Below are 71061 nucleotides of genomic sequence, written 5' to 3' on the forward strand. Positions count from 1 at the left end.
CCTCGCTCACGTTCTCACAAGTCACAGAAAATGCATGTTTTTCTCAAGTCAGCTCAAGTCTTTCTGAATCTCCTGCTAGGCAATAAGGACAGTCCCTGATCTATAGGAGTAACTGGGAAGTAGGAATCAGATTCTTGGGGAGCACATGTAACTCCATCACCACATGACTACTTACGGTGCAAATCCGTTCACAGGAGGTGCAAAGAAATATAATGGTCCAAATATGGGACTTGTTGTCGATATGAGCCCGTTGATCTGGTAGTCTCCTGGACTGTAATAATTAAATGGGGTGTGTAGATCACGTATGCAACCAAGAGGGCATTTTGTCTTTGGCATCCCCCAGGGAGTATGAGAAAGTAGCAAAAGCAAAAGCAGCAGCAGCATCATTCTGGGAACGCCTGCCACACTCACACTTTCCTAAGGTAACAGGAGTCCAGCCAGAGCTGTGGATATGAAAGGGAAGATGTTGAACTGCACACTGGCAGAATCCCACCTCCCCTGAATCTGACTCTGGCTCTGGCTCTGGCTCTCAGCAATACAGGAGGTCTGTCTGCACCTGTCTTTTCTGATCAGTACAGGAAGTTCCCTCTCCTGTTGCTCTCAGTTCTGGTGTGTCTCTTATCAGCTTCAAAGGTGATCTGAAGGAGAACCCCTCGAGTTTTGGTGAGAAGAAGAAGAAGAAAGTACAGTGATCTTGATAATTGCTAGTGACAGAGTCACTCTTGCATCATCCTGGACTCTCTGGCTCCAAGTACAGGTGTACAGCTCGAAGAATCATGTTTGCAGAACTCCAAAGTGTTGACCTCTCATGACAGATAAACAACAGATCAGATCAGCAGGACGAGAGCATTCCAGAAAATCCCACACGACAGGTTAACTTACTTGTGCCAGTTACATTGGACATGATCAGCACTCAGTGAAAGCACCACTTACTGCATGTACCAGAGGCTTCATGTGTGTGTAGTGACCTCCTAAAGATTCCCAGGGGCATCTCTGGACGCTGCTAGGCACCTGCCTGGCATTATCTGAAACAGTGGCATAGATAGCGGGGGCGAGGGGGTGTTTCGCCCCAGGTGCCACTCTTGGGGGGGTGACACCAGTAGTGAGCAAAATCATGGGGAGGAGACATTTCAGGGCGGGAGAGGGCAGACGGCAGGTGGGCCTGTGGGCAGGGAGCAGGTGGCGGGGCCAGGACCTGGCAGTAATGCCAGCTCCTAGCCCCCATTCCCGGGCAGCGCAGAGCACCTCCTGGCTGCTCCGTTCTGCTCAGATCTGCGCCACCTCATCAGGTGGCGCACATCTGAGTAGACCCATTGGGGCCACTGCAGCTCTCCCCACGGTAAGGGGAGAAGTTTCCCCTTGCCCCTGACTGAGCCACAGTTGGCCCCAAACTTGCACTGGATACAGTGCACTGGATACAGTGCAGGCTCACTGGCCTGCCTGTTTCAGCACAAGTTAGAATTGTGCTGTAAGTCTTTGCAGGGGCAGGGGGAAGGCAGCAGCACAATCCTCAGGGTCGTGCCCCTGCTGGGACTGAGGGGCTTTTTCTTCAACTTACCCCCTTACGACGTATTCCTGGAAGTCTGCAGGGCTCCCCATGTCTCAGAACGTTAAAAATGCTATTGCAACCCACTTTCGGTTTCACTATCACAATCTGGAAATGGGTTGCGATTGCATTTTTTTGAACATTCCAAGATGTGGGGAGCCCTTCTGAGGACTTCACAGGGCTCCCCAAATCCCCAGGAGGCTGGCACAAAGGGGGGTAAGTTGAAGAAAAAGCCCCTCAGTACCCAGCACTGGCATGATCCTCTGCCTTCCCCCCACCCGCCCAGCCCTTAAGGGCAAGGGGCAGTGGTTCTAGGGCTGCTGGATTGCAAAAGTTATGGCCAATTAACTCAAAAAAACACAACTGACTTGCAGAACAAAAAGTGGATTGCTTACCTCCAAACTGACCTATGAGACTATTTACTTAATTAAATTTGATTTTGTCACGCAGGAGGGGGCTACAGAACCTTCTTTGACAGGTAGTTGTAGATAGATGCCTTAGCTATACCACTAATTGGGGGGAGGCAGCAGAGTAAGTGGGTGGTGAGCTGCTGTGGGGAGGAGGTGGGTTCCTACCAATTTTCACTTTTTAAAAAGCCTGGGTGTGATGTCATTTCCGGTTGTGACATCACTTCCAGGGCAAAATTTTGAGCTTGGCACTGGACTACATGATCATAAGCTATGCCGCCGGGTACCCTTCACTAAGCAGAGATATAATGAGTACCATGAAGATACCCCAGAGTGGTCCTTGATGAGCCCAATGGGAATTTTCTCTATAAAACCTGGGTCAAAAACCCCTCCTGTCTCCCAGACCCTGTTCATGCCTTCTGCCATCACTTAGGGATGGCTTGGATACCTGATGGTATTACATCAAGCACCTATGCCAAGATTCCCAGTGCTAGCCAGCACCTAAGACTGGATCACACTGCTCTCTTTTCCTCCTTCACTGCACTCTTCCTCCAACTCTACTGCAAACCTCACTTCAAGCACTCACTGAGCTGCTCCTTCCCGGGGAAAGCAATCTTGATTCCTTCTCCTTGTTTTCCCCTATGAAACCAACTTACCCCAGTGCCCGGCCCTCCTGGGTTTGCTTTTAAAACCATTTTCTGTCTTTCCTTCTTTCCTTTGGAGCCAGGAAATCACTGTGCCTTATCTCAGCAGATAGAGACAGGTTAATCTGGCCTTTGGCACCCCCCCCAATCATTGGCCCCCAGATTCTTCTATGTCTCCGTTGCAGTCAAATAGATGGCATGCATCCTTTCGTTGCCTTATCTTTTTCATTCCCATTCCCAGTTATTGTTCTTTTATCCGCAAAATAAGAGCCATATATTGTCACACCTTCAATCTTTCCTCCATCCTCACTCTGTGCCAGTTCTTTGAGTTATGCCATGAACCTCTGCACTCAGTCCCTGCGCACTGTCAAGGAATGTGCCCTATCTCCTTGAGGGGTGTTCCCGGAGGAGAACCCCGCTTTGTTTTTGCCCAGAAGGCCTATCAAAGGCAGGCCCAAGCAGAGGCAGCTGAAGCCTGTGCTGAGTCACTCAGCAGGCGCAGAGCATTTGCCTGCTGAGTGACTGCAGGTGCAGCTGGAATTGGGTGGGGCTGATTAGTCCAAGCCTACTCTCACACAGGCACCCATTGGCCAGCAGTGGAATAAAAACAAGCAGCCACCACTGGTCAAAAGGGGGGTCGTTGGATGGCTGCAGGCGGAACACTCTGTCGGAATGCTCCACACTTTGTGAGAGTCGGTAGCTTTGGTTCCCTGCGTTGGAATCCACGCTTGTTGCTTTTTCTTTTGAATGCTATGTACCTGTACATATAAGTTTAAAAGGACGCTGCTGTCTGCTGCGTGTTCCTCCTTGCTGCCACAAGCTTTGCAGCTGCATCAGCTACACACACACACTCCCCGGGAACTGTTCCAGGCTGACCGATCTTGGGCAGTGGGAGTGGAGCTCAGCATTCACCCGATGTCTCAACATAGTCAATTTCACCATGTGCGCATGTTACATCTATCCAGTGGCATAGCTAGAGGGGGTGCAAAGCACTACTTTTTGCAGGGAGCCTCACCGTAGTGCACAAGGGGCCCCTCCCCGTCAGACCATATACCTCTGATTTGCTTCCAGCACCCAGAATGGCTTGGAAGGGGGAAGGGGCCTCTCTCAGGCTGCGGTGAAGCTCCCTGCAAACTCAGTGCTTTGCACCCCCTCTAGTTACACCACTGCACCTCGCTTAGAGCATGCCTGTTAACTGGCTTGTGGGCTTCTTAGGATCATCTGGCTGGTCACTTTGGGAAACATGCTGCTTGACAAGATGAATGGGTTTCTGGATCCAGTAGATTCTCATGCATTAATTCCATGAAGACCAACAATTTTAATTAAGCATAAAAATCTGTTATGGATTAGGTTATGATCAACATAAGTAGTTAAAATGAAATGTCCTGTGGCCACTGCAATATCATTTTGTGTTCACTTTTATTATGCTTGACAAGATTCCTTCATAATGTACACAAAAGGAAGAATGAGCAGTCAGAATACAATCAAGGAGATTTGCTCACAAGGCAAGTACTGTGGTTTAGAAACAGCTATGCAGGACGAACCTGTGTAATTTATAAAGTGTCAGGTGACATCTTTAGTTTTCATCATTAGAAGTTCCTTTGTATTCAGATTAGGCCTCAATATAATGATGTAGCATTTGGGCATGAAGATGCAACCCAGCAAACCCAGAGTGGAGGCCAAGATGGAGAAAACCTGCACGGCAACCACGTACTTCCCCTTTGTGCTCAGGTAGGTGGGCACAAAGGACACCCAGACACTGCAGAAGATCAGCATGCTGAAGGTGATCAGCTTGGCTTCATTGAAGGCTCCAGGCAGCCTCCTGGCTAGGAAGGCCACAGTGAAGGAGATGGCAGCCAGAAAGCCCATGTAGCCAAGGGCAACGTAAAACATGATGACGCTCCCTTCGTTACACTGCAGTACGATGTGACCAGGCTGGGAGTGAATGTCAGAATCTGGGAATGGGGGAGAGATTCCCAGCCAGACAGTGCAAATGCCCACCTGAACAATGGAACAGGAAAAAACCATGGAGTGTGCAACACTTTTCCCCAACCATTTCCTCATCCTTCTCCCTGGCTTGGTGGCCATGAATGCCACCACCACAGTGACCGTTTTGGCCAGCACAGAAGAGACCGCAACTGCAAAGATGACACTGAAGATAGTTTGTCGGAGAAGGCAGGACACCTTCCAGGGTTGACCAATGAACAGAAAGGAGGAGAGGAAGGAAAGCAGGAGGGAGACCAGGAGCATGTAGGTGAGGTCACGGTTGTTGGCTTTGACTAGTGGGGTTTCACAGAACTTAATGAAGATTCCGAGCACAAAAGTTGTGATTAGGGATAAGAATAAAGCAAAGGAAACAAGGATGGTCCCCAAAGGATCTTTGTAGGATAGGAAAGATATAACTTTGGGGACACATTGATCTCGGTCCTTGTTTGGATGCTGGTCTTCTGGACAGCTGGTGCAATGGTCTGCATCTGAAAAGCACAAGAGCGATTTCGGGATGACTGAGATCTACCTTACATCCACCACAAGAAATCTGTTGTCCACTACATCCCATATAAAAATACATGTGGTTATGACAATTTACCCACCGCAAGAAGCAGCAGGAGCTTACAAGCAGTTAGGATAGTGGGACTAGGGGCAGGCAGCATCGGCAGTGCCCATCTCAGTTTCCTGGCTCGGCCCTGCTGGGATTCATGGGTAAGGAGTGGAGAACGATTCTAGCGCACGGTTGGTGAAGCAACCACGTCAATTCCCCCATCATTATTATTATCAAGAATGTTTATTAACAAAAATGTTCACAAATAGGTTAACATAGGAATATAAAGAAGGCTCTGGCATAGTATTGTTCCAGACATATGCTACGTTGGTGATTCCTGGGGACATTAAAAGGGCAATTTCAGTCATGCCAGCACTTAGAGAAGGCAGCAATGCAAAGAGCACAATGACACTGCAGGCATTAGTCCCAATTCGCCCTGTCCAAGGCCAATATGCTTTCATAGTCCGAAGATGCTACAAAATGACCCTGGTGATAGCATCAGGGGTGGGGAGTAGCCAGATTTCACTAGCAGCAGTGGTACCGTTAGGGGGGCTGCACTGGGTAAAGTGCACGGGGGGGGATGGGTGACAACACCACCTGCCAAAAATTTTTAAATCTTGGTATTTTTGAATAACATCACATTATATGTCATTCGATGTGTGATTTCACGCAGAATGCAATGAAACAAACCGTGTTGAAATATCTCTACTCTATCAAATGTTATAGCCACAACCCAGCAAGGTGGAGGTGTTGCCCTGCCCATTAGATGGGAGGAGGTCTGTCACGGGGGTGATGCGCTGGTCTCCCGCATCAGGTGACACATACCCTAGTGATGCCACTGGCTAGCAGATGACGTTTTGCATGCAGAAAATCTGACTTATTCAGGCCTTTTATCGCCATCCAAAAAGAGTGTCATTTTGTCCACACAACTACCTTGTGAGATAACCAAGAATGAGGTGACCCAAGATCAATCAGGCACTGAACTACATAGCTGAGCATCATTTGGTTAATAATAGTCTACAGATCACAAAAAGGCCCAAGTTCAGAAGTGCCTGACCTAAACTCACAGATGTTCTAGTGAGTCATATTTGCCCTGTTCCGTATGGGCTGCCCTTTCCTCGTGAGTTACGCACCTTCCTTAGTGGAGATTGTCCCTCCCTTACATGGAGCACAATTGTAGCAGCAAACGGGTTTTCCTTCTATAATAACTTTGGCATATCCAGGATGACAACTTTCAGTACATCTAGAACAAGGAAGGGTCTAAGCGGAAAGACGAAGCAACAAGCACAATTTTAGGGGCAGTGTTCCCTCTCATTCATGTTTGGGATACATTTTTAAAAATCTGCACAAATATCCAAGTCATGTTCAGGTATCACACAAGTAATAACCATGGAGGAACGTAGATGGTGTATTCTTGTTTAGGAAGCTATAGATTAATTTAATTGCAAGTCATTATTTGATTTGAGCTCTTCTAATAAACCATTAACTTCAAGTGGCACCCAATGAATGAAATTCTAGTCAATTAATCAGGAGTTTAGTTGTTTAAGAAGCTGACGGAACATACCAAGATCCAGGTCTACAGAGCTTGCGTCCTGAGTACACTTCTGTACTGCAGCGAGTCATGGACTCTTCGCTCACAACAGGAGAGGAAACTGAGCGCTTTCCACATGCGCTGCCTCCAACGCATCCTCGGCATCACCTGGCAGGACAAAGTTCCAAACAACACAGTCCTGGAACGTGCTGGAATTCCTAGCATGTATTCACTGCTGAAACAGAGACGCCTGCGTTGGCTTGGTCATGTCGTGAGAATGGATGATGGCCGGATCCCAAAGGATCTCCTCTATGGAGAACTCGTGCAAGGAAAGCGCCCTACAGGTAGACCACAGCTGCGATACAAGGACATCTGCAAGAGGGATCTGAAGGCCTTAGGGATGGACCTCAACAAGTGGGAAACCCTGGCCTCTGAGCGGCCCGCTTGGAGGCAGGCTGTGCAGCATGGCCTTTCCCAGTTTGAAGAGACACTTTGCCAACAGTCTGAGGCTAAGAGGCAAAGAAGGAAGGCCCATAGCCAGGGAGACAGACCAGGGACAGACTGCACTTGCTCCCGGTGTGGAAGGGATTGTCACTCCCGGATTGGCCTTTTCAGCCACACTAGACGCTGTGCCAGAACCACCTTTCAGAGCGCGATACCATAGTCTTTCGAGACTGAAGGTTGCCAATACCAAGTTGTTTAATCTACAGGTCAGTCCTCAGCATCCAGGGGGGGAGCCCTGCGGATGCCGTAAACTGTGGATAATGAAATCCGCAGTCCAACATCTTGTCTGAGGCACAGGGATATCGCGCACAGCCTTCCCATGACTCAGAAGGCATCCCGGACACAACCTCTGGCCGCATCCAGGAGGTCCTCTGTGGGTTCTCCCACAGGTTTCCTCACCTGGTTAAATCCCTTGGGCCACACAATGGCATCCTGGTCAATGGTGAACTTGATCTCTGCTGAGCTCTGCCTCTCTAGACTCCCAACTTTCACTCTAGCAATGGACTGATTGGGAAATGCCACAAAGTTCACAATATCAAAGTTGGCTGCCAAGTCCCCTTTCTCATCAAGATAAACTCCTTCCGTGGAAGTATTATAGTATTGGGAGTTCCTCAGAAAAGGGTGGAGCTAGAGAGACATTTTTTTAAAAAAACCAGCATGTAAAAAATTGGAAAACTTGGAGAGTGAAAAAAAGAAAGGAGAAGGGTTTGGACTGTGACAGAAGGATGTGGCTAAATAGCAGTTCTCTGTAGCCTGAACCAAGAGTTTCAGACAAGGAAGGAGGTCCTTCGTTAGCTGTGAAGTCATTTCACCCACTCATGGTGTGGGGACACTAGTCTTTCCCACTGGATACATACTCCTACCCAGCGCCACAGCTGCTCGAAGGGGCTCACACTAGCAGCCTGGACCTGTGGTATTGGTCAAGAGAATCTCTAATGAAGGCCTGAGGCTGATCAAGGGCATCCTCACTAATCAATAATGGTAATTTAAACGTATATCACTGTTTGGAGGTGGCTCTTTCCCACGTAGTGGATAAGGTTTCCCTTTCCTTTCTCCCCTTAAGTCAGAGGGCCTAATCAACCCTCTTTCCTAGGCCTGTTTTGGACCTAGAGGAAGGGACCGCTACAATCCTAATTGCAATCAATCTCCAGCAATTGGGAAGAGGCTCCCTGCTTCCTTCCACCTTCTGTCCTCCTCCTCTGAACTGTCAATCATAGGATTCTTCCCCCCCTATCAGTTTTAAAGATGTGGAGGGCAACGAACAGGTGGGGACTGAGAAGCAGGAGAGGACAAGGCACTGCAGGGGCATGTGACAAAACAAAACAAAAAGAGGTTGGATTTAGGTACCCTTTTTGGTCTCAGTTTGTCTTGGGCTCAGCCTATGATGAGAAGATCCCCCCTCAACTAAAGAGAATAGAAAGCACTAAAGCATGAAGTGGAGCAGAGGGAACATTTCCTGGGAACCTCACAAACTCGATTTCCCTGACATCTGTTTGAATTTCACTTCATCACAACATCTGAATACTTCTTAGAGTTTGGATACAGAGGTGAACAACTGATGGAAAGTTTAAGTGCCGGCATCTCTGAGGGAACAGAAATACCTGCCATGCGTGTACCATTTGATGCTCCAACCTGCCTGCGTCAGCCATCACTCTCCGATTCAGTGCTCTGGCTGCAAATGCAGCATGTAGGGCATGCGCCACAGCCTGGACCGTCTTGTAAAGACTGTAACTATCTTGAGACAGAATTCTTTCAATCACCTCCTGGGACAAGGTCTCCTCTTCCTCTGTACACCTTGTCCAGCTTTTCACAGATGACACAGGTTTTGAATGGGAACAACGAAATGCTTTCTCCCCAAACTTCTTGATGACATTGAAAAGTGGGTCAAAATTATCATATTTTGTCCTTTGGTGTGTTTGGATTAAGAACGACAAGGACCCATGGATGTGCTGGATATCCACCGTTTTGTAAAGGAACCTCAAGCTGAGGTCCTGCAAAACAGTTGCGATCCAAAGCTTCCCTGCAAGTGGTTTGTTAACCTTTTCAGCATTTTTCACTAGTATTGCTAGAATCAGCATTGCATAAGAGTCCACATGGTAGACAAATACATTTGCTTGTCTTTGCCTGAGCTCTGAAATCAGGCCAGCCTGCTTTTTTGTCCCCGTCAGCACTGGAAGGCGTTTAGAGAAGGCAACACAAAGACCATTTCTGATTATCACATCTGTGAAGGTGCTGATGAATTTTTCTCCATGGTCATTGTCTGGAGCCAGAAGCCCAACCCATGTCCATTTGAAATGCAGGAGTAACTTGACAATCCCCAGGTAATGGGGTTCTAGTTTGGGGACCATGCGGTACAAAAATGGAAACACGGTTTCATCCTTTACAGTATGACTCACAAAACCATAACTGACCTATGAAAGGAAAAAGATAGATGGTTCTGTCCAAAATATACAAAACATAGTATGACTCTCAAAACCATGTCACTTATTAATGAAAGGAAAAGATGGTGGTTCTGTAGAATGTTGATTACAGTGGGTGAAATCTATGTGGAGGAAGGATCTATATGTTGACCTCACTCCAACAGCATCACAAGTATGGCTCCTTTTCCTCCGAGGAGAAGTACAACCATTCATTTATATGGAAGACAGTTCAGGAGTATTATCAGAGACTTCATTGGTTAGGACCCTGATCTCTCCTGATCCCTCCTTCTGGTGACACCAACATCTGTGCTGAAGGGAAGATTCAGATTCATCTACTGGCAGTTACATTCAACCAAACCAGCACCATCTCATATTCATACCTGTGGGATTTTGTAGGTGCCCAACATGGCAGAAATCTGGGTGGCGATTCCAGAGTCAGCACCTTCCAGAACAGCCAGCAGCTTATTCTGTCTTCCACAGTGGTAGTTTGGAATATTCTGCTGACCAGTAGATAGTATGTCTACCACGGCATCATAAGTCAGTCTTGGACTGAAATAGTTCTCATAGACGTTGTAGCCAAGAGTGATATTGGGCAAGAGCCTGGGGTTCTGGTTGATCTCATGAATGGAAAATAAGAAGGGAAGTAAATACCAGAAATTCATGCCTCCTATACTGCAACAAAAAAGTGTGACATACTGAACTTTCCATTCAATGAAAACATGTCATTTTGATATAAGAGCCATAGTAGGCAACAGAAATCTCTAAATTTTACCCTTTAGATCTGATGTTAGTTCAGATTCCTGATGTGCAAGAGGTGATCCCACATTGTATCCATTATGTGAAGCTTGGGGAGAGTTTCATAGCAGCAAGGGGAGTAGCCAATTGCTTCTTGAAAACAAAACCAAGGGCACAAGTTCATTCCAATGGAGTGTGGGTAATGTGCATGACATTCAAAGACCAAAATCCAATTCAAAATAAACATGAATGCATATGTGTACACATGTGTTGGGTTCCCTCTGTCTGCATGTTAGTATTACATGTGTCCTTGAGCGCATCTGGTAACACAAGCAAATAAGAAATGGTCGTGCCTAGTTACATTATTAATAATGACCACATTCTCTTGTTTGCAAGGCCCCAGGCAGATGCAAAATGCTAGATCGTTCTGCTCCTTCATATACTCAACTGCTACAGAACGAGTATCCTTGACCAGTGTCCAAAGAGGATACTGTACTTACTTTCTATCCAGATTTGCTGCCCTGGGAATGAGGGGACACACAGTTGTTTTCCACGAAACCTGTATCCAGTCATATGATTTAAAAGCGAAGCGTTTAGTGAAAAAAGTTCTCCTAGACAAACCTCATTGTCTTAAAAGACATTGTTATACATAGAAGCCTAACATGAACCTCACAAGCCACAGTATGTGAATAGACAGGCTGTGCTCTAGACCAGTGGTGGGATTCAGCAGGTTCTCACCTATTCTATAGAACCCCTACCTAAACCAGCTGTTGGTTCTAAGAACCGTTTGCTGGCCAGGGAGCTCGCACCTTGAAATGTCAGGGCTAACCCTCCTGGGGGCAGCAGCTGTGTGGGGCCAACCTGTCCCGGGGGAAAGGGGGTCACTCCCAGTGGGTGCTGAAGCTGCTGGGGCTGAAGGGGCGAGCCGGACGCGGCCAACTGGAGTCTCCCACGATGCGGCTGCTGCTCACCAGCCCTTGCGAGCTCACTTTCACAGCTCCTGAGAAAGGAGCGCGAACGGCCAGCGTGCCCGCTGACGAAGGCGACAGAAGTAGCCCAGCTGCCCGCCCTGCACCTCCCCTCCCTGGCCAAGCTGGCCGACTGGTGAGTAGACTGCTCCTGTGCCTGGAGGCTCCTTGGGCTCAGCTCTCCGGGCGGGATGAAGAGGAGGGCGCCAGAGCAGCTCCCACCCAAAGAGCCCCCACCGCCTCGAGGGCGAGGGCCCCCCCCCGTCCATGGGCACACAATGGAACTTACGTCTGGGTAGGCACTGAGCACAATCCTAACCAGGTCTACTCAGAAGTAACTCCTATTTTGTTCAATGGGGCTTACTCTCAGGAATGTGTGGTTAGGATTTTAGCCACTGTCAATCAGAAGGCGAAGGAAGCATCTCATCCTCATCACTGAGGCTGCGATCCTATCCACACTTTCCTGGGAGTAAGCCCCTTTGGCTATAATGACTTACTCCTGAGTAGACATGCATAGGATTGTGCTCAAAGGCTGCAGTCCTAGCCACACTTTCCTGCGAGTAAGCCCCTTTGGCTATAATGAGACTCTATAATGAGTAGACATGCATAGGCTTGGGCTCTCATGCTGCAGTAAGCTCTGTTGACTATAATGGGACTTACTTCTGAGTAGACAGGCATAGGGATTGTGCCCTTACTTCCCACAAGGACAGGACTGCACCATGGGGTTGGTTTTCATCCTTGGGGTTTGGGAATGCAGTTTTGTGCCTGGGATCTTTTCATTGCAATACAATGTGTTGTTACACAACGATTGTATAATACACTATCAGACACATAGAGGTGATGCTCCCACAGCTGAAATTCCTCAGGTTAAAAAAAGGCAGGAATGTGGCACAAAACATTACTTCATTAAGGGTACAATCCTATGCAGGTCTTCTCGGAAGTAAGTCCTATTGTGTTCAATGGGTCTTACTCCCAGGAAAGTGTGGATAGGATTGCAGCCTTTGAGCAGAATCCTATGCATATCTACTCAGAAGTAAATCTCATTATAGCCAATGGGGCTTATTCCCAGGAAAGTGGAAGTAGGATTGCAGCCTTAGGGCACAATCCCATGCATGTCTACTCAGAAGTAAGTCCTATTGTGCTCAGTGAGGCTTTCTTCTAGCACCTGTGCAGTCACAATGCAGCCCTGAGGTAAGGGAACAAATGTTCCCTGCCCCCCACAACAGGATGCAGTGCATGCCCTATTGGTACAGCTGCACTGGCACTGGAAAATTGGATAGGATTGGGTCCTAAGTCCTCTTAACTAACTTTCCAGCACCAAGTCCTGGAGGTCTCCTTGTGACAAGGGAATGTTTGTTCCCTTACCTCGGGACTGCAATGTGGCTGCATTGGCCCTGGAAAGTTGGATAGCCCTTAGGCTGCAATCCTACTCACACCTGGGAAGCAAGCCCAATTGACTTTATAATGTGATTTACTCCTATGTAGGCTTGCATAGGATTGGGCTGCTATTCCCAGGTAAGTGTGCTGAGGATGGTACAGTTAGCATTGCTGCTTCTCTAGCAGAAAAGTTCCTTTAGGTTATCCCCCCCCCCCCAATGGCAGGCTGACTAGAAATTGAAGATTTTTTGAACAAGTTTGCAAATTGGGTTTAGGTCTTATCACCTAATGAAGAAGAACTGGAGAAGCACTGGGAAGAACTTGTGATCAAGGTGAACCTCAAAACCTGCAAGGCTTGTTACATGTGCTGTTAATTTTCATTTTTAGGCTGGGTTGTGGGTGCTTGGGCACCTACACAGCTGCAACATTTTCGAAGGACTGTGGTGGGGAGGTTCTGCCTCACCTGCCTCCCCACCCACTGCAGGCCCCTGCTTTGCACTCCCTGGTCAGTAGCAGCCCTCAAACTTGTGGGAGAATCGCCACTAGAGTAGACCAAAGTGATTGGTATCTGCTGTTGCCTGTCGGAAAGCAACCTAGAAGAACAGTCCCCTCATAGTACTTTTTTGCTCATTAGTGAAACTGTCCTTCAAGGCTGCCATTCTCTCTCAAACCTTGGAAGTCAACAACTCCTGCTGAACCCTTGAACTTGTTGGGCTTCTGAGTAGACATGCATTGGATTGCAGAGTTGGAAGTTGGAGGAGGAAGCTTTAGAGTTCACTGGAATTCTTTTTGGGGCTGGGTGGTAAAAGCAATAGAGCAGCATTTCTCAACCAGTAGTACTCATACCACCAGTGGTACTTGAAGTGGTGCACAGTGGTACTCATGGCAGGACCCCCTCCCCAGACCTCCACTGCCTGGCAGTGAGACCAGCAATGCGATGCAACAAACAGTGGTAGGAGGCTCAGTTCTGCTTTTTTTGCACTCAAAAAAGCCCTCCCATCTACCCTGGGAGCCCAATCCTATGCATGTCTACTCAGAAGTAAGTTCCATTATAGTCAATGGGACTTACTACCAGGAAAAAGTGGACAGGATTGTAGCCTGAGCCTCTTACTGTGGTTTGTTGCATCATGTCTGGCCTCTTAGTATGGAAATAACTGGTGATAAAGTCATTCCAGTTACTTCCAGTTCTGCTTCCCAGAGGTGGGCCATGCAAAATGGCAAGAGGCAGATGCTGAGGAATGCTGTAATAGAACAAAAAAGAAGGGGAGATGTAAAGATGTTACTATGCTGTTGTTGCTTTTGGTTGATGATGAGGTGTCAGACTATGTGCTCAGTGCACTTTTGCTGACCAGATGTTCACCACTAAAAGTGAACCAGATCCTTGAGAGGATTGACTGCTCTGGTAAAAATCACCAAGTTCCCACTGAGAAGGAAGGTGGCCCAGCTCAAAGCCCAGTGCAGCAAGTTGGTTTGTGCAGATGTGAAGGTGCTATGCTGCTGTGATGTCTCCAGAGGTTGGTAACCTGGAGCCCTGGCAGTTCCCACCTCCTCTTCTTGGTGCCTTCCTGATTTCATTATACAACTGCCTTGAGAATTCAAGAAAAAATGTCCATGTGAAGTGTGCATGTCAGCCGCATGTTTATCCTCCTTGGAAACTAGTGGCCAGAGGCCTGTAAGTATGACTATAGAGGACAGAACTGCAGCCTTGCAATTTGGATTTAGACATTGGGTTAAAGTTACAGTGCAAGCCTATGACTGTCTACTCAGAAGTAAGTCCCATTATGTTCAATTGGACTTACTCCCAGGAAAGTGTGTACTGTACAGTATAGGAGTGCAGCCATAGTCTTTCAACTTCCTTTGCAGCAGACAGTTGAAGCTGAGTTGCTCATTGCTCATTAGGACATAGAACCTGTTGTTAATTTATTTGAATCCCACCACTGCTCTAGACCAGCCATTCTCAACTTTTTGGGGGGAGGAGCCTTAGGAGCCTTTCTCCAGTTCCAGGGCTTCCCAGTCTTAACAAGAATATAACACAAACAGATAAACATAAAATCCCCTTTTCACTGTGGCCCCCTTCAAATATGCCAAGGCTCCCCAGAGGGCCGTATGGCTCCCATTGAGAAAGGCTGCTCTAGATGGGAACTTGGTGCTCCTGCATCCTCCTGAAAAGTGTTCCCATTAAGCCGGTGATTTTCAACCTTTTTCATCTCACATCACACTGATAAGGCACTAAAATGGTCAAGCCACACCAGGTTTTTGACAATTGACAAGGCACACCATGCTGCCAGTGGGGGGCTCACATCTCCCACTGGCCCTATTAATAAATGACCTTTCCCCAAATTCTAGTGGCACACCTGTGGACCACTCATGGCACACCAGTGTGCCACAGCACAGTGGTTGAAAATGACTGCATTAAGCAAAAGGGGAGAGAAGAGGGTCATAATTTATCATACTCAAGAACTACAAAATAAAGGTGGTCCCTGATCCCCGGGACAATGGGAGAGTATGCAGATCAAGATTCAGTGCAGCAATAATTCCATCACTTCATCATTACTTACAATTTAAACTGGATAGTGGGAGGCTTGAAGAAATGGTGAGGCTGAAGTATAGTGTTTGTTGTGGATGTGATTCCACCCATCAGGTAGTCACCAGGTCTGAAATAATTGAATGGGTCTTTCCTATCACTTAGCAGGCTCAGGGGGCATCTTGTCTTCTTCAGCATCTCACAGGTACTGTGGGGGAGCAGCAAAAGCAGCAGCAGCAGTTTCATTATTGGAATGGCTTTGATAGTGACGATCTGTTGCAGTGCACAGCCGACACCACAGCTCCAGAGACTCAAGGTCAGGCGGATACTTCTGGTAAATAACAAGGCACACGGCAGTGCTCCACCACCAGTTGTCCTTTACCTGAAGAATGTACAATATTTACAGTGCAAAGGCAGCTCAGCAAGCAGTCAGCAAAGATAGCACTTTTCTCAATTCTCCGATCGCCAACTCCACCAATGTAGCTTCCCGCAGACACTCCACATAACATCTCCCACACGGCAGCTTACACACGCTGCAATATATATTGGCACTGGCCAATGAGAGGCGGGCTACTATCTGGTGACTGCATGACTCATTGTCTGGTGACATGGTATTGCAGGGTATTGCATCATCCCTGCTGTGCCCTGTTGCATCAGCCAATCCCATGATGCACCTGGGCTACACTGCATGCATGCTGGCCAGGGACACACTACACTTGCTCCCAGTGTGGAAGGGATTGTCACTCCCAAATCGACCTTTTTAGCCGCACTAGACGCTGTTCCAGAGCCACCATCCAGAGCACGATACCATAGTCTTCCGAGACTGAAGGCTGCCAACAACCTATGCTGGCCAAGACATCAGGGCCCAGCCTTGTCCTATCCAGCCTGTAAATTCACTATAGGCCTGGGGCAGATATCATAACACGATCACACGCCCAGATTTCTCTCAGCTAGTGATGTAGCTCTTTTGAAATCAATTTCAGAACGGCAATGATTTTCCTAATACAAAGAGCGTCTGTCCACCTAGAGCAGGGGTCTCCAAACTTTTTGGCCAGAGGGCCGCATCAAATATCTGGCATGGTGTTGAGGACCGGAAAAAACATTTAAATATAAAATTTAAATAAATAAATTAGAGATGGAACTTAGATGTGTGAATAAATGAATGAATGGGCTCATTCATTGAACCTCTCTGGCCCTCAGAACACCCTCCAGACACAACCAGAGCACAGCTCTGGTCGTGTTCAGTTGAGTGGGCCAGAGGCTTTCAGGGGACAAGAGCCTGACCCCGGGCCAGGGTTTAGAGACCCCTGACCCAGAGAATCAGGTATGAAGGGACCAGCATTAAACTTCATGCTGACATAGTTCCAACCTTCCCTAAATTTCAGTCCAGGTGCTCAGCGGTATAAGAGATATTTATGTACCAGTAGAAGAGATTACATCTAAAGTTGGTCTTGATTCTGGTGATTCTATGGCCAACACGAAAGGTGATCTTTGAAAGACTCCGTTGAGCTTTGGTGAGAAGAATACATCACAGTGATTTTGATAATTATCAGGGGCAGAATCATTCATGCCACATCCTTGGCTCTCTGTGTGGCTCCATGTACAGGTGCACATCTGGAGAAAACATGTTTTGGAGACTTCCCTGTGCTACTCTGTCCTCTAACATGGGCCAGCAAAGAGGCATAAGAACATAAGAAGAGCCCCACTGAATAAAGCCAAAGGCCCAACTAGTTCAGCTTCCTGGATCTCGCAGTGGCCCACCAAATGCCTCAGGGAGGACACAGGACAACAAGAGACCTGCATCCTGGTGCCCTCCCTGCATCTGGCATTCTGGGGCAACCTACTTCTAAAATCAAGAGGTTGCACATACCCATCATCGCTTGTAACCTGCGAGGGACTTTTCCTCCAGAAACTTGTCCAATCCCCTTCTAAAGGCATCCAGGTCAGATGTCATCAGATACTGTCACCACATCCCCGGGAAGAGCCACCGCAGCCCCAGTGAGGCTACTTAGATCTGCACCACCAACATCGGGACTGCCCAAGACCACCCTGGAATGGGGCTAGGATTCAGCATGTGCCAGATCCTGGCCCTGCCTCCCGCTTCCCACCTGGGAATGCCCACCACCCGCCTGCCCCTGCCCCAAGATAGCCATGCGGGCACCTGAAATGCTACAGCAAGGACTACAGGGGGTGGGGCCATGTAAGGTGCTACAAGACGCATCTAAATTTGGCTTGTGACATACCTAGTGGGTCCTGACCCACACTTTGAGAAACTCTGCTTAGGGGATTGAAACTAGCTTTCCGGCAGCAGAACTCACTTTCCAGCTGTTGTGAAAGTTGCTGTAGAAGTGTGTGGAGCCACATGCTTCCAGACTGCAGCCTGAAAGGTTGAGGAGGCCCAGTGCATGATGGTGGGAAGAAGAATGCCTGCCAGTGATTGTGAGTTGGCAGGGAAGGAAACTGAGGCAGAATGGAGGGAGGGTGGGAGGCATGTCAGAGGTGGGAGGAGTGGCACCTGGTACGGGTGAACTGTGCTGGATGCTATCCCTCTGAAATGGACCGCCAGGCCCTCCTTTGTCTCCTCAGACTTGCACTAGCTAAAGTGTTGGCGCAGGTGTGAGGACACCTATTGGCAGTCACAGGGCTTATGAAGGGATAAGGAAAAATAATTTCTCTTCCCCCTCCCAAGTCTGCCAATTTGCCCTCCCCCACCGCAGCATGAAGCAAAACCCATTGTGTGGGGGAAACCATAGGATTGGGTTGTATCCTGCATTCAATTTGATGTTGGTCTCTGGATATCGTGGACACCACAGACACTTTGGAAGTGCCAAAGAAGATAGTTGTGGATACGGCTTAAAAAACAAACAACCGAATACCAATAAATTTGGTTCAGATTTGTTGTGGGATGGTGAATTCGATGTGTCGAAGATTCTAAGTTTGGCAGGAAGCCTTGCCACACTGTGCAAGCAGCCCCTTCCCTTCCTCTCCATTTGTGTACACCTCCATTTTGCTCTAGCGGCCCGGAATGGCTCTGAAGGGGAGAGGGCGCGGTGAGGCTCCCTTAGTACTTTGCACCCCCTCTGGCTACACCACTGATACAGAGTCAGGTGAGGTGAGGAGGGAATTTATTTTTTACTCTGCACAAGGATTGTGATGTTGACTACAGGACTCCCTTGCACTACTAATTAATAATAACAGTTAATAACAGCAACACCACTCATTAATAATAGTAGTAGAAATAGCTACTATTGTTATTAATTCTCTGAACTTGCTTTTTAATCCACCTTACATCCATGCTGAGTTACAGCACCTGTGTGAGGTTCTGCAGCACCATCTGCTGGCGATATTGATTATTGCAGGTTGAATAATTCTGTAACTTTTTTTACTAACTCCATTCCTGATAATTTTTCCACTTGCTCATTTGATTCTTCAGTTCCCTTTTTCATCACAAGTATTTCAATAAACTTCTTTGCATAGTATTCTGAGTCTGCCTTGTCTGGGAAACATGAGTAGGATTGTCACGTTACTTTGCCCTGCAGGCACTCTTGTGAGAGTGATTTTGATAGAGAATCCTAAGTGCAGTATTGTTCTGGGAGGGGGTTCTGCCCAGGGAATCCCCTGGATAGCCTAATCTCCTGAGCAGGTGGCTGAATTCACTGCCATCAGTGCTGTCGCTGCCACCAGCGACGGCACGAATCCAGGGCAGTAGTGCGTAGTGATTGCACTAGGCTTGGTAGTTTGTACCACAGTGTTTACCAGGAAAGTTGTGTGTCTAAACAACAGGAAGAGAGAGGAACGGGAAGAGGGTGAGCGCTAATCACTAGTCACTACTGCCCTAGATCAGTGTAGCTGCTGATAGCTTAGCTCAAAAAGTTAGTACATGGTGCTTTTGCATCTGAGGTTTGTGTATTAGTTTCAGAAGCAATCTTGAGAAGAATCCCATGGGCTTTGGCAAGGAGAAGCAGAAATTACAATCCAGATAATTATAAGGGACAGAATCACTTATTGAAGCTTCCTGTGGCTCTGTGTGGAGGTGCACAGCTAAGAAAAACATGTTTGTGAGTCTCAGCACAGCTGCTTTGTCAACATGTTTGTGAGATGGCAGATGCCTGAATTTTGTAAAGCAGACGTTCATCCACAGCTCTAGGTCAAAGTTAGTCTATATATGAATCAATATACAAAATGTATTTGATAAGGACATCTTAGCCCTGCTCAGAATCTATGCGCAACCCACCAATGAAGTACAGTGAGGCAGCCACCCCTGGCAGAGGACTTGTTTAGGAACAGGGTTGCCAGCTGCTCATATTCCAGCTACTGTAGTCTTCTTAAGGCCAAATACTATTTGGGTTGTCATGTGGATTCTGGTTCCACAGCTGGTCACTTTCCACATGCACCTGTTCAATGGGGTGCCACAGGGAAGACACATTGCCAGGCAGTGACCTGATGGGCCGAGGCCCACAAGCTTGCAGCAGCAGGAGTACTCTTGGCTGTGCCACCCTTGCTGCCATCTCTACAGGCACCTCTGCTACACTGAGGCAGCCAGGGCGGGCACTAGTGTGGCAGCAGCAGGAACTTGGGTGCCTGGGCAGGCACCAGGCCTAGAGGGGACAGAGGCACAGGGTTTCTGGCCATTCAAGCAAGGAGCCCCAGGCCCTCAAGCCATCCTATGAGATGGGACGGGTTGGGCTCCTCCACCTCCCAGCTAGAGCCCATAGTTGCTCAAAATCACCGGACCCACACTTCCCCTCCCCCAGGCACGCTCACAGGGGGAACCTTGAGGGCTAGCTGAGAATGGCCTATGCCTGGGCAGCAGCTGGGCATGCACAGAAGCCTGACTAAGTCCTGGCTGGGAGGACGTAGCCTGTTCAAGCAGGTTGGGAGAGGCCAAGGAAGCCCATGACCCCTCCCCACACTGGCTCTGCTAGAGGTTAGTGCACAAATGCACTTACTGGGCACAGTGCAGAGTAAACTGAGGGCCAAGCAGGCACACTCCCTCCCAAGCACCCTCCCAGGGGCCCACCATCCAGGGATCCTGGGATGCTGTGGCACGTGACCAACTCTGGTAAAGATCTGATGGCTCAGCAGGGAGCAAAATTTGCTCACAGCACTATATAAATTATGTGCTTGATTGTCAAGAAATCTCTTTCTGTTGAGCTGGATAGCCACTGCAGCGGGCAATAGTGGCATAGCTAATGCACGCATAGCCCGGTGATGCCCTGGAAGTGATGTCACAACTGGAAGTGACATCACACTCGGGTTTTTTGAAAAAGTGCAAATTGGGGGAAAACCTGCCTTCTCCCTCCAGCAGTTCACCACCCACTTGATCTGCTGCCTCCCCCCCAGCCAATGGCAAAGCTAAGGCTTCTTAACCCTCTTTTTTTGCTTTGGCAGCAGCAGCACAAACCTGGAAATGCCAGAGCTGCCGAGACACCACCCCTTGCTATGGCCTCATCCTGCACTGCCCTCAGAGTAGCCTGGCTGGCTGGCTGGCTGGCTCAGAGCAGAGCCCTGAAACAGCTCCCCCTGTGTCTCTGGAGCAGGCAGCCATCAGACAGGGGGAGCTCTGTCAGGGCTCTGCTCTAAGCAGGGCAGGGGAGGTTGGTATTCTCCCAGTCTCCCTATTAGAAGACACCTTTTACTGCCCTCTTCAGTATACTGTGTTCCTCCATTTGATTATTAGAAGACACCTTTAGCCACAAACTTCTCCCTGGGTTTTGAGATATGACAACCAAATTCTGTTCCATGCACTGCCCTTAAGGGTAGAATATTCAAACAAGCCGTACACAGGGCTACCGGCTCTGATTAGGTGGAACCTAATTAGCCTCCCTGGGGAGGCTCAAGCATGCCTTTTCACATGGTGTTTTGCCAGAAGATAACCCCTATTTGTTTGTAAAGGCCTCATCCCCTTACTGTCGTCACAAATTGGCACCTCTTCACTTTTATTATTTATTTATTCAATTTCCTTTCCTTCCCCCCCCATGGGGTACCCAAGGTGGCTCATGCAACAAATACAGCAATAAACACAGGAATACAAGATGCACTATAAACATTACAAAATTATAAAGTAACAAGATTATTAAAAAAAAAATTAGCAGCACAAGTTTAAAAGTCAGAATAGAGCTGAGCCAGCCTTGGCTTCCAAGGCTGAGTGTTTCACTCCTGAGTTTAGGGGTGTATTTGGTTTTTACATGCTGTCAAAGTGAATTCTCTGCTCTCAGATGCTGTGGGTTCAACCTGGGATCTGGGGGGCCTCTAGATAAATAGCCGGTGCTCTGCTACTGAGCTACTGCCCCATATGCAAATTGAGGAAACATTAAAGGCTGCACCAGGAGAATCCACATTTCACAAGCAGTATCTAATTTATGTATCATTTAAGCACATTCAAAATTTCTGTTTTACATAATACAATTCTGTGACCCAACTTTTTGCAATGCCATTTGGAGAGAAAGCACTTTCACCCCGAGAGGTGGAGACTCTTCTGTAGTCTGGGTCTCATTCTAAGGGGCCTGGTCCCCTAAGTACGACTAGATATTCAACTAGGGCTTTTGGTCTTGGAGAGACAGACCTGAGCAAGCTGCTTTGGGGCATCCTGTTCTACCTCTAAGGAGGAACCTAAGGAGCGTCTATAAACCATTAAGAAGATCATTCAGCTGGGGCCAGATGCACCTGCTTCCGAAGGTGGTCAATGCCCAACGCGCTTCAAAAAACTAGAAAAACATTTCATAACTCCGGCATTGCTTGGTGGATTTTCTTTTCTTTTCCAGGAGACCGGAGAACTAGAGAGGATGTATGGAAGCAGGAAATCCGGGGGCTCTTGAGCAGCAAACTGCTAGCAACCCTGGAAAGAAAAGATAGAAAAGCAGGGTGAGGAGTGGGGAGGTCACAAGCATCCACAAGCAATACCCAGGCGCCTCCACCGGCTTCTGCCTGCCAGCATTGTTCCCGGTCTCCACGCCAACGTCCACCATTTTCCACTGAGGAATATCCACGAGTGGAAAGTGGTTTTCATCCATCCCATCCACACGCAATGCCTGGAAGCCGACCTTCATCAGCAACCAATAGCAAAGCCCCCGCGTCTCAACCACATTCACTGCCACACACACACACACACACACACACACACACACACACAATCACACAAGGTTGGCAATGCTGGAGCATCACGCCAACCCCTGTCCACCCTTCACTCCCGCGCGCACACTCCCTGGTTTCAATCCGCAGACAGCCAGCGGCTTCCAGGCACGCTTCAGTGGGCAGACTTCCGCCGGCTTTCATCTGCTCCATCCACCTGCTTGGTCGCGACTCAGGCGACATATTTGAACTTGGCTTCCGAAAGCGACGGCCACCAGCTTCTGTCCGCCCACATCCACCAGCTTCCGCCAGGTCAGCCGGCTGACGTCCGCCAGCTTTAGACCATGGAGAGCCGCCTGCTTCAGCCACTTCCTCCCCCCTCGCTCTGCAAGTTCACGCAAAGGGAACTTGCCTTCTCTCCCCAGCCACCGCTCAGATGTCTCTCTGCTGCCTCCTCTCCTCCATGTGGCCTCCACCTTCTGGCAGAGCTGGCAGAGACATTCCTGTGCTCACACTGAGGTCACCTTGCTTTCGTGATGTCATAATGTCACATTCCTGATGTGATCATGTCACAAAGGCACCTGCTTGGAGAGGTGGAGACTACCCGGCCTTCCCATTCCACCTCCTCACCTATTGAGCCACATTTGGCTGCCAGGATAAAACACAGCTACCAGTGACCAGAAGCACCCACTTTACATGCCAACATATCTAGATGCCGGTCTGGCACCACGAGTTGTTTTACCCAGAACACTTATACACAAAATGGACATGAGGGCAGAAGGCATGACACTCAGGGAAGCCATGGGTCGACCCCACCCCTTCTGGGCCACGCCCATGCGCCAATCATTAGCAGGGTGCACAATTTCTTTCAGAGCTGGTTCTCACACAAGCTCCAGCATGATCTCAGGCAACCCAAAGGTGAATGGGGCCTCGGGCAGCACAGCAAAGCCAGGCAACAGCTGCAGCATTGCAAGGGCCGATGGTGCGCTCCTTCACCATCTCCCTAAGAGAGGCACGTGTTCCTGCAGCCGCCGCCTGGCTCTTCTGTGGAACTCCGTTTCTACAAGGCAGTGCCAGGACTGGAATGGATCTGAGCCCTTTCCTGCAAAGGCTTTGACAGGTTGCCGCCATGCACCAAGTAAGGCTTTGCCACCCCACTGGGGTCACAACCCACAGGTTGATTAACACTGATATACATAACAGTTTGAAAGGGGTGGAAGGAGGGGAGAATAAAGCCAAGACGTGGCATGTGTCAGTCCTCCCCTACGGCATCATTTGAGGGCATAGAAACAGATCTTGAATTAAGATTTCCTGTCTTTAGTTTTTATAATGATGCTCTGATCTTCTGAGGCTGTCTGAATCCACGTGGCTGGAATGCAGGTGCCTGCTGGGCACCACCACCACATTAGGGGGCAGGCAGCCTGTCATTCCCCCCCCCCACGAGGTATGCAGGGCCAAGGGCTTCCTCACCCCCCCATTTGTTGGCCAGTGCTTGTACCCCCCACATCAGGGCGGGTAAATTAACACGCCCCTGATCCCTGCAGGAGCCCTAGGCTTCAGCCTAGTTAGCCTAATGGATAATACGATGTCCCTGCTCTCCAGCCTCCTTGAAGGCACAGCCAGAGAAAGGTAGGAATTTGGGGGCTAAGCCCCACAGACCAGTGTCAGCCAGAATCAATGCATGAGACAGGCAAGGAAGCACCAGGAAAGAGAGCAAAGTGACAAGAGATTTATTTAAGGAACATATACTTGACTAGGTACAGACTCAGCAAAAGTCTACAGACCCGGGTGCGTATATGTGAAACGCTCCTAGAGTGTGGTGTAAGCAGGTATGCGCTGGTAGTTGGTGAACAGATAGAAAGGAATTTTCAAAGAAAGGAGATTTAGAATAGCTCTACACGTTTCTTCCCCATCCCTAACCTTGGCGGGGGGGGGGGAGAGAAAGTGAGAGTGGGATAGAGGGAAGGAAATTTGCAAAAGGAAAAGCAAGTTTCCCAGTGGGATTATTAAATATCTTTTTGGAAAAAGCCTGCCAAGCCTTGGTTTCGTGCAGCATTTTAGAAATACAAGAATGATGCCAGGACGCAGCTGGTTTTTGCCCATCGCACATCACTTGAGCAGGATCCCAATATTTATGGGAATCTGCAGAGACGGCATCACAAGAGTTGAAAGACAAGTATCTGATGGGAACAGTATTACATCAGATCCATCTTATCTCCTTTCCCAGAGAATGCGAGTGGACAGTAGGAGAAGTGAAGAGTCGACTGCCTGGTCTAAGTTTCAGAAAGCACAGTGTCCACAGTTTGGCATATAGAGACTTCCAGAAAATAACTCAGAATGCAATGCAGGATTGGCACAGGGAGGCGGGTCGGCCTGAGGGGTGCTGCCTGGCATATACAGGAATATACTTGCATACATTAAGGCATACAGTATATAGTCCATGTGTGCATAGCACCAATGAAAATAAAAGAACACGATTCAGAAAAAAATCACCATAGATAACACAGCCAAGCCTTGGGTTGATCCCAGTGAATCTCCTCACCTTCTCAGGTAGACTCTTCTCTTGCAGAGAGGCTCAAGCAGAGCTTTGGGAAGATATTGTCTAGCAGCCTAGAGATGTGCTGCACCTAAACCAGGGGGTACAGTTTTGACCCAGCCCCTCAAAGGACAAACCAGGGACGGAGTTTGTAGGCAAAGCGCTAAGGGCAGAGTTTTCTTGGGTGGCTCCACCTCCTCGAAGCTCATTTCTGGCAGGGACGTCACAGGAGGAGGATACTGGATTCTTGTCTGGTCGTCTAAAGTCAGCAGGACCCGTCAGAAGCTTTCGGGAGTGGTGGAACAGCCGCCGCCTTGCGAAGACGTTGGCTTTCGGGGGGCGTTAAAATACATATATTTCTTAAAACAAGATTTCATTCATTAAATCAGCCAGAGAAAAAGAGGTCTCTCAGCAGCAGGTGAGACAGTGCCCAAAAGACCCATGGCGCAGTCAGTCAGTGACAAGGGGAGCAGCCAAGTGACAAATCCACCTGTTCATATCATAGGGTATCATAGGGCCAGGATGCTGCGAGATCCCAGCAGATCCTGCGTGAGGCTTGGGACATAAGAACATAAGAACTGCCCCGCTGGATCAGGCCATAGGCCCATCTAGTCCAGCATCCTGTACCTCACAGTGGCCCACCAAGTGCCCTAGGCAGCACACAAGACAACAAGAGACCTGCATCCTGGTGCCCTCCCTTGCACCTTGGGTACTGTATACCTTGGGACAAGGTACTTACTCCTCTTGTTCACTGCAACCAGCGCTCATTTAGGTAGTTACAAAAAAAAGGGCACTAGTTTATATAGAAAAAGGGAAGCAGTAGAATAATTTTAAAAAAATGAAAATTCAGGCCAGGGTATTTAAAATACATATGGGGAAAGTGAGGCAAAGGGCTTTTTCCTAGGGTGGAGATTGAATCAGGAGGGGCACACAGGGAGAGGTGATACAGTTGGGAAAGGTGGCTGGGGCTGTGGGGCTTCGGAAGGTGTTCTCTGCAAATGCCCTCTTGCTAAGCTGACCTGGCATCTCAGGAGGCAAAGCTCTGAGGCACCCCCTCCTCAATCAGCCTGCTCCACCACCATCTTCCTCCGAGAAAGCAGAGGGTCTTGGTGATTTTGGAGGCAAACTTCTAACAAAAGTGACGTTCAGTCTTCTTTAAAATTTCAAAGGCATGCACAGAAACAGCCTCCTTTCCCACCTTTCGCCAAGTTGCTGCTAAAGAGCAATGGGACAGAATTCCAGAGAACAGCAATGGCCACTGAGCCATTCTCCTCCCACCCGTGTACAGAGGCCCTTCCCTTTGCTTCCTGAAATTTACCTTTTCGTTGCGGGTGTCCAGCTTTCAGACTGGCTAAGGAGAAAAAGAAGGAGAGATGAAATACTTATGACAAAGGAGCTGGATTCAGTTAGATCCAAACATGGAGTAGAGCCCTCCGGTCCAGCCTCTGAAACTCCTGAAAGAAGACTGATTGACCCACCTGCATGTTGTGAATTAGGTTCTGCTGAAGAATGGATAGAACTCCATCTCCAGACCCAGAAGCACTTGAGGAGCAGCGAGGAACACCCCCCAACATATATCTTCAAAATGCTTCCAGAAGGTGCCAGAGCTGCGGCATCCTTCCCGTCCCTCTGCATCATCAGATTTCCAGCCATGAAGAAGTTGTGACCCAGGAGACAGGCCAAGGGAACTTAAACCTTTTTGCCTAAAGTTGCATCTATGCCACAGGGATCAAATGTGTACACCCGTGGGCTGGGCAGATATGGGTTAAAGCCCCCGTTCCCCAGTGTAAATAGTGAAAAAGCCTTTTGCAGGATCCTCATGGAAATTGGCCACTGGTCCAGGAGGAAGGAGGACTTTCCCTTTTGTCATCTCTGCATTTCCAATACTTGTGAAATTCAAACTAAAAGAGTAGGGGAGGAAAGTAATCTCGACTCACGTCATTCAAAGCAGGCACACTAAGGGATACAATTCTGTCCTCATTCAAAGAGAATGAGAACAGAATCCTGCAACAAAATGTTGATCTCTACAGCTTCAATGTTCAGCTCCAGCTATTAAAGGCTCAGGCAGCCAATTCTTGCCCTTCCTGATGTCCTGTTCTGCCATTTCAGTGTTTTGTGGCTCCGGTGGGCCACTGAAGATGCTCACTCTGCAAAAGCCTGGATTTTTTTTTTTTTTTTTTTTGGAGGGGGGGGGGGTTAACTTCATTTATGGTTCTGCATACTCCCCAATGTAGAAACCACTACCTTATTTATGATGGCCCCATTTTAAGAGCCCTGCTGGATCAGGGCAAAGGCCCATCTTGTCCAGCTTCTTGTATCTCACAGTGGTCCATCGGGTGCCTTAGAGAGCACTCAAGACAACAAGATACCTGCATGCTGTGGTCACTCCCTTGAATCTGGCATTCAAAGATATGCAACCTCAGGGTTTTACAGGTAGCCTATATTCATAATGGTCTGTAGCCTGTGATAGACTTTTCCTCCATAAATCTGTCCAATCCTCTTTTACAGATATCTGGGCCAAGTATCATAACCACATCTTGTGGCAAGGAGTTCCACAGACTCACCGGGCAAATAAATGTTTTCTTTCCCGCCACTCACTTTCAGTAGGTGTGACCTGGTTGTGATGTTGTGTGAAAGGGAAAAGAACATCCTTCTGTCCATCCTATGCATAACTTAATATGCTTCGATTATGTCTCCCCTAAGGTACCTTCTTTCTAGACTGATCAAGCACAGTCTTGTCAACACGGACTAGCAGTGGCTCAGATAGGGGTAGGTCTGGGAGTTTCAGACCTTTTCCAGCTCTATCAGAGACACCAAGAACGGAACCTGAAACCTCCCACATACAAAGCAGGTGATCTTGCACTGATCTACAGCTTCCTTGCAAATTGCCTGTGCTCCGATAGGCACCCAACCACCCCAGTTCACTATTAATATGGAAGATTTTGAACTCCAGCCTTATTGGTTATGTCACAGTGAGGAAGCCAGCAGGATCATTTGTAGGGCTAATGCCAGGAGTTGGCAGTGCAGAGAATCCACCAAGGCTCATACTTCAGCAGGGAATCCACTGCCAATTGCTGGAGTCCCTGGTCCTGCTGTGGCTTCTTGTTCACCCACCCCGTCTCCAAGTGGGCAAGCAGCAGCAGATTCAAAGAGAAGGAGACAGCGAATAAGATTTAAATAACACGAGGTAAGTACTCAGTGAGGAAAATGAGCCACTTGTGGAAGGGAAATGCAGTCTTTTCATTGTTACCAGAATTGAACCAGAGTCATATTTCTACAGAGATCCCACCCTCTCTTCCTTAGGAGTCAGTCTGAACTCTCTTTAGGGATACCTCCGTTACCTTTGAAGTTGTGCATGACATCCTTCAGGATGGAATTGATACCACAGAAGTCCCAGGCTCTCCATTTCAGCCCAGGAGGGAAGCCCACCGGAATCTCAAACTTCTCCTTCTGCTCACACCTGGAAAGAAAGACTTATTCACTACCCATCGAGTCTGCAATGGTCAAGGTAACCAAGGAAAGCATCAGAGAGGACAGAACTCTCAACCAAAGTGACACTTGCTGGGTGCTGCAGTGAACAGGACCCTTCACCTGTCTGTGTGTCACATATTGCTGGCACAGCTTAGTCAACCTGTGCAAACTTATCATCATGGCCGCCACAATCTGCGCACACACTGAAAAGTCTTCACCAAGAGTGAGTATTATTTACTCTTGAAGAGCAGACTGATTGTTTTGGAAGGAGAGGTGGATCTGTAAATGTCACATGTATAATTCTTCCTCCTCTGCCCCTCTAGACAATTGTGTTGCCAGACAGTCCACTTACCCACCCACACCACTGCTGCTACCAAGTTAAATGGCAGTGGAGAGAAAATATAGGGGAAGGGAGGAGAGACCTCCTTCCCTCATGGGGAAGGGGAAAAACCTTGGAGGGTCCTATGCCCATAGAGCCCCTTCATGCAGTGTCCAAGAAAGAAGAGCAATCTGGCACTAGCTTTTCTTCTGTGCTTCCTGAAAATCCCTTTAAGAGGTCCTTAAGAACATTGGTGGGTCCTGCTTACCTCCGTAAGATGTTTCCACCATCCTAGAGGCAGAAAAAGAGAGAAAAGAGAAGTGTTAAATCTGATTATTCAAGACAAATGAAAGTATTTCTCCAGACTGTACATAATTACCTTACAGAATTTGCTGTGACAAGACAGCATCACCGCCAGCAGACATGGATTGAAAAAAGAATTAGGCTGCAATACTATACACAACTTTTCTGGGAGTAAGCTCTATAGAGCATAAAAGGGTTTATTCCCGAGTAGCCATGCATAGGATTGCACTATTTATGGACAAGTTTATAGAGAACAGGTCTTCTAATGCGCATTTAGTCATGTTAGCTCCATATACCCTCATTGCTCAGAGACAGTGTATCAATTGCTGGGGACATGCAACAGGGGAGAGGTGTTCATATGACCTACTAGTGAGCATTCTGGAAGCATCTGGTGGATCATTGGAAACAGGATGCTGGACCAGATGAAACTTTGGTCTGAATGGGCATGTTGACTTATGTTCCTTCCATGGAACACTATCAGCCCTTGGATAATTAGGACACCTGGTCCTCTTCTTGCCCAACTGACTGCAGATTGCCTAATATACACTAGTCCAGTGATTTTCAACCTTTTTCATCTCATGGCACACTGACAAGGTACTAAAACTATTAAGGTACACCATCAGTCTTTTGACAATTGACAAGGCACACTGTACTGTCAGCAGAGTGCTTCCATTCTCCAGTGGCCTACTAATAAATGACCCTCCTCCAAACTGCCGTGGCACACCTGCAGACCATTCACGGCACACCAGTGTGCCATGGCACAGTGGCTGAAAATAGCTGCACTAGTCAGTCCATGATTATGGTGGGAGTGCATCTTCATCAAATATAGAGAGCGTATGCTACAGGATGTCTCAATTACAGAAAATCCTCATAAGATAAGGCAGATGAATGCTCTGTCCCATTTTGCTTGCCTGCTCCTTACAATAAAAGAGTCCATTATCAGCACCATAAGTTCAGCTCCAATTATACCAGAGGTGTCAAACATAAGGCCCAGGGGCCGGAGACCACCCACCGAAGCTCTTCATCCAGCCCTTGGCCTCTCTCAGCAATACCATCAGTTGGTCTCAGCTGTTAAGCTGGTTGAGGTATCACTGCTGAAAGGGCAGCCCACATGATAATTGGGCTCTCCCATATTTTGTAAATGTGATCAAGATTTGTGTATTTTCCCTTTGCAGCTAATGAGTTCCTAGGTGAGAAAAAAAACTGCTTTGTTTTGTCATGACCTGCTTAATGACATCACTTCCTGCTTAATGACATCACTTCGGCCCTCAGCAGGTATCATGAATGCTATTCGGCTGCACGGTATGAAATGAGTTGACAGTCCTGAGTTATAAAGTATATGACTTGTCCACGTGGATAACCACAGAGGTTCACAAAAGTTCAGAGCCAACCTTCCTCTGGAGAAGGTCCTGTACTCTTCCCTCCACAGCCTCACCTCCAGGAGTTCTCTTGCCATCTGCTGACATTTCCCCTCCAACTCCTGAATGATGCCATCAAGGGAAGAGAGCTCCTCTGAGAGTCTGGCCATGCGCTCGTCCCTTTTCCTCACAATCTCCTTGTCCACCTCTTCCATCTGGGCCAGCAAACCGTTTTCTTCTGCATCCAGAAGCTGGTGCAGCTCTCTGAACTCAGCCACTGTCTTCTGCCTCTCTCGCTCGGTCAGTTTCTGTAACAAAGCAGATGGACAGAGGAGAAGAACAGTCCACAGGGAGAAATATGGTCAATCGTTTGTTTCAGTGGGTATATTTTGTGGGCTTTACAGATGGGTAAGGTAACCCTCTGACTTTTCCCAGAGACCACATTCTAGGTCCATCTTATTTCCCAAAGGAAAATAAGAATTTCTTCATTATGAAGCTGCTGAGATGGAATGAATATGCAAGTTAGATCCTGTGCAATTCAAACTCAGTCATTACTGAGAGCAGCCATGTAAAGAAGCCTGATTGGCTAGCCCAGGTCTTGGGGGGGGGGGGTCCTAGTAGGATTGTTGGGTTGCGCACATTCCGGGCCAGCTCAGTCAGGCTCCTGACAGGGTCCCCCTCCTGCCCAAACTTTCTTTAGTCCAAGACTAGCTGGCCGCTCTCTGGAGGGCCAGGTAGGAACTTTTTGCTTTCACAGAGATTGGCCAAGTGTGGGGGTTTTCTTGCCTACCCTGAAGCTGGGTGATGCAGAGTTGTCATAGGTTAATTGGTCACTTTGGCAGGTGTTGTGCGGGGTGGGTCAGCAGGCCACAGGCATAATCTGAGGCAAGCAAAGGCAAGGGGAGAGACAGTACACTCCCATGATGCTTGACCAGCTCAAAGAGGCTGGCTGGCAAGCCCCTGAACTGGAATAGGCAAAGCCTATTGGCCTGCAGGTTTGCCTGTGGGCAGAGCCATCCAGCTGCCTAGACCCTTGCGGGTTGCTGAGGATAGGCAAGTTTAGACAATGACTAAGCACTGCCGGGAGTCAGGTTGTATGCCCAATTACACCTTGGGCGATGCAGAAGGCCAGGACCCTTTCCCCCAGCTAGCTCCCGCCTGGCTCTTTTGCTCAGTTAGTGCTCTGCTGCTTTTTATGTATTAGTAGTTAACAAAGTGGCCCAGTTTATTTCCAAGTCTGTGTCTGGTGTGATTATTGGTGGTGTGGGGTAAAGTAACGGTTCTCTTTCAGGTGTCCTTAATATCTATTCCTGAAGCAAAAAAATCTTCATTCTAAGAGAGAAGGTGCTCACAAATTCACTCACACACCAAAAAGAATGCAGACTGTAAGCTCAAGCCCACCTTAAGGTGCAAGCAGTAAACACGTTCGACAATCTCATATGTTGCATGCTACAAATCAGCTCCCCTGCATGTACTTGTTCCCTTTCAGTCTCAATCCTCCTCTTCTGCATCTTTGGGGGTGGGGGGAATATTGAGTCCGGAGTCAGTGTTACACCAAACTTTATTAAAATCTAAATTACATTGAATGGATTTCCTAAATACATTTATAAAAATGTATGTTTTCAGCTTAATATGACTTATATAAAGGTATTTATAACTCAAGTACAGGACCAATCACCTCCTTTGTCTTACTGATGTGTGTTACTCCATGATGAAAAAAAGATGTGCCTTGAAGCCCATCTGCCCTAATTTTACATCTCTCTGCATGCTCCATCTATTCACCTTGTCATCGTCCCCCCGCCTGTGGCATACCTACGAGAGGTCCATGGGTACAAGTGCCCCTGGGCAGCACAGTTAGGGGAGCACCGCCCCCAACCATGCACCCTGAGGACTGCCCGCACCTGCTACCTCCCCATCGGGAGGCGTTCTAAGGGCCAAAGAGGCTGCATGCAGCCTCCCCAACCCTCAGAAGGACTTCTAAGTACTCTGGAGTACTCTTAAAACATCACTTTTGGTTTTTCAGGGAAACTGAAAGTGATGTTTTAAGGCACTCCAGAGGCCTTAGAAGGAAGGAGGAGGCACTGCCAGGCTTGCCCCTGGGCTGCACAGTGGCCAGGACCACTCCTGCCCCTGCCCCCTAATTTCAACAAACGAAACCCCCTAATCAAAATAAGAGCATACAGTGAAAGCAGAGGGTCAGTACACTTTGTTAGTGCATTTGCACTACGTCCCCCATAGTTACCCTGAGCTATCAAGTTCCTCCAAACTGCAGAAGAAGATTTGTAAATTGTCACCAGTGGCCTCACACCCATCCTGATGGGATATTTTATCCACGTGTGCTCTGCCTGGGAAGAACACATACTCACTCTTGCACTGCTTGACATTTTGGTCCCACTTTATAAACTCTTTGTGCATGTATATACATACACCTGAACACAAACCTTACATTTCACTCTCTCTAATATCATACAGTGCACTCTGCCTGGTCCACAAAAGCTTGTCCCACAATATATTTGTTGGTCTTCAAGGTATGGAAACCTTGAGATTCTTTGTTACAATTGAAATCTTAATCAATAAGGAGCATCTCCTTACCCAATCCAACTACGAGATCTCGATCTGCACTGAAAGTTGAATTCTTCAACGTTTTGTGTCAGCTTTAACAATAGTGACAACTTACGAGCAGCTCTTGACTTTCCATTTCGGTGTTTGACTGGTAGGCCAGAACTGTGTCCCTCATCTTCCTCAGATTCTCCAGGCAGACACGAATCCTTTCCTAAATGGTCAACAAAAGCAAACTGTTCAGGTATGGTTTCTTTCAGAGGCCAAAAAGTACAGTATATGAATCAAAACTTTTTTTAAGATATGGAGATTGGAGGGGGAAAGGCTCGTACTCTTTCCTACATGCCACCAGCAATGTTGGAGTCTTCCAAATCTGTTAAGTGGCGCTGGGACTCAACCCGCCCGCCCTTCCCCCCCCACACACACACAATGTGGGCAGAGGGCTGGGGGAGAAAGAAGGGAGACGTGAAGGGCTGGGAATAAGGAAGGAAGGGACATGGGTTCCTGGAGCTTCTCACCTCCCTCCCCACGCAATAATCTACAAATCCTTTTGCAGATTAGATGTGTTGAAGGAACTGTCAATGGTTTGTTTGACCAGGCAAGACTTTTCCTGCTGTGGAGCCCAAGCTACAAAATGTCCCTTAGTTATTTCCTTCAAAGCCTCCTCTCTGCTTTGTTACTTCCAAGTTCCTTACACAAATACAGGTCCCAAATGACTATTGAACCATCCCAGTCCATCAGAACATCATTCCAGGTGAGCTGCTCCCACCCAGCCAAAAGACAGAAGTGCCTGTTTGCGAGCAACTGATTCTCAAGTGGAACACTGAAGTTCTTATTCTACTTTTAATCCTAACATGAGAGATGGAGACACCCAAAAAGACATTTGGCCTTGGCAGAAACAACATACAATAGCTTAAGAACATAAGACAAGCCCTGCTGGATCAGGTCAAAGGCCCAGCTAGTCCAGCTTCCTGTATCTCATGGTGGCCCACCAGATGCCTCTGGGAGCACACAAGACAACACGAGACCTGCATCCTGTTACCATTCTCTTGCACCTGGCACTCTGAGGTAGCTTATAAGAGACTGGTCTGGGCTAGTACTGAGCTGATCCAAAGGCAAATTTCTAGGGTAGAGCTGGTAAACCCCTGGTTCCCCGTTCTGGCTGCCAGTGCAACCTCAGTCCCCCCTTCCACCTCCTCTGGAATCTGGCCAGAGTCCCTCCTCTCCCAGCTTGGCACCATCCAACTACATGCTGGTTGTCATTGTTGGTACAGGTTGCTGGGAGGGAGGCCCTTACGAAGACAGGCTACAGAACCTGTAGTCTAGAAAAAGGCATCTTCAGTCTAGAAATAAGGCACCTGAGGGGGGACATGATTGAGACATACAAAATCATGCAAGGGATGGATAGAGAAAAGCTCTTTTCCCTCTCCCATAAACACTAGAACCAGGGGACATCCGCTAGCCAGCCTAGGTGCCTTTAAAAGGGGTTTGGACCAATTTCTGGAGGAAAAGTCCATCACAGATTACAAGCCATGATGTGTATGCGCAACCTCCTGATTTTAGAAGTGGGTTATCTCAGAATGCCAGATGCAAGAGATGGGACCGGGATGCGGGTCTCTTGTTGTCTTGTGTACTCTCCGAGACATTTGGTAGGCCACTGTGAGATGTAGGAAGTTGGACTAGATGGGCCTTTGGCCTGATCCAGCGGGTCTGTTCTTATGGCGCCCTCCCTTGCCTGCTGACAGCACACTGTCAGTGTTGGCACAAGTTGCCGTGGGGGGCCTGTGGCAAACTCCCCCACCCAGTGACAGCACACTGGGCACTACTGCTGCCACTGGGACTGGGGGTCCAGGAGTGAGTGGGGCCAGGTGAGGTCCTCCCATCAGCATGGCCCTGAGCCCGTGCCCAGCCTGGTCTTACAGGTGCCCACCTGGTGCTCTTGGGCGGCCTCCTCCACGGGCACCACACTGTGGCCTCGGTGCAGCCGGGACTTCTCGCACACCAGGCAGAGGAGGGCGCCATCGTCCTGGCAGAAGAGCTTCAGGGGCTCCTGGTGCCCCTGGCACAGTCCGCCTCCCTCCTCCGGCCCGAGCTGCCTGGCCACGCCTGCCAAGCTGGCCAGCAGCGCGTTGGGCCTGCAGGCGCCCTGCTCGGCCGCCTCTCCGCAGTCAGGGCAGGCGGCGCCTGCTGCGGGCGCCTCTCCCCAGCGCCGGGCAAGGCAGGCGCGGCAGAAGCTGTGCCCGCACGCCAGGCTCCGCGTAGACGTCCTGGCAGATGAGGCAGGTGGTCTCCTCCCGCAGCCGCAGCCTCAAGCGCCCCGCGGCCATGCCAGGCGGCAGCAGCCCCACCAGGTCCGGGCTCCCCTATAGCGCCTGCTCAGGCACCTTCCAGGAACACCCGGGAAACCAGCAGCACGTGCGAACGCGGCCGCGATCTCCCCGCTGATTCGTCCTGCCTGCTCCTAAAGGGGACAGGTAGGCAGTGGCGTAGCCTTGGGGGGGCAAAGCACTAAGTTTTCCAGGGAGCCCCTTTTCGCACCCACCACCCGGAATGGCTCCGAAAGGGAGGGGCCGCCTGCACGCACGCTGTGAGGCTCCCTGCAAAACTTAGTGCTTTGCCCCCTTCTAGCTATGCCACTGCAGGGAAGCTTTCTAGAGCTCCGGTTTCTCCTTCCAACGCAGGGCTCTGGGCAGCTGCAGTTTCGTTTCCCCTGTGGCCAGGCGTTCCTCCGTCCCTAAGTCTTGGCGATGAAACAGGAGGAGGGGTGGAGAGGCAGCCTCGCCTCCTGGAGCGAAAAGTCACCCAATTGGCCACCTCGGGTACTTCCCCCCCACTCCTATTTTCTTCTCGATCACAAGTTTCTCCTACTGTTCTTCGAAGCAGTGGTTTTGGATACTGTGCTTCTCTCCTGCCTCGTTTATCTTCACAACAGCACTGCGAGGTAGGCTAGGATGAGGAGAGTGACCAGCTACGATGGAGGATAGAGTGTCTATACCTTTAACCATTGTATAGAAGAGGGAATTTTGGAAGGTGCAGCTTTTTAAGCCCTTCCATGTTGAGCTGCACCTGCCAAATCCCATCTTCTACAATGGTTCAAGGTGCAGGCACTCTGTCCCACTTTGGTCACCCTGGGGATGGGGCACCTCCCTTATGAGGAGAGGCTACAGCGTTTGGGGCTCTTCAGTCTAGGAAAGAGGTGTGTGGGAGGGACATGACTGAGACATACAAAATTTAAATTTGGGTGCTTAAATTCTGACAAAAGGATAGCCAGCAAGAACAAAGTCCTGCCTGAATATTAAATTAAGTTGCAATTGCCCAGCTGAGCAGTTCTTTTCAGTCTCTGGGTCAAGAAGTCTCACCCACCATTAAGGACCTAAGGCTGGGGCAGCACACCTTGCCATGTTTATTGTGCCCCAGGAACTTCCTTGGATAGGCCATTCTGTTCTGTGTCCTCCTGGAAACACCCAATCAAGCCCAGGAAGCTCATGATGCATAGCTAAAGAAGCAGCTCCAAACTCCTTTGTTTACCTAGGAATGCTTTGTTTCCTTTATGCAAATTTCTATATCTTCCCCTGCTCTAGCAGGCCAAACAGAGTAATCTTTCCAGCAAGATGTTCTGAGGTTTCTCTCCTAATAGGAACTTGAATTTTTTTAACATGGCTCCATTAACAACTGAGCCAGCCCCCGGAAGAACCATTTCCAAGATTTACCTTTCCGTAGTCGAGATTGAGATTTCAGTGTGCCTAGGAAGAAAATGGAGAGATGAGATATTTATGACGATGATTCTCACACCTTTTCCCCAGGAAAAGAAGCTGTGTTCTGATACATCCAAGACACCTATGCCTGAGAGCCAATCAGGGAGCACATCCTCACAGACCTAGGGTGCAGTCCTTAGCTATGGGCAATGCAACTCCAAGGTAAGGGAACAAATAACTGCAGGATGCAGCACCTACCCCACTGGCATAGATATGCCAGCACTGGAAAGTTCATTAGGATTGCGTCCTTAACCTCTGAAACTTCTGTTTGAAGATAGGTTTGCCCAATCTTCAAAGGAGACAACTACAAACTGTGTACCAGGATCTGGCCATGAAGGAACATCTCAACTGAAGACCCAGCAGCTCTTAAAGAACAGCACTGCAAAGGAAAGCTCCATCACACTTCAGGATGGTGGCAGTGCCAGCACCTTCCTTCCTGCCCATTAGCATTGTCTGTCTGTTCCATCCTCAACAGAGTTATTACCGAGGATCCAGATTAAGGACACTTCAAGCAGGGGAATACCTGCCTCCATCGTAGGTTGACTAAATTCTGCCTGCTCGACCCTGTTCCCTTTCCCGAGAGGTCTTCAGTGGGTTCTGCTGCGTGGCAACTCCCTGCCAGGGAAAACATGTCTCCATTGTGAGCAGAGTGATTTCCAGCTGCTCGGTCTCTCTCTTTCTCTCCTGCAAAAGTAGTTCTGTCTTATATCAGAACTACTGCCTAGTTTAACTGGTCCAAAGTCTGGATTTCAGTCTCTGCAGGAAAGCAGCATTTTTGGGTTGACTGGGATAGTCCTGGTAAGGAAGAAGCCTGGAACTGTGTCAATGACTTGATTCTCTATTTTATGCATTGTTTTATATTCATTGTGGGATGACCAGGTGGCCCCCAGGGCAGCAGCAGAACACAATGAAATTTATTCCACAAACAATAAATAAGTCATCTGCTCCCCCCTGTGAACAGCAAGACAAGCTTTTGCAGTGGACTCTTCATAGGAGCCAGTCTGAAATTGTGGCAGGGATGTTTCCATTACCTTTGAATTCCTTTCTGATGTTCTCAAGAACAAGACTGATTTCCCAGAAGTTCCAGCATCTCCATTTTAGCTCAGAAGGGAAATCCATCAGAATCTCAAATTTCTCCTTTTGCTCACACCTGAAAAGAAACATTTATTCGCTACCTGCCAAGTCTGAAACTTTCAATGCAGGAACAGTCAAGGCATCCAAGAGGGCAGGATCCTCTTCCATTGCCATGAACAGTGCACACTAAGAGACACTTATGGGGTGCTAGGGTGGATGGGAATCATTCACCCTGTTAGGAACCCCCAGTCTGTATGTAACATGGAGCTGGCATGGCTTAGTTCACGTTCCCCCATAACCAGCACTTGGTCCTCCCAACAGTTCTGTAAAGAAGGTTAGAATGAGGAGAGGACGAGGGGCCCTGGTTCACCCGAAGGAGCTTCACACCGGAATGGAGTACATCCTGGGTCTCCCTGTGCTTTGTCCAGCATTCTAATTACTACATCAAACCAGCTCTCTTTCCAAATCCCTTTTGATGGCTATGACTTTATGGTAAAGGACATCACTGCTGTGCCCTCATTAATCTTCTTGCTTAAGTGATGCGGGCAATATGGCTGTCATCCCCCCAGTTCTATCCCATGCCAGCATTGTCCCAGCTGCACGGAGGAGCAATACTGACATGGGGAGGCACAGCTTCGCAAATATACCCTGGAAACACTGCAGTGGCTCCCAAACTTCCAGGCCTTACTTTAACGCAGTGGTTCTCGAACTTTTCTGGCTTGCGCCTCCTGATCCTTGTGGCCACGGCTCCCCATTACAACACCTCACCTCAGTTACCCCCAAAATGGGGATGAAGGTGTTATAATTATACACTAAAAAAAAATCTGCCAGCACTCTGAGGCTGCAATCCTAACCACACTTACCTGAAAGTAAGCCCCATTGAACAAAATAGGACTGAGTAGACCTGGTTAGGATTGTGCCCTGAGTTTGTTAGCAGCACACCTGGAGGGTTTTGGAAAAGGAGGGGGGAAGTGATGAATTTGCTAGGGAAGGGGAAGACTTTGTTTTGTGTGTATCTGCTAATTGCAAACTGAGACCTAGAGACTGTTCGGCTGGAATCCTAACCCCACTTTCCTGGGAGTAAGTCCCATTGAACACAATAGGACTTACTTCTGAGTAGAACTAGCTAGGATTGTGCCTTTTGTCTTACAATGGCAGCCAACAGAGTACCCCCTCCCCCAAAAGGAGGCAGGAGGAAAAAGGGGAATGGCTGAAAAGGAATGGGGATTTTAATTTTTAATCAATTTTTGGAGACAAAGCCATCAAGAGTGGCTTTTTTTCTTTTTTAAAGGGGGAGGAAAAAGAGAAAGGTGAGGATCCTGGGTTAAGCTGACACAAACCCCACGCCTATGTAGGTCTACTTAGAAGTAAGCCCCATTTGAGTTAATGGGGCTTACTCCCAGGAAAGTGTGGAAAGGATTGCAGCCACAGCCAGCAAGATTACAACTCACCCCAAAGTAGATGGGGGCTGCTCACACACACACACCCAAAATGTAGATGCCACCCCTGTTCCCCCAGGCAAGATGGAGGGATGCAGGCTGGGGCATTTCCAGGATGCGCAGGGTGAGGGGCACACTGGGAGATGTAGTCCTTGGGGCAAGGTTGCACATGGAGAGAGCTCCATGCTAAGATGCGGCACCTCTGCCTGCCTGCCCAGCCAGCCTTCTCTCCCACCTCCCCCCAGCATGTTTCACAGCCCTCCCAGCCTCAGGCTGCCCCACGCACCTCCTTCACAGCTGCAGAAAAGCAGCAAGTCAGCAGGCAGCAGGTGCAGCTGAGCAGAGCAGAGCAGCCTCTCTCGGGGACATGCCTGGCGACGCCCCTAGAGGCAAACCACGCCTCACTAGGGAGGTGGGACGCACAGATTGAATACCTCAGCTTTAATGTGAGGGGAACATAAGAACATAGAAGAGCCCTGCTGGATCAGGCCTAGGGCCCATCTAGTCCAGCTTCCTATATTTCACAGCGGCCCACCAGATGCCTTAGGAGCACACAGGATACTTGCATCTTGCTGCCACTCCCTGCATCTGGCATTCTTTCTGTGAACCCGGAAGTCACGCAGGAGACGTGATTTCCCTCAGTCTGAGCCTTACAGAGGCAGCGCTCGGATATGCTCCCCTTCCATTTGGACTGTGGGGGTGTGTGCCCCCAACGACCACATGACCACACGCGGTCATCGGATATGTGATACCGATATTAGCCGGAACGTCACTAAGGGGCACGCACCTGTAATTAGCAGCTATCTGATTTTTGAATAGTTTCAGGGTTTGAGGCAATTAGTTATCTGATCTTTCCTTCACTTTTTTAACGACCCACCAAAAATCAGGTCGCAACTCACCAGTGGGTTCCGACCCACTTTGGAAACCACTGCTCTAACTGTACTAGCCAATCTCACCATACAGACCATGACCCACATTTTCAGAAGCCATTCCACTAGAGGTGGAGGATCCATTTTTGTTCCATTTCAAACAGATACCATTGAAAATATGCTACTTATTACATGAAACATGAAGGGCAATGAGTGGAAATGACTTACCTCTGCAACACGCTTGTAATATCCTAAAGGGAAAAGAGAGAAGAACAAGATGAAACCCCAGATGCTCTAGGGCAGTGTTTCTCAAACTGTGGGTCAAGACCCACTAGGTGGGTCGCAAGCCCATTTCAGGTGGGTTCCCATTCATTTCAATATTTTATTATTATTATTATTATTAACAGTATTTATATATCTTAGACTAGATGCCACTATGGCAGTGGTTCTCACACATTTAGCACCAGGACCCACTTTTTAGAATGAGAATCTGTCAAGACCCACCAGAAGTGATGTCATGACCGGAAGTGACATCATCAAGTAGGAACATTTTTAATAATCCTAGCCTGCAATCCTACCCACACTTACCCAGGAGTAGGTCCCACTGAATATCACTGTTAAAAGAATATACATAGTAGCTTGTTAAAAGTACAGGTCTGTAACATTTCCCCAAATGCAGTCACATACCATGGTAGCATCAAGTCTAATATATTAAAAATAAAATATTGAAAGGACTGGGGACCCACCTCAAATTGACTCGTGACCCACCTAGTGGGTCCTGACCCACAGTTTGAGAAACACTGCACTATGGTATGTGAGTGTATTTGGGGAAATGTTACAGATCTATACTTTTAACAGGCTATTGTGTATGTGCTTTTAACAATGACGGTTAATGGGACTTACTCCTGGGTAAGTGTGGGTAGGAGTGCAATCTAGAATTGTTAAAAATTTTCTTGCATGATGATGTCACTTCCAGTCATGGCATCACTTCCTGTGGCTCCTGACAGATTTTCATTCTAAAAAGTGAATCCTGGTGCCACAAGTTTGAGAACCACTGCTCTAGGGCGACCCCTGGATGGCAATGCTCACATGCCCCCCCCCCCTTTATCAAGATGCTGGGAATTGCCCTAACATACCACTTGAGGACTGAGCCAAAGGTTTGTTTTCACAAAGCAGGGACAAAATGTCACCTCTGAATTAAGGAACTGGCCCAAACTCTACAAATTAAGAAAGCCACACAATGGTTCCAACTAAATGTGACACTAATGCTTGGTCAGGCAGCACAAAAGCTGTGCCATTGTTGGGCACTTCACAGTCACCAGCTCAAACTTCCAGTGGCTCTCTGCACCCACCAGCAGCCCCTGTAGCAGGTAAGGTGGAAGGGGGGTGCAATTCATGGGCAGTCCACGCTGAGGAGTGACCTGAACTGGAGGAGTGGTTGTAGGTCAGGGGAAGATCTCAGCAACAGTCATGCACACCAGACATGTGAGATGCCACCAGGTGATCTCCTGAAGGTAAGACTGTAGCCGGACTAGCCTAGCCTATATTATACATCAATGGTCTTCAGGAGTTCCCCTGGTGGCATCTCACATTTCTCTTCCATCTCCCGGATGGTATTTTCCAGGGAAGAGAGTTCCTCTGAAAGTCTGGCGATGTCCTCTTCGTCCACCTCTTCCATCTGGGCCAAGAGAAGTTTCTCTTCTTCCTCTAGAAACTCCCGAAGAAGTCTGAATGCATCCACTGTCTTTTGCCTCTCTCTTTCAATCATATCCTGCAACAAATCAGTCAAGAGAAAGAACGCAAACACAGCTTAAAGTCTGAAATAGAGCCAGTTCTTGGAATTGCAGCTGGCACGCTTGGTTAGCTTTAAAGGAAGGGGTTTAAGGTTCCCTCCCAATGTATAAAATGTCACTGGGACCCTTGCTATGACAGTAGACAAATGAATTTTTCTTCTTAGGAAAAAAGTTAACAGACTGGCAGGCCCTTGTGTCACTCATGAAGAGATCTTCCCCTTCTGCATATGGTGCTTGCACCCAGGTACATATGTGTGGGATCACAGCCTTAATACTGGGATGACTTTATCAAAATCATATCTTCTTTATCAAAATCATATCTTAACAGACCTATTGTATGGACATTCTATATGGGTCATGAAGCTCCAGCACTGAACCCAATTTAGACATTCCAAAGGAATCACTAAAACCAGCTCTAAATTACACTAAATTACACTAAATTACAGCGAAACCTACAAGCAGGTCTTGACTTTGCTTTTCTGTGTTTTCTTTGCATGCCAGAAGCTCTTCTTTCTTCTTCCTCAGATTCTCCAAGCAGTTACAGATCTGATCCTGAAGGGAGAAAAAGTTCAAGCACAGCTGCTTTTAAGGATTTATGCACTGAAGTACACTGATTGTAAAAGTTATTCTGTAGGTTCCCCTGGGAGATTGTTTTGATAGGTAGGATAAAGTCAATAAAAGAAAAATGGTCACTTAAAGAGAACAACAAATGGAGCACTGTGGCAATCCTGGCCCCTGTGCCACCCGGAGACCAGGACTACAAAATGCCACTTCCGGTCACCACTGGAGGCCTTCATTGACCTCTGGAAGGCCTTAGAAAGGTACTTCTGGTTTTCCTCAAAAAACTGGAAGTACCTTTCTAAGGCCCTCCTGAGGCTATCATGTCTTTTGCGGAGAGAGGATTTCCCTAGTGACCCCTTAAAAAAATTATTAATAGATTTTATTGCTCTGAGATGCTTTTATGGTTGCTATATCCCCCCTTACCCTGCAGATATTGAGTTCTGCGGATAGTTGGATCCACAAAAGGGTCCTTGGAGGACCTCCCAGACACGTCTGGAAGCGCCTTCCGTTCAGGTCTGGGAGGTGGTCTGAGGCCCTCCAGCTACAGACACCCGCTGATATTCAGACCTGTGGACACCAAGCCCATGGATAAAACAAGGGCTTGCTGTATATTTTAGCTATGTTTTATCTTAATTGTACACTGCCTTGAGCTTTGGAAACGTGGCTTAAATTTTTTAAAAATAAATACAATAAATACAAGCGTCCAGCCCTGGACCCACTACCACAGTGTTTGGAAGTAGAGGGGGGCCTGAAGGTACACCATCCAGAGAAGCGCAAGCCAGCAGGAACACTGACACATGCACCCCCAATATACGTGGGAGCGGGTATTGCAATAATATATGTGCCCTGGGTGGTCCCAGGTCTTGTTCTTTCCACATACAAAGAAAAACACAGACAGAAATAAGCTCATTAGTCTTTAAGGTGTTGTAAGAATAATTCCTCCCCCCCCCCCACACGCACACACACAGAGCAGTCTGGGCACCCAATCCCATCCAATTTTCCAGTACCAGTGCAGTTGTGCCAATGGGGTATGCACTGCACCCTGTGGTGGGGAGGCAGTCACAGAGGCCTCGTCAAGGTATGGGAATGTTTGTTCCCTTACCTCGGGGATGCACTGCGGCTGCACCGGTGCTGGAAAGTTGGATAGGATTAGGCTCTGACACCACTACGGGAGCAATCCTAACCCCTTATGTCAATGCTTTCCAGAACTGGCATAGCGGTGCCAATGGGCCATGTGCTGCATCCTGCAGTTGGGTGTCACTCACGGAGGCCTCCTCAAAGTAAGGGAATGTTTGTTCCCTTACCTCAGAGCTGCATTGCCCTTATGTCGGTGCTGCAAAGCACCGACATAAGGGGTTAGAATTGCGCCCTACCTCTCCAGAAGCTGCCCTACAGGAGCCTCCAGGTGCCTGCGGAAGGAAACTCTTATCTTGCTCAGGTAAACCTTCCCTTCAAAGGCTTCCTTCCAAGGATCTCTTTCCCCAAGGCAAGTCAGCCCCCTCCCCAAGAGGATCAGGCTCCTCTCATGTCCATACAGCAGAAACTCATAGTGCAATTTCCCAGTTCTGAGTCCTGGGGGGGCGCCTTACCTTGTACTCCTCCACAGCCTCGTCTGCAGGAACCACACGGTGCTCTCTGTGCCTCTTGGATCGCTCACACACCACACAGATAAGAGCTTCATCGTCCTCACAGAAGAACTTCAGGGGCTCCTGGTGGTTGTCACAGACCCCCCCTGCCACTGCCTCCTTCGTCACCTGATTGCTCAGCTGCTTGACAATTTCAACAATGTTTGCCAGCTGCCTGTTTGGCATCCAGGACTTTGGCTGAACTGTTTCTCTGCACTGCGGGCACGAGACTGTGGACGTGGGTGGCTTCTCCCAGCACTTGAGAATGCAGCTTTTGCAGAAATTGTGCCCGCACTTCAACATCACAGGGTCTGTGAAGAAGTCCAGGCAAAGGGGGCAAGTGGTTTCATCCGAGAGTCTCTTTGGATTGTCAGCAGCCACGGCTCAAATGAAAACTCCACCAAGCAACAACATAACTTTCGGTTTCCTTTCCACTGCGCAGTGAACTGGAGAAATGATTGGGCGGGCCTCTTCCCGGAATAGCTGAAAAGGGTTGCATTTCAGTTATGGAACCAGAAGGGGGAGGCTTTGCCATTCAAACCATGTACTACAGCAGGAGCCTCAGTCTCTAGCCCGAAGACAAAGACACTTGTGGCAACATAAAGATAAACCACTTGGTTGTACAGTAATAGCTCCTGTGGGCTGGAGTTCACTTCATCAGATGCATAAGGTGTTCTTCTCAGTTGTCAAGTAGGTATTATCCCAGTACATGGGAAGAAAAAGAAGAGACACCCATGGAAAAAACTATTAGACTAATTGAGAGGCATGAAATAAGAACATAAGAGTCCAGCTGGACCTGTCCAAAGGCCTATCTAGTCCAGCTTCCTGTATCTCACAGTGGCCCACCAGATGACCCAGGGAGCACACAAGAGAACAAGAGATCTGCATCCTGGTGGACTCTGGCATTCTGAGGTAGCCCACTTCTAAAGCCCACTACAGGAGGATACACATACTCATTGTAACCCATGATGGACTTTTCCTCCAAGAATTTGTCCAAGCCCTTTTAAAGGCATCCAGGCCAGATGACATCACCACATCCTGTGGCAAGGAGTTCCACAGACTAACTACACACTGAGTAAAGAAATACTTTTAATTTTTTTTAATTTTTTTTCTGTTTGTATTTGTGTATAAAATAAAAACATAGATTTAAAAGAAGAAGAAGAAATAATTTTCTTTGGTCAGTCCTAACTCTCCCAACACTCAATTTTAGTGGATGTCCAAATGCAAGTATGGTTCAAACCTCCTTATACGTGGGGGTTTCGTTCCCCAAATCCGCACTGGTAAAAAGAATTTGCATGTAGCCAAATTGGAAATGACGTTTTTCCAGCAGTGACAGAAACATGCTGTAAAAATGTCCCTGTAATGTTTCTCAGCATGAAACAAGGGGGGGGGGAGCTTCCCTTACCTTGCATAGCAAACTGGCAGGCAGTTTCCAGGCGCTCGGGAAGCTATTTTCAGATCATGTTGCCTCCTCCCCTCCATTCACCCTCCATAGTGGAAGCTCATGTCCCCTTAAGAACACTGAAGCAAGGAGACTTCAGCCAGCACCCACATTTTTTTCTTTTCCTTGTCTCCTTGACAGGGTCCCTGATCCTGTGGGCAAGCAGTAGTCTCCTCCAAAGCACAACAGTTTCCTTCTTCAGTATACTCCCTTCCTGTACTGGATTTATACTTTACCCACTTTATTTGTACTTTACCCACAACCCGCTCCCTGGTTGTTGACATACAACAATATTTGGCCCTCTGTGCTGCCCTTTCCAGAAGAATGCTCTAGCAAGCCCCGCCCAGAGCTACTGCCACCCAGTCAGTGGAACAGTTTCCATGGGGAGGTTCACCTCTCTCTACTCACTACTGAGTTTTGCCAGAAGCAGAAACTTTGGGGGGGGGGGGTCAAAAACCTTCCTCTGTAGTGTCTTTACAAATCAGCACCTCTTATCTTGCCTTGGCTAACAAGTCTAGTGTTTCAATGTGGAGTGCAGAAGCAAAATCAAGATGGACAAAAAATGCCTGGATGATTTGCAGTAGATCAACCAGGTTCTCTACAGTCCTTTTAGCAATAGCAAGCATCCTACCCACCAGTGACCCAACACAATTTTTGGTGGGTCACAAAACTGACATGCTGTTTACTGAAAAGGAAAATGTGCTGAGCCCCAGTAGCATAGCTAAAGAATGTGTAGCCCGGTGCAGAGCTCAAAATGATGTCCCGGAAGTGATGTCACAACCAGAAGTGACATCACACCCAGGCTTTTAAAAAAATGAAAATCAAGGGGAAACCTGCCTCCTTCCCCCAGCACCTCACCACCCACTTGCTCTGCCACCTCCCACCAACCAGTGGCATAGCTAAGGCATCTATACACTACCTGGGATCAAAGAAGATTTTGTAGCCCCCCCTTCCATGACAAAATCAAATTTAATTAAGTAAATAGATAAAAAGTGTGCCCCTTATTGGTTAGAAGCACTGTGCTGGGGTGAAGAGGGACAATTATTCTCTCCCTACTATATATAAGGGGAGTACCATTTGAAAAAGTGCCTCTTTACCAATTAGCAGGAGTAGCTATATTATGATAATGGAAATGAGAGCTGATGCATATTAACACCTTATTGGTTCCATCCTGTGTTATAATAACATCTCATAGGCTCTCAGAACAATCAGTCTCATAAGGCAGTTTTGAGTTAAGTAAATCCACTTTTTGTTCCATAAAGCAGTTGTGTTTTCATTTTCTGGTTAATTGGCCATACCTTCTGATATAATGCAAATATTCCAATGGGGTTTATTTCATTGCATTCTGCATTAAATTACCTTTCCAATGATATATAACATGATGGTATTGTTCGTACATACCAATTTTTCAGTTTTGGTCACTAGTGTCAAGCTCAGCTTGTCGCGCCCCTAAAGCTTGTTGGCCGGTGCAACTTCTACCCCCTGCACCCCCTTAGCTACACCACTGCTCAGCCCCATGGGAACTGAGAGCAGCATGTGCACATTTACTAGTGAGTAGGTAAATGTGTCTCTGCTGCTATCAAAGGCCAGAAGGGGAACGCAAGACCACCAGGATGGTCCTGATCTGATGAACATGGAACTCAACAAATGCTCCAGAAGGCAGTCCCCTCACCATAACGGAAAGGATAAAAACTGAGGCTTGAGCAGCTGGTAAGGTGAAAGGTTTCTTGTCTCAAAGCTAGGTGCGCCCTGATAGAGTGTCATTTAAAAAGTGGGCCACAGAGTGAAAAAGTTTGGGAACCACTGGCAATTTCTGCCATGGCTAGAAGACAGGACCCACAGGCTGACGTTGCCTACATTACATAATCCTGACTTCTTCATTTGAGCAGTTCCAGCTGGTCAAGTGCATCTGATTACCAAATAGGATTCCCCGGTTTCATGAGGCTGATTGAGGCCATGGTGGTTTGGAGCAAAGGATAGAACCTAAGAACACATAGCAGCTAGCAACATGTGGATCAGGGTGCAGAGCCTGACTGTTCCTGATGGCTTAGGGGTAGAGGCAATTGATCGCTGGAGTGGTGCTCATAGCACAAATACTCAGACTGGGCAGGAAATGTCCTGCTTCCTTGTTTCTGGCCACACAACTCGAGGTCTGTCCCCTGGAAACACCAAGAAGTAGGCAATACCCTGACACTTGGCAATCTTTTGACAGAGACTCTGACCCTGTGGGCAGTTGCTCATCTCCCCCAAGATGCACCAGCTGCCCTCTTTGCTACACTGTATTCCTGTACTTGATGATTAGTGGACATCTTTACCTAAGAACCCCACACAAAAAAATGTGTCAACATACAGCAATACTCTGTCCCATGGGCTACCCTTTAGAAATGAACATTCTAGCAAGCCACACACAGGTCTACGGGCGCCAGCTCAGTGGAGCGATTGTGCTCTACTTATTTGAGAGATTTATATCCCGCCTTTCCCATGCCAAAGTAAGCGCCCACGGTGGCTTACAAAACTCCTACAAATGAGTTTTTATAATTGTTTTATAGCTCGTAGAACCCTTCTCTTCCAGATGGAATCCTTCATCCTTCTTTTATGATTTGCTGCTCTATGCTCTTTTTACCTGACTTTTTATCTGACTGCTGTTTTTATGATATGTGTTAATGTGTTATGCTTTTATCTGTTTTTAAATTATGGTTTAATCTGATTTTAACCTGTTGTAAGCCTCCTTGAGTCCCTTTGGGGAGAAAGGCAGGGTAAAAATAAAGTTATTATTGTTATTCACGGCATGGTCCTCACTTCAGGCATCTGGGTCTGCCTTCCAAGCTTCCAACAGAAACAGGTTCAGCTTGGCCAAGCTGTAAACAGCGAGACCTCCTGGCTCTGTTGTCTCATGAGAGCTTTACCAGCTTTCCATCTCCCATCCAAAATCCAACCAGGGCCATTCCTACTTTCTTCTTCAGGCAGCCTTTCACTCAACCACCAGACCTGCGGCCACGCTCACTGGAGGCTGGTGAAGTGCGCCTCTGCCCCCTCCCCACATTTCAAGTCTGGGGGATTGCAACAGGAGTGAGGTCAGGGGGGCTTCTCAATAGAAAAGGAAGCAACAGATAGGGAAAGAAAGAATTGTACATTCCACCTGACCGTACAAGAACGCTTTGGTGCATGGGGAAAAAAACCCACAACCACAGCCACCCTGGACATGTACAGAATGAAAAGATCTTTTTTGGAGGAATGATTTCCCTGTAATCCTTTTTTATTACTATAAATGGATTTTAGTGCTCTGTGATGCTTTTATGATTTTATTCTTGCTGTATTCAATTGTTGACCTGCTCTTTGTATTGTTGTGTATCATTTTAATTTAATATTAGTATAACTTTATCTCTTTTTTATATTAATTGTACATTGCCTTGGAAAAGTGGTTTATACATTTTTCAATCAAAACAGTCCAGCACATACTTGTGTATGTGGGGTGGGGGTGGGGTAGACAGACAGGGAGGTTGTAATAATATATATATGCCCTGGAAGGTCATGGGGCTTGTTTTTTCCATAAAGAAAATCACATTCAGAAATAAGCTCATTAGTCCTTAACATGTTACAAGAATCTTTTCTCTCCTACAACAGACTGCCTCTCCAACAGCTGCCCTACAAAAGCCTCCAGGTAATTGTAGAAGGAAATCCTTTTTTGGCTCCTAAAAATATTTTCACCAGAGGCTTCCTTCCAATGGGATCTCCTGCTCCCAGCCATAGAATCGTAGAGGTGGAAGGGACCTGCAAGGTCATCAGGTCCAACCCCTGACTGTAGCAGAAAATCCTCCTAGAGCATCTCTAGCAGGTGTTTGAAGAGCCTCTGCTTGAAAATATCCAGGAGGAGGAGAATCCACCACCTCTCTCAGCAATCCGTTCCACTGCCAAACTGCCCTTAGAGTCCAGGAATTTCTTCCTACTGTCCAATCGGAATCCCTTCTCTTACAGTTTGTACCTATTGGATCTAGTTCTGCATTAAGAGGCAGTTGAGAGTAGAACTAGATACAGGTACAACCTGCAAGAGAAGATATTCCAGCCCCCTCCCCAATAGGACTAGGCTCTCTTCATCTCCACACAGTGAAAACCTGTGGTGCAGGTCCTGGGGAGACCTTTACCTTGTACTCCTCGGCAGCTACATAAGAACATAAGAACAGCCCCACTGGATCAGGCCATAGGCCCATCTAGTCCAGCTTCCTGTATCTCACAGCGGCCCACCAAATGCCCCAGGGAGCACACCAGATAACAAGAGACCTGCATCCTGGTGCCCTCCCTTGCATCTGGCCTTCTGACATAGCCCATTTCTAAAATCAGGAGGTTGCGCATACACATCATGGCTTGTACCCCGTAATGGATTTTTCCTCCAGAAACTTGTCCAATCCCCTTTTAAAGGTGTCCAGGCCAGACACCATCACCACATCTTGCGGCAAGGAGTTCCACAGACCAACCACACGCTGAGTAAAGAAATATTTTCTCTTGTCTGTTCTAACTCTCCCCACCCTCAATTTTAGTTGCTGTCTGTCCCTTTTGGATCTCTCTGTCCCTCTCGGATCTCTCACACACCACACTGATGGAGGCTTCACCAACCATGCAGAAGAACTTCAGGGGCTCCTGGTGCTTCATTTCCCACCCTCTTGCTTCCTACTTTGGAAGATCGCTTGACTATCTCCACCGTATTGGCCAGCTGACTGTTTGGCCTCAAGGACTTCTGCTTGATGGTTTCTCGGCCCTGTGGGCATGATGCTGTGGACATGGGTGGCTTCTCTCAGCATTTGAGAATGCAGGCTTTGCAGATACTGTGCCCGCACTCCAAGGTGACTGGATCTGTGAAGAAGTCCAGGCAAAGGGGGTAAGTTGTTTCATCCCTTTCCTTTGGACTCTGAGAAGCCATGACACAAAGGAAAACATCACCAGGCAACAAAATAACTTCTTCACTGAGCAGAGGACTGGAGAAATGATCGGACATGCCTCTTCCCAGATTAGCAGGATAGGATTGTATTTTAGTCATGGAGCAAAAAGGAGGTGGCCTTGGCGCTCCAATCATCTTCTAGAGCAGGTTGTAGCACAGAAGAGAAAGATGTTTCTGACAAAAATGAACCACTTGGTTACCACAGGTTTTGTGGGCTGGAGTCCAGTTCATCAGCTGCATAATGCTATCCTCAGACATCAAGTAGATATTGCCAAGTAAGGGGGGGGGGGGAGAAAGAGGAAAAGAAAACCATGAGAAAACTCTCAGGCTAAAGAAGAGACACAAAACGCAAGAAGTGCCGCTTGTGAGCAGGCCTTTGTGAGTGGTTTATCTTGTGTTTCATACAGAGTTCACCTCTTGCCATTCATGGCCTTCTGGTGCCACAGTCCACAATGCCATGAACATTCCCCCAGCAGGGGTCTCTAAACTTTTCGGCCAAAGGGCCGCATCAAATATCTGGCACTGTGTCAAGGACCAGAAAAAGATTAAACAAAATTTAAATAAATACATTAGAGATGGAACTTAGATGAATGAATGAACTCAAATGGCCAAGATTTCTCCAAGCACCCACACAGCTCAAGTTATAAAGCACACACTTAAATGGATCCCCATTCACCCACTCCACAAGCACAACTCTGGTTGTGTTTGGTCAACTGGGCCAGAGGCTCTCAGGAGATCAGAGGCTGGTTGCGGGCCACATCTGGCCCCCAGACCTGGGTTTGAAGACTGCTGCCCCAGGGTATAGACCTACCTGCCAACAGAAGACAACCCTTTTTATGTCGATGAAGGAAGCGCCAAGCTATGCAGGGTCCTGTCTTGTATTCTGTCCAGTCAGAGTACAAGGGATGCCACAGTGCTCCAATGACAGCAAAGTCAGGAGGGACTCAGCCCCTTATGCTGTGACAGTCCTCATTCATCTTTTTACAATGCGTCTTTCTTCTCTACTTGGTATCATCGAAGTAGGACAGGTTTTACTGAAATACAGCTTACACCTGAATTCATCCACCTTTGCTCAGCCAACTTGGGTGTGGGAAATATGAACATCGGTTGAGTTAAAACCAACCTGTCAGAGCTTGGGGGAAGGGGCTGGGCTTTGTTCTAGGTGGTGCACTAGAATCTATTTGATAAGCAACAATTGAGCCCTATGGAAATTGAAACTGAGCCACACTGTGTGTTTACTCATAAGTAGGCAAATGTGCCTTGGTGCATTGAAAAGGGCAGGGCAAGAGGACCGCATTGCAACCATAATTGTCCTGATTTGATGAATGCAGCTCTCAAAAAACACTCAAGTAGTGAGTGTGCTTCCTGCCCAGCTGATAAATGTATTGAGGCCTATGGAAAGCAAGACTGAGGTTCATGTTTACTTATGAGTAAGCTAGAGTGCAACTCCATGGATGCATACTTGGTATTTGTTTTTCCCCAATGTTTAGATTAGTTGTAGGATTTCAGGTATATCAAGAAGCAGTGTGATGAACTTGGACTAACGAGACCTGGGTACAAATCTTCAGGGATGAGCACACCAGGCTGTGCATGTGACCTTAGCCTAGTCCTCTTCTCTTTGCCTCATTTCCTTGACAGCAATGGAGGTACTGATCCTGTGGGAAAACACAAGCCTCCTCCAAACCACATAAGCTGCATTCTTCAGTACATTTCCTTCCCATACTGCAGTGGTTCTTATACATTTAGCACCCAGACCCACTTTTTAAAATGAGAACCTGTCAGGGCCCACTGGATGTGAAGTCAAGACCGGAAGTGACATCATCAAGCAGGAAAATTTTTAACAATGATAGTAAATGGGACTTATTGCTGGGTAAGTGTGGGCTAGGCTGCAATCCTACCCCCACTTACCCAGGAGTGAGTTCCATTTACTATCATTGTTAAAACAATATACATAGTAGCTTGTTAAAAGTACATGTATGTAAAATTTCCCCAAATGCAGTCACATACCATGGGAGCATCAAGTAATATTAATAAAATATTGAAATGAATGGGGACCACCTGCAATTGGCTCGCAATCCACTTAATGTGTCCCAACACACAGTTTGAGAAACACTGCCATACTGGATTTATAAGGAAAAAAACTTTACCCACAACCCCCACCCTGGGTATTGACATAAAACCACAATACTCTGTTCTCTGTGTGGCCCTTTACAGAAGGCTGCTCTAGCAAGGGCTACTGGCACCCACTCAGTGGAACTGTCTCCCTGGGGAGGTTTACCAGTCTCTTCCCACTTTTGCCAGAAGCAGAAGCATTTTTAGGTTTCAAAAGCCTTCTCTCTATAGTGTCATTAAAAATTGACACCTCTTAACTTGCCTTGGCATACAAGGTTCAGAGTTTCAGTGTACCTTTTTCTTATGTGGACATCTATTCAGCAACATCTTCCACTTTTGATATCTCATCAGGCATTTCCCAATCACTTCCAAGCTGTGTGGGAAAATCATTCAGCTGCAATCTGTCTTTTAAGTCTTTTACCAGTCTTTTAAGATAGATTGCAGCTGAATGATTTTCCCATGCAGAGTTGCTGAAAAAGGCAGAAAGTTGGATGATTACACAATTTGTACAGCCCCTTCCCTTCCAGCATGTCCCTTGCATCTTGAAACCACAACTGGTCCTTGACCACTAGTCCCTCTAGACAAGAAATTTGGCTCAACACTTTATACAGTGTATTCATTAAAAGCATAACTTTATTCAGCAACAAATAGTAAAAATTACAGCTGGCTGCCCCCACCAATCCAGGAAGTGAACTCTGTTCTCTAACGCATAGTGTGTTCTTCATGCACCCTTAGATGAATCATTTCACCCAGCTAACAAAAACACCAACACAGTACATTTTTGGTTTCCTATGAACACAAACAAATGGGGATGTCCCAGTTGAACAGGCTAACCCCTAGAATTGTCTCATTGATTGCAGTGTATCTCCTGGTCTTCTCCACTGGAGACTCTTTGCTTGCAGAGAGATGTTAGTGGAACCAGAGGAAGACATCATCCCAGCACACCAGAACAGTTCCTACAAACTGCAAGTCTTTATATGCAAGCAAGTCGATAGGCTTGAAAGACTCAGTTACGGAACAAGTCTGAGACAGGATTTTGCCCACAGACCAAAGAAAGGGTAGTATACAGTGAAACCACTGCCAGGTATAGAGAAAGTCTGCAGCATGGCTGCTGTATTGGCATCAAAAAAGGCCACCTGATGCCCCATATAGTTCAGCAACACCCGAATCTTCTTTGGTTCCTCACTCAAAGGCAGAGGAGGATTGTGAGGAGGGATGACAGCCCGGTACTTACCCTCCCATTTTCCAATCGCCCAAACTCCTGTGTGAGGACCAAGGGATTCGTCTTTATCATATTGCAAACGTGGAACAGAGACGCCAACAGCCCATCCTTCTTCTTTCCCCACTTCTACTTCCCAGTAATGTCTACCTGATTGAAATGACACAGAGCCCAGCGCACCCTGATAGTGGATAAATCTCTGAGAGCTCTTAGGCAGGCTCTGCCGTTGTTCGCTCAAGGTCAAACATTTCCTGTCTTCACATACAAGCAGCTGAGGATGGGCTGACCTTTCGACTCAGAGTGAAATTTTCTGTGGGAGACAAGTGATGAGATCAGATGCTTATCAAGAATCAGGCTAATGGTACCACCTCTCTATAAGCAGTGTGGTTATATGACCACTAAACTGGAGGTTGGAACTGTGAGCAGTCCTGCCAAGGACAGGGAAAATACTGATGCTCAAGGTTTGGTTACCATGATCTTCTATTTGGGAGAAGTGGAGAGAAACAGAAGTCAATAGAATTTAAGTTCCTTTGTACCACCTTTAGCTATAGGGTGGTCTTCCAGAGAGACCTCTGGGTTTCAGCTGCTTCCCAGTGTTCTAGGGTGCACTGTTACCCTGCACATGCCCGATCTCATCTGATCTCGGAAGCTAAGCAGGGTCAGGCCTGGTTAGTACTTGGATGGGAGACCGCCTGGGAATACCGGGTGCTGTAGGCTTATACCATAGCCTTTCGAGACTTAAGGTTGCCAACCAACCAAGGGTGCAATAATGAGGGCATGCCCTCCATATGCTGCAGCTAGAGAGATAAGGATGGTTTCTTCACATGTATCTTGACTGTACAATAAATACTGATACCCAGTTTAAAGCTGCCTTGGTACTTCAAGAGCTCCACATTCCTCCCACCCCAACCTTCTCCTTCATATAAGAAAAGTCTTAAAAGAACAAACGTCATCCTATGAGAGGTATTGAACCTTGTAGTACCATTTAAACCAGAAATATTCCTCCTAAATATAGTATCAGAAATTAAAGACCTACACAAGGAACACCTTATTGTACATATTAGTACAGCAGCAAGAATATTGTATGCGCAAACCTGGAAATCCACAGATGTCCCAAACAGAAAAATAGATAAGATTTATGAAATAGCAGAAAAGGATATTTTAGCAGAAAGAATGAAAGATAGAGCTAGGTAAAGCAAGAAGATATGATTAGATAGATAAATATTATTGATTGATTAGATCAAGTATTATGATAAATGAGATAATACCTACACTGATAAGATTTTTCTTTTTTTTATAGCCTGTTTGAAAAAAAAAATTTTTAAATGCATGCTGTAACCCAGGGGTGCTCACACTTTTTTGGCTCGAGAGCTACTTTGAAACCCAGCAAGGCCCGGAGATCAACCAGAGTTTTTTTACAATGTTTGCGCCATCATAACATATAACATTTATGTGTACAATGTATGTTGGTGTACCTTGCATAACCACATGAGCCAATATTGCACAACACAACATAATTAGCTATAAACATTTTTTGTAATTACTTGAGTTTACTTTGATGACTTGCACTGAAGCGAATCAGCCAAGGATGCATAGTCGGACAATAGCTGCTGACAGTCAGCCTCAAGCACACTTCCAAATGTTCATCAGTCATGGTGGAATGGTACTTGGGCTTAATGATCTTCCTGTAGGAAAAGGCTGACTCACATAAATAAGTGGAGCCCTTCCTGCCTCAGGTGCTCTTATATATCCCTGAGGGCCCTATTGCCTTCAAGTGGCTGCAGCTGTGCAGCACACTCTGCTGGATGCCCAGGCCTTACCCTTAAAGGGGCCACTGCTGACACTACATCTACCTCCTCACCAGATCTTCCTTGATTCCAATACAAGTGGGGGGGGGGGAGCAGATCTCTATACAGACCAGTGCAAAAACAGGGGAAAGGTGTGGGGGAGGGAAGATCTCTATATAGACATCACAGCAAGACCAGTGCAAAACCCCTTGCACACAGAACCAACAGATGGGGGGGGCAGATCTCCATGCATACCAGTGCAAAAACAGGGGAAAGGTGTGGGGGAGGGAAGATCTCTATATAGAAATCACAGCAAGACCAGTGCAAAACCCCTTGCATACAGAACCAACAGATGGAAGTTGGGGGGGGGGGGGGCAGATCTCCATACATACCAGTGCAAAAGCAGGGGAAAGGTAAGTCAGCCCCAGTAGAGTCAATGGGGCTCACTCCCAGGGATGCGTGGACAGGAGAGAAGCCTGCCAGTGGCTCCTCTCCCAGGGAGGAGCCTGCCAGGTGCTCACTCCCTGGGCTCACTCCCTAGGCTCCCTGGGCCCGCTCCCTGGGCCCGCAAGCCTGCCAGGGGCTCACTCCTAGGGATGCGTGGATGGGAGAGAAGCCTGCAATCAACTCATTTCGCCTCGAGATCGACTGGTAGCTCACGATCGACATATTGGGCACCCCTGCTGTAACCCATGGCCATTATTCTGACGTGTAACCCGTGTAGACTTATCCCTAAGTCTATCCCATTTCCCTGCCCTGTTTCTGTAACAAATAAACATTTAATAATAATTAAAAAAAAAAAAAACCATCATCCACGCCCTTCTTTTCAACCAATGAAAAGGAGGGACTATACCATCAGTGGAGTGAGTTGGTATTGTTGGTCATCAGGATTTGTATATAAATTACTATCACTTCCGGAAATGCCTGGATTTAACATCAAACCAACCCACGCAGCTCTTTTCATTGTCTAATGTGGAGTGCAGAAACTAGATCAAGATTGACCAAAAATGCCTGCATGATTTGCAGTAGATCAACCAGGTTCTCTACCTTCCATTTAGCAATCGCAACAAGGTTTTTGGGCCACAATTCTTTCTTCAAGCACCCTGTCCCTTAATTCCAAGCTTATGTCTGTCCCATCCCCCCCAGCACTACTTTGCATCTGGCTCCAGTTGGGGAATTTTGAGGTTCAAGTCAAAAACAAAGTCGAACAGCGTACACCTGCCTAACTTGCCTCTAAAAACCCCCTTAAAGTTACCCTACTCTCTGACCAAGGAATCTTATTTATTCATCCTCTCTTCTAACTCCCCTCCTCCTAAACACTTGTCAGTAGCCAGCAGTGATGGGATACAATGAATGCAACACTCATTTACCCAATACCAAAAATGTTTTGCTAAAGCTTCTCTGGAATAATGGATCAAGTACCAATACAAGCAAAGACACCATTAACAACTTAGCCAGCCCCGTGTGAAGAACCTCCATTTCCAAAATTTACCTTTATATAGTAGAGACTCAGATTTCAGTGTGTCTAGGAAAAAAAGGAGAGATGAAATATTTATGACAAAGATCCTCTCACACCTTCCCCCCCCCCCAAAGAGGTCATGTTCTGCTACATCCAACACAGCTGTGCCTCAGAGCCAATCAGGGAGCACATCTTCACAGAACTAGGGCGCAGTCCTAACCAACATTCCAGCACTGACCTAGCTGCAATGCAGCCCCAAGGTAAGGTAACCAACATGCACTTACCTAGAGGAGGCCTCCTGGACTGCCTCGGCACTACAGGATGCCATAAGAACATAAGAACAGCCCCACTGGATCAGGCTATAGGCCCATGTAGTTCAGCTTCCTGTATCTCACAGCGGCCCACCAAATGCCCCAGGGAGCACACCAGATAACAAGAGACCTGCATCCTGGTGCCCTCCCTTGCATCTGGCATTTTGACATAACCCATTTCTAAAATCAGGAGGTTGCACATACACATCATGGCTTGTAACCCGAAATGGATTTTTCCTCCAGAAACTTGTCCAATCCCCTTTTAAAGGTGTCCAGGCCAGACGCCATCACCACATCCTGTGGCAAGGAGTTCCACAGACCAACCACACGCTGAGTAAAGAAATATTCTCTTTTGTCTGTTCTAACTCTCCCAACACTCAATTTTAGTGGATGTCCCCTGGTTCTGGTGTTATATGAGAGTGTAAAGAGCATCTCTCTATCCACTCCGTCCTTCCTGTGCATAATTTTGTATGCCTCAATCATGTCCCCCCTCAGGCGCCTCCTTTCTAGACTGAAGAGGCCCAAACGCCGTAGCCTTTCCTCATAAGGAAGGTGCCCCAGCCCAGTAATCATCTTAGTCGCTCTCTTTTGCACTTTTTCCATTTCCACTATGTCTTTTTTGAGATGCGGTGACCAGAACTGGACACAATACTCCAGGTGTGGCCTTACCATAGATTTGTACAACGGCATTATAATATTAGCTGTTTTGTTCTCAATACCTTTTCTAATGATCCCAAGCATAGAATTGGCCTTCTTTACTGCCGCCGCACATTGGGTCGACACTTTCATTGACCTGTCCACCACACTGTGTGTGCCACACTGGCACAGCCATGCCAGTGCTGGAAAGTTGGTCAGGATTGCGCCCCTAGCCTCTGAAGCTTCTGTGAGAATATAGGTTGGCCCATCTGCCAAAGGATGTGGTGATGGCACCTAGACTAGATGCCTTTAAAAGGGGATTGCAAAAATTTCTGGAGGATAAGTCCATCACTGGTTACAAGCCATGACGGGTACTTGCAACTTTCTGATTTTAGAAGTGGACTACCTCAGAATGCCAGAATCAAGAGAGGGCATTGACTTGGTGCTCTCCGAGACATTTGGTGGGCCACTATGAGATACAGAAAGCTGGACTAGATGGGCCTTTAGCCTGATCCAGCAGGGCTCTTTTTATGTTCTTATTTAACGGAGACAACCACAAACTGTGTACCAGAATTGGGGGATGAAGAAATGGCTCCTCTGCAATTGCAGAATCAGCGGCTCTTGAAGAACAGCACCACAAAGGAAAGCTCCATCACACTTCAGGGATGGTGGCAGTGGCAGCACCTTCCTCCAAGCCCTTGGTATTGCCCTGTTCTATACACAGTTATGATCCAGAACCCAGGCTAAGGACAAAGCAGGGGAAGACCTGCCTCCATCATGGGCTGAGTAAATTCCACCTGCTCAGCCCTGTTCTCTTTCCCAAGAGGTCTTCAGTGGTATGTGCTCCCTGGCAACTGCCTACAAGGAAATATGTGCCTCCCATGTGAGCCGAGCAACTTTCAGTTTCTCAGTCTGACTCTCTTGCCCAAGAGGCCTTGTGTCAGATTTCGGTGGGGCAAAGTATTTTGGACTCTGCAAGGAAGCCAGGTTGCTGGGTTGACTAGGATAGCCTTGGTGAAAAAAAGCCTGGAAATGTCTGTCAGTTACTTAATTCTCTGTTTTATCATTGTGTTATGTAAGTGTGGTGGGATGCCCTGGTGGACCCTGGGACAGCGCCAGAACACAATGAAACTTCTTCAGTAAATAATAAATTCCCTGCCCCTCACTGGGAACAGCAAGAAGGGCTTTTGCAGAGGCCACCAGTAAACACAGCCACTGACAACTGGTCCAGAAGGACTTTCCCTTCCACCATTCTCTGTGTATGGGTGCACTGCAAAATAAAAGTATAAGGGGTAACCGCTATCTCTACTCACATAATCCCAAATCCCATTTCTCTAAGCACTAAGAGATACAAGTCTAGCATCCTGTAGGGAACGGTCCTAGAAGGGCCAAATCCTAGAAGGGAACAATAAGGGTCCTGCGAGCAGAGGTTGCTCTCCACAGCCTCAGTGGCCACCCTCCCCAGCTGCCCTCTCCTTGGCCACAAGGCTCAAGGTCTACAAAGTTAAGTGTGTGAAACTATAGCATGACATGTGGTGATGAGGCACTTGCTATTCCCCCAAGGGAAATTCACATGCCAACAGGATTGAAAGACACAGCATGAAGTAGATGCTTGCTGACAAAGGGAAATGGGCCAGTGGCAGAAGTGAAATTCAACCTGCTTATCTCTACCTGACCTGAACAGAGAATCACATTCATATAGTGATTCTACCCCCTTCCATAGAAACCAGTTTGAAAACTCACCAGGGTACTTCCATTACCTTTGAACTTCTGTGTGACAGCCTCAAAAATACAATAGAGATCCCAGAAGGCCCAGATTCTCCATTTCAGCATAGATGGGAAAGCCATTGGATTCTCAGACTTTTCTTTCTGCTTCTGCTCACACCTGAAAAGAAAAACATATCCGCTACCCACCAAGTCTCAAACTGTCAGTGCCAGAAAGGGAGGGATTCTCTCCCATTGCCATTAACAATGCATACCAAAAGACACATATGTGGTCCTATGGTGAACAATATCACCCTATTGGAAACCCACTGTCTGTATGTAACATGGCCATGGGTTAGACAACATTCCCCACTACCTCCCAGCAGTTCTATAAAGAAGCTTAGAATGAAGAGATAACAGGCCCTGGTTCACCTAAGATACCAAAAAACCCAAATAGCCACAGTACTGCTTAAATATTACTGAATCATCATGTTTCATTTGCCTCCAGGTGCCTGCAGAAAGAAATTCATTCCCTGTTCCTGCAAACATTCCTTCTGGAGGCATCCTTTCAAAGGGATCTCCTGCTGTAAGCTAGGTCTGCCTCCTCCCAAAGAGGACCAGCCTTCTTGCATCTCCAGGCAGTGAAAACTCACTGTGATGGTTCCCAGTTCCAAGTCTTGTTAGGCTCCTTACCTTGTAGTCCTCAGCTACATCCTCCACAGAAACCACACGGTGCTCCTTGTGCCTCCTGCAGCTCTCACACACAACAAAGGAAGAGGCTTCATGATCCTTGCAGAAGAACTCCTGGAGCCCCCGGTGGCTCTCACAGACCCCTGATTCCACTGCCGCCTCCTTCACTGCATCATGCTGCTGCCTGGCAATGTCAACTATCCTTCCCAGCTGTTTGTTTGGTCTCAATATATTACACTGAACTGCTTCATGGCAGCATGGGCAAAGCGATGTGGGTGGGGGGTGCTCCCCCCAGCACCTGAGGATGCAGGCTTTGCAGAAATTGTGCCCACACTCCAACATCACAGGGTCTGTGAAGAAGGTCAGGCAAAGGGAGCATGTCGTTTCATCCTTGAGCATCTTCTTTGGGACATCAGCAGCCATGGCTCAAGTCCAAACACCACCCAGCATGGAGATCAGTTTGGATTTTCTCACCTCAGAGAACTGGAGAAATAGCTGGGCTCCTTCTGGAAGAGCTGAAACAGTGAAAAGGAATATTCAGAGTCTGCTACAAGCTACACAGCTGAACTTCATTTACAGAAAATAAGAAGGACCATGGCTTCCATACATTATGGCAACCCCCTCACTACTGTTTTTATAAGGTGGAGTGGGAAGAAGCTGAAGGAAGTCAGGTGATGGGGACTGTGGGTTTAATTGAGTGCCTGCCTGCCTCCCCCCCCCCCTTTAAGCACCAGGGAGCCCTGTTAATCTGTTATAGCAAAAAATGGGTCTTGTCCCACCTCCTCCCCAAGACAACTATCTGTGCACACAGAGGCCTGCCAAGCTTTTTCTTGCAGGTCTAAATTGGACAACCAGGACCACCTGGTATCAACAGAGAACCACAGTCTTGACCCAAACCCAGCTGGGACTGGTCCACTTGCTCGCCTAACTTGGGAGTGGGAAATTTGAATGTCAATAAACTTAAAACCAGCCTATTTGGGGAGAGGGTAATTTCTATAGGATAAGGGCCCAATCCTATCCAACTTTCCAGCACCGGTGCAACCACAATGCAGCCCCAAGGTAAGGGAACAAATGTTCCCTTACCTCTGTGACTGCTGTCCCACCACAAGATGCAATGCATGCCCCATTGGCATGGCTGCACCAGCTCTTGAAAACTGGATAGGATTGGGCCCTCAGGGAGGTCTTCTTTAGACTGTTTTTATTTTGCCTCTTGATCTCAAGCACAAAACATGAATCTCTGGTTTTTGCTTTTGTTCCATTTCAACGCCCCCCAAATTTTTTCCCTTTGACTTGAATACATTCACCTTGTCTGGTGCAGAGCAGTTGGCCTCCTGCCTCTGATGACTTGTTCAGCCTTACACACTACCCAAAATAGGCTGGAGTACATTTGATGGTACAGGATGCATGGGTGAGAAGTGAAGCAAGAAGGTCTGTCAGGATACTCCCTATCTGTCTCCCTCCTCAGCAGCTCAACCTGAGGGGTGTCTCTTGGCGGGCAGACCCCCCAAATGGGTGAAGGAGAGGAAACATGGTTCTTTTCTTGCATTTCTGGTGGCAGTAATGTGAGGCGGCCTGGGAAAGACATGCAAGGAAGAACGTGCGCCTGGGCTGTATATCTTCTAGTACAGTAGTTCCTAAACTGTGGGTTGCAACCCCATTTTTGGAGGGTCCCAAAACTGTCAAGCTGCTGGCTGACCATGAAAATGTGCTGGAAACTGAAAACAGAGCAGGATCGGCGCATTTACTAGTGAGTAGGCAAATGTGTCTCTGCTGCTGATGAAGACCAGGTAAAAGAGAATGCAACACCACTAGAATGGTCCTGATCTGATGAACATTGAACTCAACAAATGCTCCAGGAGGTAGTCCCCTCACCATAACGGAAAGTATAAAAACAGAGGCTTGAGCAGCTGGTAAGGTGAAAAAGCTGTGTGTGTGCATTTTTGTCAAAGCTAGGTGGGCCCTGATAGAGTGTCATTTTAAAAAGTGGGTCCTGGAATGAAAAGGTTTGGGAACCACTGGCAATTTTTGCCATGGCCAGAAGGCAGGATCCTCAGGCTTATTTACTTGACTTACCCAGTCTTGACTCCTTCATTTGAGCAGACCCAACTGTTCAGGTGCATCTGATCACCAAATAAGGTTCCCAGGTCTCATGAGCTGTTGCAAACCACCACTGCTTCAATCAAAGGTGGAACCTAACACCACATAGCAGCTGGGATCACCTTGTGGGTCAGGATGCTAACTATTCCTGCTGGCTGAGAAGTGGAGACAACTGAACATGGTGGTGCTTTTAGCACAAATAGGCTGGGCAGAAAATGTCCTGCTTCCTTGTTTCTGGTCACTCAACCCGAGGTCCTTCCCCTGAAAATCCTGAGATGGAGGCAATACCCTGACATTTGGCAATCTTTTGACAGAGACCTTGACCCTGTGGGCAAGCGCAAGCCTCTCCCAAAGTGCACCAGCTGCCCTCTTCAGTACACTGTATTCCTGTACTTGATCATTGGTGGACATCTTTACCTAAAACTCTTCCCTGGGTGTTGACATACAACAATACTCTGCCCCTTTAGAAAAGAATATTTTAGCAAGCCCCACACAGGGTTACCCACCCAGTGAAACAGTCTTCCTGGAGAGGCTCCGCTATATCTCTTCTCATTTTGGGTATTGCGAGAAGAAAAAGACTTCCTAAAGGCCTTCCCTCTTTTCTATCATTACAAAATGGCACCTCTTAATGTTATTTGGTTTAGGGATGCCTTCCAAGCTTCCAGCAGGAGTGGTTTGATGTCTGAAAAGCTGTAAACAGTGTGTCCTCCTGGCTCTGTTTATCAGCTTTCAGTCTCCCATCCAAAATTCAACAAGGACCATTCCTGCTTAGCATTCTTCAAGCAACCTTCCCCTCAACCCAGTGGCGGATCCAGGCTGCTCTTGGCAGATGGGGAATGAGGCTGGTTGCAGAGGAGAAAGGGTGCTACGAGCTCCAAGGAAGGTAGGCGACCTGGCCAACTTGCTGCCCTTGGCTTCAGGCAGTCCAGCTGGGCTGTCGCTGGGAGCTCTAAGGGGTCAAGCAGGGGAGGGAAGGCTGCCCTGTGCCTCTCTTCTCTGAAACTGCATCTGAATTCAGGCTAGGATCCTCTCTACACCTTCCTGGGAGTAAGCCCCATTGAATATAATGGGACTTACTTCTGAGTAGACAAGCACAGGCTTGGGCTCGGAGGCTACAATCCCATCCACACCTTCCTGGGAGTAAACCCCATTGACTATAATGGGACTTACTTCTGAATAGACATGCCTAGGATTGGGCTCTGAGGCTGCAATCCCATCCACACCTTCCTGGGAGTAAACCCCATTGACTATAATGGGACTTACTTCTGAATAGACATGAATAGGGTAGGGCTCTGAGGCTGCAATCCCATCCACACCTTCCTGGGAGTAAGTCCCATTGACTATAATGGGACTTACTTCTGAGTAGACATGAATAGGGTAGGGCTCTGAGGCTGCAATCCCATCCACACCTTCCTGGGAATAAGTCCCATTGACTATAATGGGACTTACATCAGAATAGACATGCCTAGGATTGGGCTCTGAGGCTACAATCCCATCCACACCTTCCTGGGAGTAAGCTCCATTGACTATAATGGGACTTACTTCTAAATAGACATGAATAGGGTAGGGCTCTGAGGCTGCAATCCCATCCACACCTTCCTGGGAATAAGTCCCATTGACTATAATGGGACTTACATCAGAATAGACATGCCTAGGATTGGGCTCTGAGGCTACAATCCCATCCACACCTTCCTGGGAGTAAGCTCCATTGACTATAATGGGACTTACTTCTAAATAGACATGAATAGGGTAGGGCTCTGAGGCTGCAATTCCATCCACACCTTCCTGGGAGTAAGCCCCATTGACTATAATGGGACATCTGAATAGACATGCCTAGGATTGGGCTCTGAGGCTTCAATCTTGCGCACACTTAACTGGGAGGAAGCCCCACTGATTATAATGGAACTTTGTTCTGTGTATACCTGCAGAGGATTGGGCTCTCTTAGACTGCAATCCTGTCCACACTTAACTGGGAGCAAACCCCATAGTCACTATAATGGACTTAGTTCTGGGTAGACATGCCAAGGATTGGGTTCTCTTAGACTGCTATCCACATATACCTGCAAGGGGGGAGGAGAAAGGAGGGCAGCTCTTGAAGTGCTCCTCTGTTCCTTTTACATGATGAGAGAATCCCAGCCTTTCCTACCTTGAACTGGGGGCCCACTCCTATCCAATTTTCCAGCACTGGTGCAATTGTACCAATGGGACATGCACTGCATCCTGCAGTGGAGGGGCAGTCACTGAGGCCTCCTCAAGGTATGGGAACATGTGTTCCTTGACCTTGGGGCTGCATTACAACATCACTGGTGCTGTAAAGTGATGGATAGGAATCGACCCTTAATTAGATTAGCTGGTCCTTGGTGCAAAAAGAACAGCTGCTGTCACAGAATGTCCCTGTTAAAGGCATAGGAGACCTGTGGCTTTCCACATTAAGTGTGCTATGGGCTTGTTGAAGAAGCAGATATCTGGTCCCTGTGCCCCAGGGCCAAGTCCGTAGGGTGCCACCACCCCCTCCCTGCCGTGCGCTGCCGCCCCTACCATCCAGGGGCCTGCAGAGGCCTGCAGAAGGCCAAAAATAGACATTGAATCCCAGCCTTGAAACCCAACTTCTGGTTTTCAGGAAGAAAGGTGGCACCCAGAGGTGTGGCATCCTGGGGCATTTGCCCTCCTTGCCCCCGCCCAGGAATGCTATTGGTGAGGGTGGTTCTCTTTCTCTCCTCAAACTACTGTAGCCTTATATGCTGGCTGACAAATATATTGAGGTCTATAGAAAGCAAAACTGAGGTTCATGTTAACTTGCGAGTAAGCTAGAGTGTAACTCCATGGATGCATACTTGGTACTTGCTTTTCCCAACATTTAGATTAGGTCAGTGATTTTCAGCCTCTCTCATCTCATGGCACACTGACAAGGTACTACAATTGTAAGAACATAAGAACAGCCCTGCTGGATCAGGCCATAGGCCCATCTAGTCCAGCTTCCTGTATCTCACAGCGGCCCACCAAATGCCCCAGGGAGCACACAAGACAACAAGAGACCTGCATCCTGGTGCCCTTCTTGCATCTGACGTAGCCCATTTCTAAAATCAGGAGGTGGCACAATACACATCACGGCTTGTAACCCGTAATGGATTTTTCCTCCAGAAACTTGTCCAATCCCCTTTTAAAGGCGTCCAGGCCAGACACCATCACCACATCCTGTGGCAAGGAGTTCCACAGACCAACCACATGCCAAATAAAGAAATGTTCTTTTGTCTGTCCTATAACATTGAATAAGGAACTTAAAACTACCACCAAAGAGGTGACATAGTTTGTTATCATGCTCCTGGGCAATATGGTTTTGTTAATATTGTTTTTATATTCTATGCTGCATATTGTACTGAATGTGTGGGGGAGTGTGCGGAGAGTGACTGATACGAGCGATTGTTAGATATAGTTATGTCTATATCTCAATGGTGCATCAAATTTTGTTGTGCATTAAGCACAATGACAATAAAGTCATCTAATCTCATCAAGGCACACTGACAAGGTACTAAAATTGTCAAGGCATGCCATCAGTTTTTGGACAATTGAAAAGGCACACCATGCTGTTGGTGGGGAGCTTACATCCCCCAATGGCCCTACTAATAAGTGACCCTCCCCCAAACTCCCACAGCACACCTGCAGACTGTTCACAGCACACCAGTGTGCCAGTGGTTGAAAATGGTTGGATAAAGTGTAGGATTTCAGGCATACTGAGAGGCAGTATGATGAACTTGGACTAAAGAAACCTGGTTATAAATCCTCAGGGATGGCCACAACACTCAATGTTGTGTGTGGTCACTCAATGGCCACAACATTCAACAGCCACTCAACTCAATGTTGCCACCTTAGTCTAGTCCTTTTTCTCATCTCCTTGGCAGCACTGGAGGCAAGTGCAAGCCTCCTCTAAAGCACAACAACTGCCTTCTTCTGTACACTCCTTTCCTGTACTGAATTTATAAGGAAAACCTTTACCCACTGCCCCTCCCTGGGTGCTGACATTCAACAAGACTCTGCTCTGTGTTGCCCTTTACAGAAGGTTCCTCTAGCAAGCCCCTCACCGAGCTACTGACCCCCCCCCCCCACTTGGTGGAACAGTCTCCCTGGGGAGGCTCACCCATCACTTCCCACTTTGAATTTTGCCAAAACCAGAAACCTTTTTGAGTTTTAAAAGCCTTCTCTCTATAGTTTCATTACAAATTGGCACCTCTTAACTTGCCTGGGCTAACAAGGTCCAGTGATTCACTGTAGCTTTTGTTTTAAGTGTAAAAAAAATCTGTTCCTCAATGTCTTTGACTTTTGATCTCTCATCAGTTATTTCCCAATCACTTTCAAGCTCTATGGGAAAATCATTTAGCCGCAAGACCTGTCTTAAAAACAGCTGCTGATATTGGATGATTGTACATTGATTGGATGATTGGAAATTGGATGATTGTACAATTTGTACAGCCCCTTCCCTTCCACCATGTCTCTGGAACCTTGACCCCTAGGCCCTCTAGACAAGGAATTTGGCTCAACACTTTATACAGTGTATTCATTAAAAGCATAACTTTATTCAGCAACAAGTAGTAAAAATTACAGTTGGCTGTCCCCACCAATCCAGGAAGTGAACTCTGTTATCTAAAGCATAGTGTATTCTTCATGCACCCTTAGATGAATTATTTCACCCAGCTAACAAAAACACCAACACAGTACATTTTTGGTTTCTTATGAACACAAACAAATGGGAGATGCCCCAGTTGAACAGGCTAATCCCTTGAACGGTCTCATTGATTGCAGTGTATCTCCTGGTCTTCTCCACTGGAGACTCTTTGCTTGCAGAGAGATGTTAGTAGAACAAGAGAAAGGCATCATCCCAACACACCAGAACAGTCCGTACAAACTCCCACAAGTCTTTATATGCAAGCGGGTCGATAGGCTTGAAAGACTCAGTCACGGAACAAGTCTGAGACAGGATTTTGTCCACAGACCAAAGAAAGGATAGTATATGCTGACACGGTGGACAGGTATAGAAAAAGTCTTCAGCATGGCTGCTGTATTGGCATCAAAAAAGGCCACCCGATGCCCCAGATAGTTCAGCGACACCCGAATCTTCTTCGGTTCCTCACTCAAAGGCAGAGGGGGATTGTTAGGAGGGATGACAGCCCGGTACTTACCCTCCCATTTTCCAATGGCCCAAACTCCTGCGTCAGGACCAATATCTTTGACATCATCATACTGCGATGGTGCAAGAGAGATGCCAACAGCCCATCCGTCTTCTTTCCCCACTTCTATTTCCCAGCAATGTCTGCCTGACCGAAACAACATAGAGCCCAGTGCACCCTGATAGTGGATAAATCTCTGAGTGCATTTAGGCAGGCTCTGCCGTTGGTCACTCAAGGTCAAACGTTTCCCATCTTCAGATACACGCAGCAGAGGATGCGCTGACTTTCGATCCAGAGTCATCCTTACTGAGGGAGACAAGCAAAGATATCAGATCCTTACCAAGAACTGGGCGAATGGTACCTCCTCTCTATAAACATGGTTGTAAGATAGCTAAACTGAGGTTAGAACCAAGAGGGGTCCTGCCAAGGACAAGGAAAATCTGATTGATCTGATCCTCCTTGTTCAGTTAACTGATCTTCTACTTGGGAAAAGTGGAAGGGGCAGTAGAGGAGCAGAAGACAATAGAATTTAAACTCCATTGTACCACATTTAGCTATAGGGTGGTCTTTCAGGGAGATGCTCTGGGTTTCAGCTGCTTTCCAGTGCTCTAGGATTAGTTTAGTGCTCTAAACAGTGATGTGGGCATGCCCTCCATATGCTGCAGCTGGAAAGATCATAAGCATAGTTTCTTCACATGCATCTTGAATGGACAGTAAATATTGATGCCCAGCTTAAAGCTGGCATTGTATTTCAAGAATGCCACACTCCCCCCAGCCCAACTTTCTCCTTCACTTAAGAGAAGCCTTAAAGAAAAAACCTCATCCGTGCCCTTATTTTCAACTATTGAAAAGGGATGATATATCAGTGAATTGAGCTGGTATTGTTGGTCATCAGAACTTGTATATTTATATCACTTCTGGAAATGCCTGGTTTTAACATCAAAACCAACCAATGCAGGTCTTTCCATTGTCTAATGTGGAGTGCAGAAGCTAGATCAAGACTGACCAAAAATGCCTGCATGATTTGTAGTACATCAACCAGGTTCTCTATCTTCTGTTTAGCAGTCGCAACGAGGTTTTCAGTCCACAATTCTTTCATTAAGCACCCTATTCCTTAATTCTAAGCTTAAGTCTGCCCCTCCCCCAGCACTGCTTTGCATCTGGTTCCAATTGGGGGATTTTGAGCTTCAAGTCAAAAACACACTGCCTAACTTGTCTCTAAAAGCTCCCTGAAAGTTACATTCTGACCAAGCAATCTTATTTATCCTTTCTTCTAACCCACCTCCTCCTGACCTCTTGCCAGCAGTCATGAGATCGCAACAGTCAATCATTTCCAATAATACCAAAAATGTTTTTGCTCAAGCACTCTAGAATAATAGATTAAATTTAAATACAAGCAAGGACACCATTGACAACTGAGCCAGCCCCTCCTGTGAAGACCCTCTCTCTGTTACTGAAATTTACCTTTTTGGTGTAGAGACTCAGATTTCAGTGTGTCTAGGAAGAAAAGGAGAGATGAAACATTTATGACAGAGATCCTCTCACACCTTTTCCCCCAGGAAAAGAAGCTGTGTTCTGTTACATCCAAGACACCAATGCCTAAGAGCCAATCAGAGAGCACATCCTCACAGACCTAGACTCTGAGGCATCTGTGAGAAAATAGGTTGGCCCAATTTTCAAAGACAAACATAAACTGAGTACCAGGATCAGGGGAAGAAGGAACTGCTCCTCTAGACCCAGCGACTCTTGAAGAATAGTACCGCAAAGGAAAGCTCCATCATACATTAGGGGTAGTGGCACCACTTCAACACCCATTACCATAGCCCTGTTCTATGAAGCCGAAGAGAAATTCTACGATGACCTGGCCACCACTATCAAGAAGATCCCCGTAAAAGAGCCATTGTTCATCCTCGGCGATTTCAATGCTAGAGTTGGTGCTGATAACAGTTTGTGGCCCACTTGCTTAGGTCAGTTTGGCACTGGGAGGATGAACAAAAGTGGCCAACGCCTGCTAGAGTTTTGCTGTCATCACGGTCTCTGTGTCAGCAACATGTTCTTCAACACAAAGCCCCAACATAGAGTCTCTTGGAGACACCCAAGATCAAAGCACTGGCACCACCTTGACCTGATTCTCACTAGATGCTCCAGCCTTCCCAGCATCAAGATCACACACAGCTATCAGGGTGCTGCCTGCAACACCAACCACTCTCTGGTGTGCAGCATAGTGAAACTGCAAAGCCCTGTTCTATACACAGTGATGAACCACAACCCAGGCTAAGGACAAAGCAGGGGAAGACCTGCCTCCAGTAAATTTCACCTGCTCAGCCCCGTTTCCTTTCCTGAAAGGTACATAAGAACATAAGAACATAAGAACAGCCCCACTGGATCAGGCCATAGGCCCATCTAGTCCAGCTTCCTGTATCTCACAGCGGCCCACCAAATGCCCCAGGGAGCACACCAGATAACAAGAGACCTCATCCTGGTGCTCTCCCCTACATCTGGCATTCTGACTTAACCCATTCCTAAAATCAGGAGGTTGCGCATACACATCATGGCTTGTACCCCATAATGGATTTTTCCTCCAGAAACTCGTCCAATCCCCTTTTAAAGGCGTCTAGGCTAGACGCCAGCACCACATCCTGTGGCAAGGAGTTCCACAGACCGACCACGCGCTGAGTAAAGAAATATTTTCTTTTGTCTGTTCTAACCCGCCCAACACTCAATTTTAGTGGATGTCCCCTGGTTCTGGTATTATGTGAGAGTGTAAAGAGCATCTCCCTATCCACTCTGTCCATCCCCTGCATAATTTTGTATGTCTCAATCATGTCCCCCCTCAAGCGTCTCTTTTCTAGGCTGAAGAGGCCCAAACGCCGTAGCCTTTCCTCATAAGGAAGGTGCCCCAGCCCCGTAATCATCTTAGTCGCTCTCTTTTGCACCTTTTCCATTTCCACTATGTCTTTTTTGAGATGCGGAGACCAGAACTGGACACAATACTCCAGGTGTGGCCTTACCATAGATTTGTACAACGGCATTATAATACTAACCGTTTTGTTCTCAATACCCTTCCTAATGATCCCAAGCATAGAATTGGCCTTCTTCACTGCTGCCGCACATTGGGTCGACACTTTCATCGACCTGTCCACCACCACCCCAAGATCTCTCTCCTGATCTGTCACAGACAGCTCAGAACCCATCAGCCTATATGTGAAGTTTTGATTTTTTGCCCCAATGTGCATGACTTTACACTTACTGACATTGAAGCGCATCTGCCATTTTGCTGCCCATTCTGCCAGTCTGGAGAGATCCTTCTGGAGCTCCTCACAATCACTTCTGGTCTTTACCACTCGGAAAAGTTTGGTGTCATCTGCAAACTTAGCCACTTCACTGCTCAACCCTGTCTCCAGGTCATTTATGAAGAGGTTGAAAAGCACCGGTCCCAGGACAGATCCTTGGGGCACACCGCTTTTCACCTCTCTCCATTGTGAAAATTGCCCATTGACACCCACTCTCTGCTTCCTGGCCTCCAACCAGTTCTCAATCCAGGAGAGGACCTGTCCTCTAATTCCCTGACTGTGGAGTTTT

At 47.6% G+C, this 71061-nt stretch overlaps 2 protein-coding genes and 1 pseudogene across 5 annotated transcripts; 1 reads left to right on the forward strand and 2 right to left on the reverse strand.

Moving 5' to 3' along the window:
* Positions 1-4160: 4160 nt before the first annotated feature.
* On the reverse strand, positions 4161-10631 carry LOC136639079 (vomeronasal type-2 receptor 26-like). The gene is made up of 5 exons (XM_066613104.1): positions 9972-10631; positions 9319-9582; positions 7571-7798; positions 6270-6396; positions 4161-5071 (listed from the first exon to the last, which is right to left on the reverse strand). The coding sequence occupies exons 1-5, from the start codon at positions 10251-10253 to the stop codon at positions 4161-4163; spliced, it is 1812 nt and encodes a 603-aa protein (XP_066469201.1). The 5' UTR covers positions 10254-10631.
* Positions 10632-21161: 10530 nt separating this feature from the next.
* On the reverse strand, positions 21162-44321 carry LOC136641284 (zinc finger protein RFP-like). 4 transcript variants are annotated; one of them, XM_066616991.1, is made up of 8 exons: positions 37599-37654; positions 36523-36555; positions 32931-33026; positions 30331-30561; positions 28861-28883; positions 28144-28262; positions 26121-26153; positions 21162-22033 (listed from the first exon to the last, which is right to left on the reverse strand). In XM_066616991.1, the coding sequence occupies exons 3-8, from the start codon at positions 32988-32990 to the stop codon at positions 21972-21974; spliced, it is 528 nt and encodes a 175-aa protein (XP_066473088.1). In that variant the 5' UTR covers positions 32991-33026; positions 36523-36555; positions 37599-37654; the 3' UTR covers positions 21162-21971. The 4 variants fall into 4 exon arrangements, with proteins under 4 accessions (XP_066473088.1, XP_066473087.1, XP_066473086.1 ...); XM_066616990.1 differs by having other exon boundaries at positions 21162-25131; XM_066616989.1 differs by lacking the exons at positions 21162-22033; positions 26121-26153; positions 28144-28262; positions 28861-28883 and adding exons at positions 40178-40200; positions 41619-41720; positions 42199-42294; positions 43893-44321 and having other exon boundaries at positions 30425-30561; positions 37599-37717.
* Positions 44322-54229: 9908 nt separating this feature from the next.
* LOC136643283 (5S ribosomal RNA) lies at positions 54230-54350 on the forward strand (annotated as a pseudogene).
* The last annotated feature ends 16711 nt before the right edge of the window (positions 54351-71061 follow it).

The sequence above is a fragment of the Tiliqua scincoides genome, chromosome 2, assembly GCF_035046505.1.
Source record: "Tiliqua scincoides isolate rTilSci1 chromosome 2, rTilSci1.hap2, whole genome shotgun sequence".
NCBI lineage: Eukaryota > Metazoa > Chordata > Lepidosauria > Squamata > Scincidae > Tiliqua > Tiliqua scincoides.

What these genes read in the sequence shown, in the direction of transcription:
- LOC136639079 (XM_066613104.1), bottom strand. Translation starts at nt 10,253, where the DNA reads ATGAATTTCTGGTATTTACTTCCCTTCTTATTTTCCATTCATGAGATC. An exon ending in GCACCTACAAAATCCCACAG is followed by an intron (nt 9,583 to 9,971) that starts GTATGAATATGA and finishes TTCCTTTCATAG; the next exon opens with GTCAGTTATGGTTTTGTGAG. An exon ending in GACAATCTCCACTAAGGAAG is followed by an intron (nt 5,072 to 6,269) that starts GTGCGTAACTCA and finishes TGTGCTTTTCAG; the next exon opens with ATGCAGACCATTGCACCAGC.
- LOC136641284 (XM_066616988.1), bottom strand. Translation starts at nt 44,231, where the DNA reads ATGTTGAAGTGCGGGCACAATTTCTGCAAAAGCTGCATTCTCAAGTGC. An exon ending in AGGCTGTGGAGGAGTACAAG is followed by an intron (nt 42,295 to 43,892) that starts GTAAGGCGCCCC and finishes TTCTCCCTTCAG; the next exon opens with GATCAGATCTGTAACTGCTT. An exon ending in CATCAGAAAGGAATTCAAAG is followed by an intron (nt 36,556 to 37,598) that starts GTAATGGAAACA and finishes TTTTCTTCCTAG; the next exon opens with GCACACTGAAATCTCAATCT.